We start from the raw sequence: 72089 nt of genomic DNA, 5'->3' as shown, positions 1-72089 counted from the left end.
GTTATTGTGTTTGTCTTCCAAAGTCATCACTACCTGTGATGGAGCTCTGCTTTCCTGGAAATGAATAAACACCTGCCTGCTGATGCAAGTAGCGAATAAATTCCTTATTTTGCTCTGCTTGCATGCAGCTTTTGATTTACCAGTTAAACTGTCTTTATCTTAACCCACGAGTTTTCTCACTGTTACCCTTCCAATTCTCTCCCCCATCCCACTGGCAAAGAGTGAGCAAGCAGCTGTGTGGGACTGAGCTGCCGGCCGGGGTTAAACCACAACATATGCAAATCTTGGAAACAGATCAAAAAGCACAAATTGTATCCCTGAATGCATCCCACATTTAGGAGTCATTTTTGCTTCAAACTTTCTGGTCCATCCCAACTATTCTCTTTAACAGAAGAGGTCTCTAAAAGGCAGCACAAAAGCCAACCACTTCTTAAAGCTTCATAGCTGAGAATTTAATTCCCAAGTTGAACTTTAATTGTGATAGTTAATTGTAGATAGGAGAGATACATAAATGGGATAATTCTTACTCCATATATTTGCTATTTTTCCTCCTTGCCTAAAGACTTGAAACAGCCATTCCTGTGGATTTACTTTATATTGAAAGTTTCAGCAGGAAAGTACAAGTTAAAAGAATGTTTCCAAAGGAAGAAAAACCTCCCCCCCCCCCCCCGCCCCCTCTTTATTTCAGGTCAGCATTTATTTCTGACACTGCAAGAATGGGAATTACTGACCTCTGCATATTATACCCCTGTATCTGTATGTAGGCTCTGTTATCCAGACAGATCAGGTTCATAGGGTGTTATTCAGGCAAAAAAAAAAAAAATCAGGAGAAAAAAAAATTTTTCTTGTGTGACAGAATTTGTACTTTCCCTTTCAAAAACCTTAATATTTCAGAATTCCCCATTCTACATGTTGAATGAAATTAAAAAGTATGGAAAAAACCAAACAAACAATGAAATTCAGTCCTATTACTGAAAAACTCCACAGAGTTTTGATGAATTTAAGGAACAAGTAGCCAAGTATTTAAGTCAGCAAGACACATGTAGGACGAGCAAAGGAGATTAGTGGATTAGCCACCATGGAGAGGACAGAAACATCAACAGGTTTAATGAAACAACTACAGACTGGAAGCAAGAGAAATAGGAATAAAGTATTGTCCCTTGTAGAATATGCAATTCTCACCATTGTAAGGATGACTTATTACTTTAAATCAACCAGCTTAAACTAGATTTTTGTGGTTAGTCTCACTTTCCTGTACTGGTACAGATATCTTGTCTATGTTTGTACCATTAGACTAAGAAGTACATCCCAGGTCCCAGATGATGTTTATAGACATTTAGGAAAGGAACATCATCAATACAACTCTCTTACTGCAAGGAGATTTATTTGGAAGATCTTTCTGATGTAGGTAATCTTTATGATTTAGTGATTTTGTAATTTATTCCACACTTGTAGAAACTGAAAAATAATAAAAAAGAGTAATAAACTTAAGAGGTGAACTTAACATCTATAATACATAAAACATAGGACCCCCAATTCTTACTGGGAATTGTGTAAATTGATATTCATATCTCCTACTGTTTTCCATTTACAACTCTGACCTATTTGACATGCTTGTAAATACCTACATAATACTTAAGTGTAATGCATATAACCATTGTAATTACAAATATTACTACTACTGCTACACTACCAATATTATCAAAGTGATCCCTATAGGACAGAGACCTATTCCTCTGTCTCAGTTACAGTTTTTTCTATCTGGGATCCACAAAGGCTCTTCAGATTTGTAGTGATTGTTTTGTTTGTCAGTAACACACGCCCATAATCTATTTTATAATTGATCTAAAATAGTGTGATGTCTACATCTTTTGAATTTAAAGAGTAATGGTCATGCAAGCCTACAACATCTTTAAAATGACCGTCTTAATTTACATCTGTTTTCATGACATAGTGTTCCCAGGTACTTGTGGAGTTCTTAATAATTCTGTTTGATTTTTGTTTGTTTGCTTGCTTATTTGTTTGTTTGTTGTTCTTTTTGGCTTAATAATATATGTATATTCTCCTGTGTTCCAATTAGTCCATCTTTTATGAAAACTCTTCCATTTATTTCAGTAGGCCAAAAGATTAGGAGTCCTCGGGTGATGTAAGAAAACTATTGCAATTATAAGTCTGTATGACATAGGGATTTATATTACACCTTTAAAAGCACGGTGAAGTTGTTTGCACTCCTGTGAATTTGTTTAAGTTGTCTACTGGTATGGACTTTGACATTTACTTGGAGTCTTTACTTTCATTTTTCTTCGATGGCATCAAATAAAAAGCACCTGAGCTAAAAAGCTGTGCTGGAGCTCTCTGCAAAAGCAACAAATACCAAAACAGATATTACGGCTACTATTTCAGTCTTATAGTTGCAGCTCAGGAGAAATACAGAAATTTGTGTTCGACGTATGAGACATTTCAGAGATGTGAAGAGTGGGCTTGAAGAAACATGTAAATTAACAGAGTTTTAAAATCTTGGTAGACTTTAAAGCAAAATTGCTGATAATTACTGATCCTGAGTAGGTTTAATTATGAGTATAGTCTTATCTACCTAGAGTTAGAACATACATACACATAAATATCCTTTAAAAATATCCTTTTAAAACATTCAAATAAATATTTTAAGTATCTAGATTTGAATAAGATTAAAATAAAATCTTAAAAGAAAAATCCCAGTTATTTAATATAGGAGAATAGCTCCTTTTTTCCCCTCTTTATTCTTTTTTTCCAGACATTGCTGGTTACCGTTAGAAAGTTTTTATGCTTTCGATTATGTTTGTGATTGGAGGCAGAACTGTTTGTATGATCTGTTTAAAGTGAAATGTGAACATTTAAATGAAATTTTTGAAAAAGAATTTATAGAATTTTACTCATTTCAGTTGGAGGGCAGGTGTCTGAGCTAATACTGAGTGTAAACATTTGCCAAAATGGAAATGCTCAATTAACACTTTAAAAGTTTTGCTCTTTATAAAAATCTAGGCATTGCTTTCAGGTTAAAATTCTAGTTTATGTAACTAATGTGTATTGCTAAAAATACACTTATTTGAGTTTTATGGGTTAAGATTATGAAACTTGTCCAGTGCGTGATGCTTTGAGTGTGCAATAAAGAACACCGATTCCCACTGTTTTGAAAAGAAAATCACAGGGAAGCCTTTCTCTGAATGCCCATTGGAAATGTCTGTCCTACACCGTCGATTTCATTATAGTGTTAGAAACACTTTTGCCCTGAGTGCTTCTTCCAGTCCCGGTTCTTAATTGTTGTTATTTGGCAGTGTGAAATATTGATGACATTGGTCAAAAAGATTGACAGCTGCATGAATTGTTATTAACCAGCCTGTTGGTTGTAGCTTAAAGTTCAATAAATACCAAGATGCAGCGTAAGCCTCAGGGAGCTTCTTTCTTTTCTGAACAACTGGAAATTAACTATTTGATGTCTTTATAAACCATCTATCTTTTTTCCCATCGTCACCCCAAATAATTTTTATGCCACTAAAAATAAATGTCTGATTTAGTAATGCTTACTTCTCCATCCAAGGATCCTCTCATAACTGGGGATCATGACCCTTTCCCGACCCTGAAGGAGGTAAAGACCAGACATTACGGGAGATGTGACTATCTGGTCTATTGTTCTTGTTGGCATTCGTCACCACAGTAAGCAACAGAAAAATCACTCAAAGACACCAGGAGCTTGAAAAGAACATGGGACAGAACGATTTCTCAAGTGAGTAAGGAATAATTTGTGTAATACTGATCCATGAGAATGTTTTTCAGCTCCCACACACAAGGGCTGAAGTACTGTCACACTGTGCAGTTGTACATACATATGTGTTGGTTTTGCGTGGCAAGGTTGGTAGCGGGGGGGCTACAGGGGTGGCTTCTGTGAGAAGCTGCTAGAAGCTTCCCCTGTGTCTGACAGAGCCAATGCCAGCCGGCTCCAAGACGGACCTGCCACTGGCTAAGGCCAAGCCAATCAACGCCTCTGTGATAACATATTTAAGAAAGAGAAAAACAGTTAGAGAGGGCTTTTGCAGCCAGAGAGAGGAGTGAGAAGATGTAAGAACATCTGCAGACACCAAGGTCAGTGCAGAAGGAGGGGCAGGAGGTGCTCCCGGCGCCGGAGCAAGATTCCCCTGCAGCCCGTGGTGAAGACCATGGTGAAGCAGGCTGTCCCCCTGCAGCCCATGGAGGGAGGATGAGGGGGTGTAGAGATTCCACCTGCAGCCCATGGAGGACCCCACGCCAGAGCAGGTGGAGGCACCTGAAGGAGGCTGTGGCCCCGTGGGAAGCCCACGCTGGAGCAAGCTCCTGGCAGGACCTGTGGATCCGTGGAGAGAGGAGCCCACGCCAGAGCAGGTTTGCTGACAGGACTTGTGACCCCGTGGGGGACCCACGCTGGAGCAGTTTGCTCCTGAAGGTCTGCACCCCGTGGAGGAGACTCACGTTGGAGAAGGCCGTGAAGGACTGTCTCCCGTGAGAGGGACCCCACGCTGGAGCGGGGGAACAATGAGTCCTCCCCCTGAGGATGAAGAAGCGGCAGAAACACCGCGTGAGGAACTGACCGTAACCCCCATTCCCCGTCCCCCTGTGCCGCTGGGGGTGAAGTTGAGCCCGGGAAGATGGGAGGGGTGGGGGGAGGTGTTTTTAAGATTTGGTTTTATTTCTCATTCCTCTACTCTGTTTTGCTTAGTAATAAATAAGATGAATTCCCTCTCTAAGTTTGGTCTGTTTTGCTCGTGATGATAATTAGAGAATGATCTCTCCCTGTCCTTATCTCGACCCATAAGTTTTCTTTCGTTGTACCTTTTCTCCCCTGTCTAATGAAAGAGGGGAGTGATAGAGCGGCTCTGGTGGGCACCTGGCCCTCAGCCAGGGTCAACCCACCACAACATACAACCACAAAATAAGTTGTTGAAGGGCCTTATTAATCAGCTATCAAGTTGGAGAGCAAATCTTTAACAAAACATAAATTCTTAACAGTACAGCCTTAAGATTTTTGTTTGCTTGCTTTTTTTAATGGTGGTGTGTACATTCCCTTTCTGAAATGTGCACATCTGCTATCTCAATCTTAGACCCTGGTTGAATTAATATTTTCATAGCAAATATGCTATTTTTCCTGCCTACAAGCACACTTAGATTTTCCCACCAGTTTCTCTGCTAGTTCAGAAATATCTGAAATGAAGCCCCTTCTATACTTGTTACTTATCTACCTCAGTTCCCTGAATGTCTTAGCTATTTGGTAGTCTTTATTATTATTATTACTTGTGATGTGACATGTCTGCTTGTGGTCTTTGATCAAAATAAGGTAGTTGTAGTAACAGGAAGAATCTATTAAAGTTTCTCAATTTCTGATTTAGTCAGGATGGATAGATGGGAAAAATACCTTGCTGAGTCAGTACATGCTAAATTGTACCGAATAGGGAAAAATATAAATATATTTTTTAATATATATATATATATTATAAAGCTTCATTCTTTCAGATATACAGCAATCAGTCATCACTTTGAATTTGCATAAATGATTCTGATGAAGACAATAGTGTCCCATTTTCAATTGCTATTACTGGTCAAGCAAGGTTTGCCTGACTGCAATAGTGCGGACCTATTTAACCTGCATTTAACACATCACATGTGGATAATATGACATATGATGCATTATGCATAGGTTGGGGATGAAACTTGGAGGCAGCACCGTATTGAAGCATGCCATAGTTTTGATTTTTTGGGTCACTAATATATTTTTTTATTTGTTGTGAAGGGAGTTTTGTCACTCCTAGGTTATTTAGTCTCCTGGGAGATTTTTCTGTTAGATACTTTGTAATAGTGGTTAGGATGGATATTTAATGTATGCTGATAATGACAGAAAATTAACTTTTTCATTGATTTAATTGAATAATCTCTCTCCATGCCATAATCACTTTTTTCAAATATTTTGAAGAGGTAAAAATCTAATCAACTTTTACAGTCTCTCTATTATGTTATACCAAGGCAAAGTTTTAATATTATTTCCTCTGATATTAATCACTTATTATCCTATGAATTCTCTCTTATGTTTCAGAAGTTAGTGTTTCCCTAAACTTTACTGTAGTGTATACATTAGCATACAGTAAAAGAACTAATAATATGTCTTGCAACTGCAAAATTAAATAACATTATGTACAACTTTCCAAATGTTTCATTATTTGAGTATCCTTTTAGTAAAACAAGAAAATGTAATTATATGCTAAAAAGAATTGATAAGTAACTAACTTGTTTAACCAATGGTTACAATCTCCCTGTCTTTGTTCTCAGCATCTGTAGTGGTAGAACCTACTGCATTTCAATGCTGACATTTAATCAATGCATGTAAATCACCTTCGAGGCCTATTATTCTTGTATTCATTAATCCAGTCATGCAGAATACAAGCATGTAGGAGAATTATATACAAAGTTTTTGCAGCTGAGGTCAAAAAGTAGCATGTGTAGTGTTCTGTTCTTAAAGTTCCAAACTGCTTCTGACAAATGGCACGTGAAATATCACAATGTGTCTGAATAAAATCATAAGATTGTTGAATTAAAATTGTATCAGAATTTTAGTTAAATGAATTTTTGTGAGCAGCTGGTTGGATACCCTTCCTATTGACTGTGTAATACATATCTTCTGTTTAAAAGATGAAAATAAATACATATGTAGCTTCTGTATGGACATGGACAGACTGAACTTTTGAAATCAAATCCCTTGGTTATAAAATAAACAGGCATGATAAAACTATACATGGCAAAGAATGAATCCAAATAATTTCCAGTTGGACAATGGTATCTTAACATTGTCAAGTCAGCACACCACAAGAATTTTGAGTTGCTGGTCTTTATGAACCTTTATAACCCATTGGAAGTGAAAACTCTTCAGGCCAGTATTTGGAAGGAGAGTTACTGAAAGCATCAGAGAAAACAGTGAACAACCAACAACAATGACACAGCAGATGGACATGCATTGGTGCCTACCTTTCTGCATATGCAAGTCTACTCTATATTCCACCATCTTGCAATAGTATTTTATTGGTGAAGCATCAATTTGTCAAAATAAACAATGTTCTGATGTATTATCTCAAGACCTGTCATTTCGAAACTACCTAAGACACAACCAGTTTTGTTCTACCAGTTACATTAGCTGGTGTCCTACTGGGAGCAGAGCCCAGAACTTGAAGGTGGCCTGATACCAACAGAGCAGATGTAGCAATACATGCAGGGCAGATAGATAGAGCAACACGCTGCTCACCTGCCTCTTGAGTAGCTTCCTTTGTTGAACAGTAACTATGGCAACCCATGGAAGAAATCTAGGAAAAGCAAACATGACAGCTGCAAAAGAAATGGATTTTCTGTCCTTGATCAGCATCCAAAATTTATGATTCCACTTTTCCCTCCCTGCGGTTTCCATGAACGAGGCATTCTACACAAAATTTCAGATTGAGGCATTTTAAACCTTTACTAGAAATAATTTTTAAATACTTTCTTTCATCTATCCATTTAAATGTAAATACATTCAATTTTAGATGAAAAATGGTTTGGAATTCAAACAGAACATCAGGAACTCTAAAATTTGGTTTTCTTTGTTATTATGTGAAAATCATCTTTTTCTTTGACAATTTCCATTTTAAGAACTTTTTCGTCATAAGGAACATTTCCCAATTTTTAGTTGTCAACCCTTTTGCGACATGAAATTTTAAGTATTAAAATTATTTGAGAAATTATTTTTATATATACATAAATAATGATCATATACTATAATTTTTCTCAAAGGACAGTGAGGATGTATTAAGTCTTCTATTCATCTGGTCTACAAACAATGGGAATTCAGCTGCAGAGGGACAATGACTCTTGATTGTTAGCCAGGAGTGAATAAAAGGCACCGGACTTTATACATTATAAAGTAACCAAAATATGGAGTTCTAAATTATTGTAAACTTTTGAATGTGAGTGTACAGGTCACTGCTTTGCATTTTACTGGTTGCAGACATTGTAACTCTTTCACAAGAAGATGAAGTTTAATGGAACATAATTTCTGATTCTCCAATGTAAAATGTCAGCTTGCCATGTTCCAAGGAGAACCATGTTCTTTGCCCTGTTTTTCTCATGAGTAAATTGTAACACTACTCTTACTCCAATTCCTATATTCCACTTATGATAGTTCAATGAGAAAATTCAGGCCCAAAGTCAGACACAGGGGAGTCTTACAGAGTCACAGGGCCAGTTTATATCCTCCTCTGTTAACCTGCTGTCGCCAGACGTACCATACACCTAGCTGCATAGAGGGGAGAGAGAAATGCCCTGAGATTTACTGTGCTCTTTTCCTCTGCTGGAGACCCAGGCAGCAGCGATCCCCAGCACTGAGCAATCGGCTCGGAGGTTTTCCCAGTGGCACTGGGACTTGAACCTGTTCTGCACAGGTTTGCTCCTGAACAAAGTTTCTTTCCTGAAGAAAGAGTAGATTTAGACTATAGAAAACTGTACCTTCCTCACAGGGGATCTATTGTAAGTTACCTAAGCTCAGGTTGTGATTCACTGTGGGGAAAAGATTGTGAACCAGGGAGAAGAAAGGGTAAAGCAGACAAAGTAAATAAGAGAGCAAAATGGAAAGGAATTATATAGTCTGGCAATGAGGTCTTTGTTATTATAGAGCCTATGTGACCTTTGAGACAGGCTGACTTGACTGGTTGCCTGAACAAGTTTCCACCCTGCAGTCCTGAGTCCAGTTACACGCCTAGTAGCTCGTTTTAAAACAAACCTGCCATGCCACCAGCTTCTGAAGCCGGTGTACATGCTGGCTGAACAGAGTATGCCTTGGAGGCACCCTTGACAGTGACCTCCTTTTCAAGCAGGTCAGAATAGTTATCTGCCCAAGAGGCACTGTCTTATTGATTCATCTGCCTCTAAACAGATGTACCAGATATCTGCTTGAGAAGCACCTGCTTTTCAAGCACTGAAAACTGAACAGATATTTAGTATACCTGGGAAGCAGTCAGCCATGGATGATGACTTTAGCTTCCAGCAGGTATGAGCATGTGAATGTCTCTGAGGAGCAACACTTACAAAGAATGTGCCCCCCATGGGAGTCTAAGGCAATTATTGGAGATATTTTTAAAAACTGTGCCCTCTGGGCATACCGGGCACCTGCCCACTCACATGCCTGATTTACCCGTTGTGTTTCCAAACATGGAAATTTTTTTGTGCTACACTTTTACATATATTAAAATGGTACTATTGAATATATACAGACATTAATTTTCATATCTAGAAAAACAAATAATTCCTCTTATTTTGCTGATCCTTTGCCCTTTGGACTTCAGAGATTGTATGATGATGCTAGTGAAAGGATTTACCAGCTTCAAAACTGGAACAGATGCATCCAAGTCTTCAGAAGAATCTGGATCCTGGTCAAGAAACAAGATTCTGAGAAAAAAATGAAAGTATTGAATTACAGTGTAAAAACTCTATTATCTATAGTAAAATTGATTCTAATTCAAAGCCTGAATTTTGCTTTGGGAATGCTGATAGTAGACAGCAGAGATGCAAGAGTCTGCAACTGCCCTGACATGGAGGATAAAGTTAGAGGGTTAACTATTGAAAGTGGACATGGCAGAAAACCCAAAAGAAATGTCATGCTTTCTCTAACAAAAGAGGCTGAGACGCTGAAGTTGGAGCTACTTTCTTTTAGCAGATTATGTATTTCATGAAGGCCAAAATTGGTTGTATCTACTATTTACTAAAGAGGAAATGAAGAGTCTGAGTGACTTCAGAATTTCTTTATTGAAGTTAAGAAGAAGTCTTTGATGATCTGCAGCTGAGGGATTCAGTGCTTTACCATCAGGCTTTTAATAGTCCTGATGAAAGAAAATAAATGACAGAGAAAGTCAAGCTAGACTTCTGCTTTTCTGATCTTCCCCGAAAATGTAGTCAGCTCACATTCTGCACAGGGCAGGCCTTGAAACAAGGGAGCTACAACCAGTTGTGTTGCTCTCTTTTCTATGGCCCTAAGCACAGAAAGGATGACTTGATTCTAAACCATTTACGAATGGCTAAAAATAGCTAGCAGTTTGATCCCTTTTATCCTTGGCTTTTATTTTCTCCTCTATGATAAAGGGCAAATAAAAGAGAAAGATTAAGCCACACAAATTTATATATGGGCTATATGTATTTCTTTTGGAAAATGGCTACTTGTCATTTCTTTTCTTGTTTGTACAACCAAACATATGCAAGGTGATTTATGGAACCCTTTGTTAAGGCTTAAAATGACAAATTGTTGAAAAGTGCAAATTATGTATAGTAGAGGTTAAAGCATTAAGTGGATTGAATGAAGGAGAAGCTTTTCCTTTATAATCGTTTTAATCACATCCAATACTCTAAAACAGATTAAAATTGGACATTAGCGGTTTAGAATTAAACCATGCTCCCCTCCACCTCACATTAACATGCTTTAAATGTCTTTTTTTTGGTTACACAGCTGTGTGCTGTATAAGAAGCGAGATGTTTCTGATGTGAAGAAGGTCGTTCATTAATACCAGTGATTGCAAGGGACAGGATCAGCAATTTTTGTTGTTGGAAGGATCAGAGACAAGAGGATGCAAAGAAATCTCTGTGTTTCAGAAAGTAAATGGAACATACCCAACCACCAATGCTTCAGTACCTCCTCCCATGGCTGTTTCCTTGTGACAAGTCTACACAGTCTGGCACAAAGGGAACAAAATGTTTTGAGTAGAAGGATATGAAATCAGCTTTGTTCCTCTAGAAACAGAAAATACATTTGTGCCTACTCAGCAGGTTTAGCATCCCCTATTGCTGCAGCTCTCACAGCCTTGGTCTAGAAAGGAACATTAAAGTGAAGAAAAGCCTTCCAATGTCAGTAGCTGGGAAAAATAAAAAAATGGATCTCGCCCCTGTTTAACATGGCAAAGATTTATTTTTTTTTTTTAACCTCTGCTTTCTCTAAATCATCAGTTCTGCAATGAAGCAGGTAGTGCTTAACATATGTTATGGGTGTTGGCACGCAAATCTTCTTATTGTTTGGGCACAGCAAGTGTTCCTGGATCTGACAGAATCAGTCTAGTTGATTACAGAGGGATGGTTTGAGACTACAGTGAAAACCATGCCCTGTGATTTGCCCTGTAGTTCTAATTACAGTACAGTAATGCACTGTAAAGATTTCCAAATCACAATTCAGTTCCACTAAAACAGAAAAAGAAGTGTAGTGGTTGTGTTGTCCTTATTGTTCATCTTCAAGCAAAGTGCTGACACAAATAGGTACTGTTTTTCCCATTCACACAGTAATGTATTGTTTCCAATCAATTATAGATTAACATCAGAAGAATTCAACAAAATACTTCAACTCAACATTTCTAAGATAAAAAAATCTTTAAAAATATAAATTTTCTTGCATAAAATTTCAGTATTTAAGAGACTAATGTTTGCCATGTTCACAAATCTTGGTTGTATCTCTATCAACACACTCAAATTGGCTAGAGGTTGTTTTAAGTTTTGCAATTTAAACCCATGTCTACAAGCATGTCAGTTTATGTTGCAATAAATACAGTAGTGAATGTAAACTGCATCACTTTTCCTCTGTTAAGATTTTAAAACACTGCAGATACAATTTAGATGAAAAAAAAAATATATCACTACTCCAGCACATTGAAAATTAAGTATAATTCATGACACTCCAAAATATGTTGTGAAATTTCAAGCTGGTTTCAAAGCAGTACTTAACTAATAACGGCTATTGCACAGTACTTCTCTTAACATGAATGACTTTGGGAGTTAGTGCTAATAATCACTGTTTTTACTAAATGGAAAATGAAATTAGTTGATAAATTGGTGTTTATTATTAATATAATGTGAAAGGAAATGTAATTAATTAAAATAAGATTTCTGTGCCCCTTTTAGAATTATTATTTAGTATTAGATGTCACAATTGTTACCAACCAAAATTGCTGAAGGAACTTATTATTTCCTTTAACACATCAGCTCATTTATGATGGACAACTTGCCTTTGCATTTAGAAAATTAAGTTGACGAGGACAAATCTCTTCTTCCTTCCACTTTGTCTGTTCAACAGAAAGGAAGAATTGAGTCCTTTTTCTTTCACCAGGACTCATGATCCAGTAAGCACACCCAAGAACAATGGTGTCATGCATGCATTGTCTGAACAGAGAGGTCCAGATATCAAGACAACTTTGGCACCATACGTCTTCTGTAAATAAAAACTTAATCTTCTACAAGTCATTGGGTGCATCTCTCAAGTATCACATATTGCTGCTAAAAAATACAAATATTTCAGAGGACTGAAGTGCTTACTTTAGAATCTATTTTAATTTTAGCTGGAGATCCTAAAAATAGTTAATCATTCTCTTTTCAACTTTCACAAAACATTTTTTCCTATTTATTATTCAGATAGTCTTCAGGAATTTTGCAATAGGAATCTCTGGAAGAAACAAGAATTAGTAAATGCTCTGTATAATTATTTTATTAGTGTAATTTTTTTAAAGAAATCAAAAAATTAAGCAATCTAGAATCTTCAATTCAAAAGCTCTTACATTATAACAAGTACCATCTTTATATATTCTGCCTTGCTGTCTAGAACAATACATATCTTTGCAGGAATTATATACTGTTTTGTATCTAAACGTGAGAGTATCACCAAACTTCATACAGCACTTCTTGTTCTGATCAATGTCAAAATAATGAAAACATAACAGAATCAATGGCTTGTCCTTCCTAAAGGGCTCTCTTGTTTGTGACAGTGTTTTCAGGCATATTTATTCTACCTTATCTGGAAGTCTATGGCAAGAGTCAGGAAAAGCATTTGTCAGGAACAATTTATTAGAATTAACTAAGTTAAAGCAATAGTGAGCAAAAGTATCTGTGGATGCTTCACAGATCTCACTGGCATTTTGATTCCACTACATTTCAATGCTTTTCAGCTGTTTTTTTCTGTGAATATTTGCTTACAATGTTAGAGGCAGTTTTTATTGATATGCTTTGGGAACTGAAAGGGTATATCTATCTTCAAACAAGTATATTTATGGCCTTGTCACAAAGGGCTAATGGCTCTGATGAGTAATTGGTAGCCGTTACTTTCAAATTCTGCATTTACAAGTATGCAGAGTGTGTAGGATATCTAATACGGTACATACCATACCCTTGTGCTCAGACAGATTTTAAAAAAAATTAAAAAAAAACAAACAAGGGAAGGCCATTAAAGCCTTCATGGACAGAAATGTTCACATATAAATTAAAAAGTCTGGGACATGATCTAAACTCCTATGTGTCCTCTATATTTATTCTATCCCTCTGCAAAATTGGGTTAAGATGTCACCTGTCTGCTCTTTGCAAAAGATTCAGGCAAAATTGAGGTTTCAAAAACCTTACAGCAGGACATTTCCCTCCTTTACCCCGCTTGGGCAAATGGATCTGGCACAGTTCCTCAATTTTAGAACTATGCTAACAGTCAAAACAGGTCTCAAGCAACAGAAACTTTACAGCTTGTGTCCATATGACTAAATTCTCTTATCTTCCAAAAAATTGCGGCTGGATCCATTCTGCTCCCTGGGAAGGATCCCATTTCTAATCCCAGTTATGCCTAGAAGTTATCATCTGGAAGACATCAGTTGCCACAGGCCCGCATTGTGCTAAGGATCACATTAACACTCAAATAGAAACAATCACGGGACAAAGCCTGTGTCCTGGTGATTTCACAAGTTATATCACTATAACTTAGAGATGTATTAAAGAATAAATGTCCAAGCTTCAAGTAAAAAGCCATGGGATTAATACATCTCTGAACTGAAATATCTCCAGTGAAAGGGACTGAAGGAAACTCTCCCAGATACTCTGCAGGGAATTCAAATGGGAGATGCAGATTTAAATTGCTTCAGATTAAGGAAAGTGCTGGACTGAATCCTCCTACATCCTTGCCGAGTACTTGAAAAATGGGATAGAGGAACGAGAACGAACCAGTTACTATGTTTTTAACGTAACCATTCATTGCCATGTGTTTTTTAATAGAGCTCTGAACATAAATCAATAGATGAACAGATAAATAAATAAATTGAAGAGAACATTTTGTCCACATGGAACAGGTTTTTATTTAGTTCTGAATCAAAAACATCACTTATGTGCAAAACCCTATGTGTTCCACCAGTTATACCATGGGGTGTCTGGAAAAAAGATAAACAAATCATAGTCTAGGAGTAAATTATTCATTCCTAGCTGCTGTGACAAATAATATCGGAAGAAAATTATAGATAAGTATATCACTGTATAAGAGCACATGTACAAATCAAAGCAATTTTTATTACCTTCTCAACAATGCATGTTCCCATTTAAAAAAATCTTCACTAATGACAATAATGTACAGGATAGACAAATTCCAATAAAATCGCAGACGATCACATCGTTAGTATACAAGATTACTTAAATACTTACTCAAAATCTTTTTTAAGCATTAGTATATAAATGCTAGAGAGCAAGAAGACCTTTAGACTGTCCTTTGGTATTTGTCTGGGATCAACAAGTGTCTTGTAAAAAATTGTGGTTTATGAACACACCTACCTCAGACTTATTTGTTGCCCTAATGCTTTACAAGGGGTTTAGTGAATAGAGTTCATCTCTGTGGCTTTATGGTGCTGGGAACAAACACAGAAAATGCCATACCAGCCTCGATGGAGGGGTTGTAACTTGTTTTACCACCTTTCAGGCATAAGAAAAACTCTACAACCCAGTTGCAGCAGGCTCTCCTGAGGTCTTGTTTCCAATTGTTAGAATTTCCACTAGAAACAGTGACCCCTGGTTGCTTCACAATGACAGGAGGTGTCAGGCAGCTGGAAAAATGATAACAGATGCCTTCCGCAATCTCCTTTACTTGAAGTTTAGCATCATGATAGGTTTCCCTCACTGAAGCATTATAAATCAGTTCTGCTGGAGTCATTTTGTTACTTTAATTTGTTCAGTGCCAGGGACTCAGCTCAGTGCTTGATATCTCTTCAGGAAAGCCATGTGTGAAAAGTGATTTTTCTCCCTGCATACATAAATTCCATGGTTTCAATGTGTAAGTATACACATTCACTGCCCCAGCATGTCCTTACTGTGGGGTAGGATATTCAGTGACAGACACTCTGGCTCCATCTTTTCAATGGTCCATGCTGGGATGGTGTTTATTCCTCTGTACAATTTTCCCTAGAGGAGGAAATCCCCAGTACAGAGGAAATAAGGGTGCTGGTTGCATGGACTCATTTTTTCTCCTTTTACATTCATTAATGTTGTATACCACATATAAGGAAGAGATAACTATGATGAAAAGAGAAGAAAAGAGTGAAAAGACTTTAACTTGGTTGCATTGCATCCAATGCAGCATTCATATAGATGTTACAGTATCTGTAGTACAGTAAAAGATTAGCTGATGTTACATATAAGTTTTTCCCAGACCTTTGATTGTAGTAGCTACGTGATCTGCTCGAAGTCATCCAGGATATATCTACTTTGGGTAAATATCTTGAAAGTAATACTAAGTTGGTCTAAGAATCATAAACAGTATGCGCACATTGATGTTACATTGTGCCAAAATAGCTGGTCCTATAAAAAGGTAGAGATAATTACCTCAGGAGTAGTATGCTGGTGTAATCAGAATGCCTTTGAGGTCTGGGACTTTTAGCTGTGTGCAGATAGAAATACCTGTTTATATGATGGAAAGTCCAGGATCCCCAGCATGTTTTCGAGATAGGACCACAGTGATTTTGTGGGAAAACTGGGATAGAAAACTAAAATAGAGAGTAGTGTTTAAGACTTTAGAAATTTTCCTAGTGAAATCCCCCAGATAAACAGGCAAAAAATACAGTGTGAAGGCGAAATCTGTGTTATGACTTGAATTACTGCAACACCATTTACGTAACTTAGGTCTATACTCCTGAATCCTGATTTACCTTTCTACTGCAGCCTGATTCATCTTTTTCTCCTCTCCTCTCCTCTCCTCTCCTCTCCTCTCCTCTCCTCTCCTCTCCTCTCCTCTCCTCTCCTCTCCTCTCCTCTCCTCTCCTCTCCTCTCCTCTCCTCTCCTCTCCTCTCCAATTTATTACTGAATATCTGGCTGCTTCTCTGCACACAGGTCTTTGTTTATGCATACCTGCTAAGGCTGATTATTGTTCTGAACACACTGTAATGGACCTGCGTGAAGGGAAACACTTTGCCCTAAGCAGCTCAAGGCTTGCTATAACAGGGCTTCAAATTTATGCCAGTTTGGACAAATATTGCCACAAAAGACCAGCCTCAGTTATAAGAAATATTCACAAGACATGAGACCTACCACATTCTTAACTACATCTCAAAACTCAGGGTTACTTTGGAGATGTTATAGGCATTAATCTTTTCCATGGTTTGTGGTTTTTTCCTTTGCTACAAGAAAAACCTCCTCTAAGGCTGGTAGCGCAAGAATTACTTCTGAAAAACAGAATCCTAACCAACACTGTTTCCCACCTTGTTTCTCTGTTTCTTTTTAACCCAGTTTTTTTTCTTTTTCTCTCTTTTCTCTTTCCTTTCCTTTCCTTTCCTTTCCTTTCCTTTCCTTTCCTTTCCTTTCCTTTCCTTTCCTTTCCTTTCCTTTCCTTTCCTTTCCTTTCCTTTCCTTTCCTTTCCTTTCCTTTCCTTTCCTTTCCTTTCCTTTCCTTTCCTTTCCTTTCCTTTCCTTTCCTTTCCTTTCCTTTCCTTTCCTTTCCTTTCCTTTTCTTTTTTTTTCTTTAATGTGGAAGAATCTGAAAGGCTTAGGAGTGAGCTAAGAAGTTACTGTATTTTAGAGTCTGTTATAGCTCAATATTGTGACATACCATACAGAAACAGGTGAGGAAGCAAACAAAAAGAAAAGCAGAAGGAATGGTGGGAGAAATTTCAAACGCCAAAATGCAGGCAGGCTGGAAGGACAGATGGAAGGGGTGGCTGGCATTTGACAAACCTTCCAGATTGGGCACAGGGATGCTGTATTTCACTGCTTCCATTCACTTATTTGTCAAAAGGGCATTACATCGTTCCAAGAGATCTCTGCCATCCTACCAGTTTAAATCTATATTCCATTTAAAATATAATTTATACTTTGTATTTGCTTGTGTAATGCATTTTTCGTCTCATGCTTCCTTTTTTGTGGGTTTGTGTGTGTGTGTGTGTGGTGTTTTTTGGCTTCTTTATTCCAGCTGTTAGTTATTTAATGTCCAGTAAAATAACTTCAGTTTGCTATTTGTTTCACTGGTGTCCATTATAAAATTCTACATACATCCTGGACTGTCTATTCTTTAGAATAGGGAATGCAACATTTAGCAAGACAATTCAAAACAATGACATAACGCTGAGGACAACATATCCAGTGACATCAGAACTGAATCTGATTCTGGAATCTAGTTAAATGATGGCCCTGGTGATTTGCTACTTGTGGTTATTTTGCTCTGGTTTTGTTTTTAACTATTCTGGGTTTTTTTAACTATTTTTTGTTTGCAAATAGTTAGTGTTTTTTGTGCTTTGGATATCAAGAATTAAAACAAGAAAAGGTGAAAATGAAAAGTATTAGCCCTTCATCAGAAGAACAAACAAAGGAAAATTTACAGAAAATAATACAAAATATAGCATATGTTTTCCAGTAGTTAAGAAGAATGGAATCTAAATCTTTATCACCATTCGTAAGACCATAAATTTCAAATTAGTGATCTGGTTCTCTTTAATGGGCTATTTTCACCTTTGAAAATCTTCTTTCTTCTCTGAAATTTTTTATCAACTTATCAAGATATGGATCACTTTAGCCTTGTCCACATATAAAGTTTATATCCAGGTATAAAGTTTGTATTAGTATGCTTTTTAAAATATTCAGTGTAGAATGACTTAACTTGTACCTTTCGGAAGTATTTGCAAATACGAACTTGGAAGTTTCAGTTTTAAAACATTTGGGGTTTGATCACTTTAAGTCAAGACCCTTACAGATTTTGCCCCTGAATTTTAAGCACTCCTGATCTCATCATCTATGCATCTTTGCCTTTTTAAAAAATGAGAGTGTATTCTAAAATATTTTACAAACTTACACAATATTATTCCAGTTTGATCAGAAATAAGGAAAACAGCCTGTTGTGGAATCTGGTTCAAGCTGATGCAATCAAGTTAGTTTTTACAGAAGAATCTCTGGTAAAATATGTTTTCTAATCTGTTGCCATGCATGTGATTTTATTGTGTATCAGTGCTTCCACTTAAATTTAATTTATTTTTTCCTTTAGAACCTGAGAAATGGTACTGTGTTCCACAAAAATTAGATTAGTCTTATTGCTGCAAGCTTAATCAAAACTAAGAACTACTACAGAAGCTAAGTATTTGCTTTTGATCAGTTAGTGCTCATGGGAGAGCACCCTCTTATGTGTTTCTACTGAAGCCAGAAAGCTGGGACACAAACCTCTGGTGGATTTCAGGATGCAATAAAGAATATTAATAGCATATAGAAATAGCTGAAGCCTTCAGCGTATAGAGATTGGATGGGAATCAGATGACCTATGCTCCATTATTTACTCCTCTTATTATAGTGAACAAAACAGTATTTTGTTTTATTTCACAGCAATAGAGTAATAATGTTTACCTGCTATAATAAAATATTTTTGCATTTTGGATGAGGAGTGTTGTATAAATGTTAGGTACAAATAAATATTTACTCTTGTCTGCAGTGATTCAGTTTATTAATCTCTGAAACGCTGTTTCCTATAACACAGAAGACAGAAATATATTATGGATCAGGCAGATAAGTTTTACTGGAGAGGGAAATATGGTTTCCTCTACTTATTTAAATCATAATTCTGAATGGCTCTTTCTCTTTTCAAACATGCAGGTGCCTCAGTTAATGACAAATTAACACCACCTGTTACTGGTTTTCTTTCTACTAGAGTCCTGAAAGCTCCTGTCCTGGTTCCAACCAACACAGCTCCAGAAAAGATGCTTTGAGCTTTAAATTGTACTCTGTAGGAACAGTAAATTGAACTCTCCCCCTGTAAGTAATGTATTACACTTCATGCTCTCTTTTGTATTTCCTTACAAAGGGTCTTGATATGAAATCTCACATGCTTGAAACTTTAAGTTAATGGTCTGTGAAGGAAAAAAGAAAAAAAAAAGTACAGAGAGCATCATGGGAGGTATGCTTTCCTTTTCTTATACAATGCTATGTTCAACAAAATTCAAAGAAAGTTCACTATAACCTTGGTCAGGTATATTTTTTCATTCACTAGAAAGTTTCAAGCTGATGGTCCTTCTTGGATTTCCCTGTGACGGGTAATGACAGCAATTGTCTCCACCCATCCATTCTGCACTTAGACCAGAGGTTGCTATCCCCTCACAGAAACACCACAACTGGCAGTTTGTCCGTTCCTTAGCCATCACAGGTTGCAATCTGACACATTAAATTAAAATGCCATTGATTTCAGTTTGTGTTAACACAGCAGGCTGTGATGTGTGTGACTCAGAGCCCTAGGATGACGAAGCTCCTATAAATCTAGCTAGCACAGATCCTATTTTATACAGCTTGCAACTCAATTCTTAAAATGTTAAACTTGGCCATTTCTATGTCAGTTTTACTGAGTAGCTTAATTGGAAAAAGCATGAAATCTTTCTCCCATGGAGCATGCTTTCTTTTTGTTCATTTAATATTCTGCCCTCTGCATAGAAGTAAACTTATCTGCACTATGCACCCAGCAGTGCTTATGAATGGCAGAAAGCGAAGGGCTGACATCAGGCACAAGAAGTCTATATTGTCAGAAATGCCATAGTTCCTCAAAACTACAGTATTTCCCTGCCAACTCCCTGCCAAATTCCTACTTGCCTTCTTATCATCATCTGTCCTCCTCAGATGTCCTCAAATAAGATACTGAGGTGTTTAAATTACTGCATGCACACAAGCTATGTTAAAGAGGAATAGGAAATTCTGTGTACAAACAGGTTCTTGCTTATGCTGGAGCCATAGAAAAGCCCTTTCCTCCTTCCCTCGTAAATATTCTGCTATTCCAGCTGAAGAAATTGTGTTATTTTCATTCCACCTACTGCTTAGAAAACTATGGTTTCGAAAGGAGCTTGCCTGGATGTACACTGATGAGTCGGCTATATTCTTGAATTTCTGGAGTATACAAATAGGAAATTCATTAGAAGCATTCGATGGAGGTTCACTTACCTCACATCTGATTGATGACCTGAAAAGCCTTCTCTTTAACATGGTGTGTCAAGCTTCAATGCAAAAACACAAGAGGAAGAAGAACTTATTGCACGGTATTATATTTGTTAATTATATCATTAGAGAGGTAAGATTTGACCTTCAGTTGACCCTAAAGTTGACATTGTAGAAAATGTTTCACTAACGTATGAAATGGGCAGTAGAGACTGGGCATCTGAAATTAAGAAAAAAACCAATGTTCTCTTGAGCTCTTCAGTATGACTTCTTAAATCCAACCTCACATACCCCTTAGTGTATTTATAAATTGTCTCCAGTAAGAGGTTAGCTTGCTATTGCAAAAAAAATCTATTTATTCATTTAAATAGCATACTCATTTCAGCATATTTATAGGACTTTTTGCTATACACCAAAGTGTAATCATAGCTGTATATGCATAATAAACCAATAAAAATATACAGTTTATCATTCAGCTAAGATAACCACTGCTCAAGGATAATATTCATTGGGTATCTTAAACACCTGTCTTGGCAACAAATCCATTGTTTGTATATTGGTCCCTTGAAGGTCGCTTGGTTATAAAACTAAGACCTTGTGCAGTACAGAGCCTTTTTACAACAAGTATTCAATACAAAACCAAACAACAGGAAACTCACATTTTGATTGTGAATGCAGCTTTCATAAAAATTACCTGAGATATGCCTTGTGAATAAAAATAATACAAACACTTGAAACAAAAGTATTGTCCTAAAGGTCCTCTAAATACTGTCTTTAAAGTCTTCTATGTATTATCCTAAAGGTCTGAAAGCAAATCAAACTTGTTCATTGATTCCCTATTCAAGATAGCTCCACCAGTAGGACTCCTCAGCTGAAGCAGCTGCATCAGCATTTTTAAACTCTATGACTCTGAACACAACTCCTGAGAAGCCTAGAAGACGTCTGCAGTTACAACAGAACAGAAAGATGAGATTTTTTTCTGTTGTAGACCTCATAGAAATCCAAAGTCATTACTACAAACTTTACAGTAGTCTATAGTAAATAGGTAGCTAATGTCAAATGTCAGTGCAGAATTACAAGATATGGATCCTGCCTTCTGTCTACTTTTGGAACTATTGATGCTCTGTTCCTCTCTTCTTTCTGCTTATTAAAAGTTCTTTTAATAGCTGCAGAAGGAAACGACACTGTCACATCCTTGGGATCTACAGCTGCCTCATTTCAAATTCTCCAGGAAAGAAATTCTTAACCATTCTCTTCCAGCCGCTTTTATTCTTCTTTGTTATGCTAATGCTCTATGAAAAGACATCATGGAGGATGAAAGAATTCTGTGCGTACAATTTATACTAAAAATAATATTGATTTAAACTTGAAGTTTAAAGTAACTTTCCATTTTCATTGATGTACAAAATTAAGTGAGAACAGCTATGTGACTGTGTGTGCAAGTATGGGTGAATCCAAAGCAGGACAATACTAAAAAGGACCAGTGTTTCTGTTTCAACCACGGCAGAAACCTTTATCTAAAAATAGGCCAAATAATTTATGTGAATATAACAGGAATCTGAAACTATTTCCTTAAACCAGAAAAGGATCTTTTATGAGATTATGAATTTACCAATCCTAGGCCGGGGCAGGAATAAATCTCTTATCCTGGAGAAAAACATGGTAGTGGAAGCTAATAGGATAAATGAACGTAAGTCTTACAGGTGGCTAAATGTTGCTCTGTGTTACCTACATGCTGTATTCCAGAGGTATATCGGGCAATGTAATGGCTCCAATTCAAAAAATAGTAAGAGATAAAGCTCTCTATTTTTTGACCCATAGAAACTAGAATTTTCCTTTACATGTTTTAAAACATCATATGGAAGGATCTAGCCACACTAGAAATAAAGAAATCACCACAGATTATTGTGATTTTAGATTATTGCTACTGAATATCATGGAGAGAGTTTGATTGTTGAAAGCTGAGTCTCATATGCCACTATTGCATGGAACATATTAATCACATTCTTTCTTTCTTCCTTTTTTTCCTTGACAACTAGTGGTGAACTTCAAAAGCTGTCAAAGAAGGAGAAAAGATGATGAGGAAAGTGATTTGGGGAGATGTAATCTAACAGTGGTCAGAATATTTGTCTATTGAATGTTGAAGGAAGATGAAGGGAGGTGAAGGAGGTGGACAATAACTGCTAACATATATTGAAATGAAAGATTTGTGTTGAACAACTCAGTGCTGAGAGTCAGCTGAAGTATTTCTGCTATGAGGAGATGTGCGATGTCGACAAAGGGAGTTTGCAGTGAAGCTCATCTAATCTTGCAAAAGCTCTGAAGTTGCCACCATTCAAGCACTATGGCTACTTGAACATTGCTATAAAAGCCAGACTTCACAGTCTGAAAGTTGTTAAAAGCACATCCCTCTGGAACTCAGTCACTGTAACAGTCACGTGAAGGCTCAGTCCTTCCATAAATATCACATGGAACCTGCAATATTAAGATGTAAGTTAAATTTGATACAACAAAGATACCATAAAAAATGCCAGCTCTGAAATCTTGTCTGTGAAACAGCTATACCATATGCTTCAAGATAAAGAGGTCAGCAACAAAATTATAATAAACATTTGACGATTCCATTTTTTTAATGTAATAAGCATGGGACTATTAAAATTGCTTGAAGCCAGGGGACCACCTAGCTTCAGATTTAGAAAGAATTTTGATGTAAAAAATAATGTTACACTAGATAAGCTAATAAAAAAGTAATATATGTACAATTTAATCAGAGTGATACCCTAGGGAATAACAGTCTATTATCTGCATCTCTGTAAATATCAGACTAGTTTAAACTAAACTGTAGTTCAGATCAGTGATAAACTTTTATGAAAATAAAATTAATCAAAAAACTGCTATACATATTTATTTGAAAGCATCATCCATATCCAGATAAACTTCTGTGTCTGCAAAATCTTGCAGATATATATTAAAAAATCACAGATCTTGTGAGGACAATTAATAAAGAAATTTGGACTAATGTTCTTAACTACTCTCCAAATATGATCATTGCACAAAATGAAATGTGGAGTTTTCCCTAATGGTCTTTTCCAAATATTCTAAAGTCATAACACATTTACCCACAGTACACTGCAGAGATTATAGAAAATTCAGCCTTAGATGGGAGGTAGTCTACATCTGAAATGATTATTTAAGATCATCTATATTTACTAGAGGAAGGGAAAGTGTCCAGAAAAAAGTATCAGAAAGAATAAATTTTGTCTCAAGCTTCATATTCCTAGGAATTTTTTATTGTGTCTAAAAAAGATTCTGTAAAAGAAACTGAATGTGATTTTTGTGGGATACATATGTATGTTTAAATGACCAAATGTAGTACACGCCTTACTTTATGCAGTTTGTGGGGAGAAGTGGAGGGAAAGGAGAAAGATGAAAGTTATTACAGATATGAAGAATTTAGCAAAAAATTAATAAGATTTACTTTGTTATTAAGATAGTGATTGTTAGGGAAATAAAGAAATACACATCCCATGATTTACACAAATGTGATCTGAAATGCAGATTTGAATCTGACCGTGTTTTAAGATTTCAAACCTGAATTAGAGGTTTACATGCCTGAAGTAGCACATACACATCTCAAAGGTTTTTGTATACTAGAAAGGAAAGGATGTTCACATTTCTATATCTTCCATGTGGTTAGTAATCAAAATCAAACTTTACTCTGTTCATGGAAAAAAAGTCACTATATGTATTGAGCAATAGAACTTGCAATACAATCAAAGAACTATGACCAGTATTCAGTGGTGACGGTAAAAACCGTCTTTTTCTTGCGAGATGTGCAGTCCAAATAGATCTAACAAGTTTTGCCTAGCATCTATCTTTTGGGGACTTGTCCAAACCAAATCTACAAATCATTTAAGTGTCTCCCCCCACTAGTTTTATTCTGCTAAATATGACATGAACTCATTTGGGGACAACCTGTGACTGGTGAAGATCTGCTAGACTTCATCAAATGTTCCTGGCTAAGATTCAGTTTGATTCAGACAGAGACCAAAAAAAAAAAAAAAAAAAAAAAAAAAAAGAATAAACTGGCTGTCTGGCATCCATTATTGCAGATTATGAAATTCACATACTTTGTGTCTATTCTGTAAGCTTAGTTTTTTCACAGAGTTTAATTACTCTGATTCTTCTATTCGTTTTAACTTTGTTACTACCAGATGCTTTCTATCTCTAGATCTAGAGAAACTGTGAATTCTAAATGTATAGGGAATTTGATAATCATTATTTTCACAGTTGTGACTTGAATGAATTAAAGCAGATTGGCTGCTATACTTACAGTAATTTTTACAAGTCTCTCATCTTGTTAATCTGTGTCTATATAACTGCTGGCACTAGTTTTGGTTAGTAAGTAACTTTTTTCTTTTTTCTTTCAAAACTTTCTACTTGATGCAGAGCAATAACTTAACGTCTCCACGCCTCTTTGAGTGTAGAAAGAGGATTGATTACAAACACTTTGGGTTTACATTTCAAATTGTGTCCCTACAGTTGGATTTTTCTTCCATTTCACCAGATTATTATTCAAGCAAGAGTTCATCTTGAAATAAAATAGTGAGTCCCAGGACATGGGACTCTGACAAAAGGGTTCTGCTGGACCCCACAACAGCAGTTCAAGAGATTGCAGAAGGCATTAATGTGCCCCGCACCTCTGCGCAAAGTTGTCACTTGGTGATATTGGCAGAAAGGAATGGCATTTGTCCTTCAGGCACTCATTTCAAACCAATCCACTGGTGATTTTTGATCATTTACTGAACTGAGAGTGTAAGGAGAAGACAGGTTCACATTTTTTTGTGCTGACTGTAGAGGGAGGACACAGCAAGATGAAGGAGTCAGACTCTTCTAGTGTGTCATGGCTTAACCCCAGCCAAGCAACTAAACACCACACAGCCACTAGCTCACTCCACCCCAGTGGGATGGAGGAGAGAAATGGAAAGGAAAAAGTGAGAAAACTTGTGGGTTGAGATAAAGACAGTTTAATAGGTAAAGCAAAAGCTGCACATGCAAGCAAAGCAAACCAAGGAATTCATTCCCCACTTCCCATGGCAGGCAGGTGTTCAGCCATCCCCAGGACAGCAGGGCTCCATCACGCGTAACAGTGACTTGAGAAGACAAACATCATCACTCTGAATGTCCTCTCCTTCCTTCTTCTTCCCCCAGCTTTATATGCTGAGCATGACATCCTACAGTATGGAATATCCCTGCGGTCAATTGGGATCAGCTGTCCTGGCTGTGTCCCCTCCCAACTCCTTGTGCACCCCCAGCTACTCACTGGTGGGGTGGGGTGAGAAGCAGAAAAGGCCTTGGCTCTGTGTAAGCACTGCTGAGCAGGAATGAAAACATCCCTGTGTCATCAACACTGTTTGCAGCACAAATCCAAAACACAGCCCTGTACTAGCTACTGTGAAGAATTTTAACTCTATCCCAGCCAAAACCAGCACATAGAGAAACAGAGAAAGCAGCCAAGAATAGCTACAACTTCAAATTTAAAGCTAGATTTCCTAGAGGTCTTCTGTCAAAGCAGTTATTTACCAGATATTCCGCAACGTCTGGTAGTCCTCTTCTTTCTTCATCAATGTTTTAGACTGAGAACTTCTGGTGAATTTCTGTGCTCACTCTTTGCGGTCTTCTGCCTGCCATTGCCACCTTTTCCTCTTCTGCCTTTTAATTCCTCAAGTGTGAGACCCATAGACCAGAACACCATAACAGCAAAAATATTTTTTATATATATGATACATTATATACATTATATGATTCTGAGTTTCTCCAGCACAGGAATGGGGTAGAAAACACATGTGGCTGAATAAATCTTTATGTTTAGGGTTCTATTGCTCATTGCTATAGCGTAGCATATTGAGACCATCTGGTTAGTTTGTTGAACACAAAATTTCTATTCATCCACTTTGAGACAGGAAAAGCATTGCCACATGACTTATCCACAACTTGCCATTTTTACTACATGGGCACTGGCCATGAGCTGCAGCTGAAACTAAGGAATAAAATTGTATAAATTAGTGATTTTATATATATATATATATACACACACACACAAATAAATTAACCATCTTTAAGAAAGAGAGTCAACTTTTCTGGTTATCCCCTTCATTAAACCAAAGGGGCTGCATTACACCTGACAATAAACAATCCTTCAATTGCCTTAATTGCCCATGTGTTGGGTTGCACAGAACTAACACAACTCTCTGCAACAGCACCATCTGCTGATAGATCTTTTACCCATTTAAAAAATAATAGAAAGAAAAAAAAATAATCTTAATCTCAGCAACACTGCATATATGTTCACAGTAACCCTCAAAGCATTACCTGGCACATTTCAAAAAAAGATTAGACATTTATAAATTAGACTATCATGCACAGTTCCACTGACTAGGATAACAATTACAGGGACAAGTAATACTCATGCTTTGTAGCATTAGTTGAGCAACAGAGAGAATCAAAAAGCAATTTCCTTCCATGGTTAAATTTTGCGTGCATGCCAAGGGCTTCATGCTTTCCTCTGAAGCGTGCAACCAGTGCCTCAGGCAGGATGCTGGACTAGATGGACCATTGGTTTTGTTCTGTTATGGCAATTCTATTGTTCTTAGCTCCTGTGCCAATGAAATATTGAAACACACCATCTAAATTGCATTTGATATATATACTGTGTCACACTTCAAACCGGTGAAGCAACACGGACAGTGTGATTCATGTGGAGAATGTGCTTGAGTTACTTTAGACATGAGGAAAACAATATCAGAGCTAGGTCTACAACCTAGTGCACACAGCAGGATTTGGCAATCTGTGATGTGTTTTGTCCATATGGAAGTGAAAAAGTATTCAAGTGCTATCAATAAAAACAACACAATGTGTCTGTTTCTGAGCAGCATGCATCACCAAGCTGCGGTTCCTGGGCACAAGTGTAAACACAGAAGCTGATACTCCCAGTAGAAAAGATATTCACAGACTTCTTTGTTGCTATTCATTGATTAAAAATATGCTCAAGCTTCTTAGAAGCAAAATTTCCTTGCTATTTCATTAAATGTTCTGTTCTTAAATGGCTTTGTAAAGATGCCAAAGTAAAAAGAAGTAAGGAAAATAATCTTAGAAAATTCTTACTCATTGTAATAATTATAAAAAAATCCCCATTATCATTATAACTTGTGAAACATATATATTTTTGAATTTTTGGAATATGTAGAACATACTAGAAAGTTTTACCTTAAAAAAATAGGTTAAAAAACTGCATATGCTTAAAGACAAGTAGAGTACAGAACAGGCTGATTTACATATTTGTAGCTACTGATGTATAAAACATTGGTGGATTTATCCTTTGAACTGTATGGACAGACATTTAGACCTAGTTGTAATAAGACCTTAGAAGCTTACAGTTCACAAATTTATTTGTTTAGCTGCCGCATAGTATCAAAATTACAGAGAAGGCCTACCTAACTAGGATTCCTATCTCACAAGATAAAGGGTGATTGTATCTCATGAAGATCTACTTTTATAAGAGATATAATTGGTTTTAATTTTATTTTAAGCTGTTTCCTTCAAAGGTTTCAAAAGATTTTATTCACATAAGCCAGTTTTCACTCAGGTTTAATTTCAGGTGGTTATCAAAATCAACAGTTATATGACAAACTTCTTGCAGATTGAACAGGGCAAATTTTTTTTAAATCTGTTTAGAGAATAGCAGAGGTAAATTTTGTCATAAGAATTCCATTAAAATATTCCTGGAGGGAAAAATCACTTGTAAGCAGATATCAAGGTAACCAGTTTCCAGTAAAAGATCAAGTTTGTGGGAACAATTTCTTTCTTTTCATTCGAAACATCACATATGCTTAAGAGAGAATAATTCAATTTTAAATTCACACTTACCATCTCCCTACAAGACTCCAGACACCAAGTCTTCCTGTTACAAAAAAGCTCATCTTTTATTCTAAGATCAAAAGTAACAGATGCTGTATCATATGACTTACTGGTCCAATCACAGTATAACCAGCAAATTATGACTAGAGGACATTTCATGTAAACTTCAGGAAGAACAGATGGCCAGCAAAACTTTGACTGAGGTATTTAGTGTAAATGATTTGTCAAACCAGAGATAAAGGCATTTATTTTAGATCACACTCTGGACAGTATCTCAGAGCTAAAATAACTGTGGTTAGTTGGTGAAATTTTCTGGCTTGTATCACGCAAAGGAAAATAGATTTAATTTATCCTTTAAACCAGTAAGCCTGCAAAATCTTTGAAAACCCTCCATCTCCAGTCTTCTGGAAGATCCCAGTAGCTGTTAAAATGCTCTCAGTAACAAGCGAAGTGTCTTAATGAATCATAAATCATTAAAAAAAAAAATTGTTTTGTTTTAAAAATTACTTTAAAAAATATTATCAATTCCAATTGTCATTTTTTTTCTTCAGCTCATTCTGGTTCTCTTAGATGTACCATACCACCTTTCTGTCCTTTCCTACATTGTATGTATAACTACAGACCAGCAGTGGGAAAAGCACTTTGCGTTTTGAGCGTTATTCACCACCAATGTCAGTACCCTAAGATATATAAGGCATTATTACACTAGCAAATTATCTATAGCAAAAAAAAATTCAACCATTCTCCCACAGAAGGGGAAAGAAGCAGCTAGAAAGAGTTAGAAGAAGGAAGTTGTCGGTGACATGATCAGAGAATCCTGAGAGCATTCCTTAGCTTGCCAAGTGAATTTTAACTAGCTGGACTGGTTTGGGCATCCAGCCTTCTGGCCTAGAAACTTGCAGTCACTGGTGTTCAATATAGTAAAGTACAAAATTACAGATTTCCAAGATGGTGATCAGCCCACAGAAAGAAAACATAACTCTCAGGCAATGTGGGAAACATGACTTGCCCCAGACATATGTAAGGGTATTTTTCAATTTTTTATTATTAAGAGAACTTCTATTCAGTGATTAGCAGGTGAATGCCTTTGTTAACCCTTTCTTACAGTCCAGCTCTTAACTTTTCAGGAATTTGAGCACGGTTACCTTTGTGACTGTAGTCTCAACTACAGGAAACCCACCCTTTCCAGTTGAAACTGATCTAACATACAGTTGAAAGTTCCCGAGATTTATTGGAGGCGCTGTTAAACAGAAAAGATAGAAAAATGCTTCGGGCTTAAGAATGGCTGTGTTTAATTTTTCGACGTGCTCTTTACTAGGGTGCAACCTGCCAATCCCAAACTGTCTCACATCTAACCAAAAGCAGTATCTTCATAGCTAGCCCTGTGGAAATAGATTCCTAAACAAATTATTTCTACCAAATCTGTCTGAAGTCTAAGGAGAATGTATGGCTTCAGATTTACTATAGTGTTTCCTGATTCTCTTCCTTTTGTATAAATTTTCCATCAACTGCTTAGTACTTCCCAAAGGAATGTAATATATCCATTTGCTCTTTCTTTACTGGTGCCTTCCTCATTTACATGGCAATTTTCACCTGTTTCATTTTCAAATTGAATTTGTTTATTAAAATGTATTCCTACCCCCCAAAAAAATAAATCTCTTCCCTACTATGGCTATTTGCACTCATGCCCCTAAACAATGCAGCATCAGAATATGACATTATGAACATCAAAGTCATAAATTTTTTCTTCCAAAAAATGCTACAAAGCAAGAAAAAACTAGTCGTCTAATAGAGAACAGAGGATAAAATGCAAATACATTTGCCTGCAGATGCATGGCAGTTGGGTTCTGCACTGAATTCAAGTTTTACTCTCAACAGCACATCCTTCCTCTCTATCTGAATCACCAGAGACAGCTTAGATTTTGAACAGCAAGTGAACAATAATCAGGTCTTTTAAGTAGATACCCTCCTTCTCTTCACTGCAAAGAGGTTTTGCTGATGCTTAAAAAAATCTCCTAAAAGTGGGACAACCCTAAAATGACATGTTAATTACTAAATTCAAGTGTAAATTCAGGATGACAGTTATTCACTAGGCATCTCTGGTGTAAAATATAGGTCACTACGACACTTTGTTCATCTCTGATCAAGACCTATTCAGGCTCTTTGCCTATTCCCATCCTCTGAGGTTCAGTAGGACAGCTTCAAAGCTAGCAAGGAAAGATTCTTTTAAGCAAGAGTCCAAACCAAATACAGATCTGTGAGAAAGATCTCATTATAACAGCCTCTTCTCTTTAATAATCTAAAAAAAAAATTACAACACTTGTCAAGGAGCAAAATATCTACATCCTTCCCCATTTCATATTGGTGACAGGTGTTTGATAGCTTCAGCCATTGGAGATGGAAAGAAGCTGTGTCAAGGTATCTTATCTTGGGGGGCTATTAGTCTCTGATTGGAGATATGCTGCAAGAAAAAAATAAAACCAGAAGAAAATAGTAAGCACGGACATTAGAACCATTTATCACCTACTGCTGTGTGAGGAATAAAAGGATCCTCTTTGAAGATAGTCCATTATCTGCTTCTAGCTGGCTTCTTGCTGTCATATTTTCTGGCAAAAATAATAAATTTAGGAAGATCACATTTCGAGAATAAGTACTCTTATATATCTAAGTATATACATTGTTCTTTTATTTACAGTCACTTTTGCCCATTTTCTAGAAGAAAATAGGGCTTTTACATTTGTTATTTGTGGTTTCCTCATATCCGTTATTTTTTCCTCTCAGGTACAGAAATTGGAGCTGGTAGTGATGGAAGGCTGGAATAATATAAAAGAAAATGCATGCAATATATTTCTTTCTTACTAGACAAATTCCAGGGGAAACAATATCAATTTCTGTTCTGTTATAGTACAAAAAGATTTCCAATAGGAAATACATGTAATATCTATATATTTCCTATATATGTGTGTGTGTATATGCCTAAATATCTATATACATAGATATACATATATGTACATATGTCTATATATATGCATACATATGTGTACATATATACACATATATGTGTATGCATTTATGCATGTACACATACATGTATATTTATGTGTGTACATGTACATGTATACATGTATGCATACACATTTGTGTGTGTACATGCCAGGTACTGGAGGCAGTCCAGGGGAGGGCTACAAAGATGATGAGGAGACTTGAACATCTCTCATGTGAGAAAAGGCTGAGAGAGCTGGGTCTGTTTAGTCTGGAGTAGAGAAGACGGGGAGGGGATCTCATCAATACTTAGAAATATCTAAAGGGTGGATGTCTAGAGGAAGGGGCCAGACTCTTCACAATGGTGCCCAGTGACAGGACCAGGGGCAATGGGCACAACCTGGAATACAGGAAGTTCCATCTCAACGTGAGGAAAAACGTCTTCACTCTGAGGGTGACTGAGCACTGGAACAGGCTGCCCAGAGAGGTTGTGGAGTCTCCTTCTCTGGAGATATTCAAAACCCTCCAGGATGCAATCCTGTGCAATCTGCTGTAGGTGATCCTGTTCTAGCAGGAGCGTTGGACTAGAAGATCTCCAGAGATCCCTTCCAACACCTACCTTCTGCAATTTTATTGGGGCTTCATTCTGCTCCCTGTCCCTGTCTTCCAGCTCAGGGGCCGCAAACCCCGAGAACAACTGTTCTTGCTATTAAAGACTGAGGCAAAGGAGGCATTATGTACCTCAGTCTTTTCCTCATCCTTTGTCACTATGTTTCCCCCTGCATCCAGTAAAGGACGGACGTTCTCCTTAGACCTCCTTTTGTTGCTAATGTATTTATAGAAACATTTTTTTGTCGTCTTTAACAGCAGTAGCAGATTAAGTTCTAGTTGGGGTTTAGCCCTAATTGTCTCCCTGCATAATTTCACAACATCCTTGTCATGTTCCTGAGTTGCCTGATACTTCTTCCAAAGTTCATTAACTCTCTTAGTTTTCCTGCGTTCCAACCAAAGCTCTCTGTTCAGCCAGGCCAGTCTTATTCCCTGCCATCTCATCTTTCAGCACATGGGGACGGCCTGTCCCTACATCTTTAAGATTTCCTTCTTGAATAATGCCCAGCCTTCCCGGACCCCTTTGCCCTTCAGAACTGCCTCCCAAGGGACTCTGTTAACCAGGCTCCTAAACAGGCCAAAGCCTGCCCTCTGTAAGTCCAAGGTGGCAGTTCTGCTGACCCCCCCTCCTTACTTCTCCAAGAATCAAAACCTATCATTTTGTGATTGCTATGCCCAAGACAGCCTCCAAACCACCACATCATGCTCAAGTTCTTCTTTGTTTGCAAACAACACATCCAGTGGGGTGCCTTCCCTAGTTGGGTCATTCACCAGCTGTGTCAGGAAATTATCTTCCACACACTCCAGGGCCCTCCTAGACTGTTTCCTCTCTGCTGTATTGTATTTCCAGCAGACACGTGGTAAGTTGAAATTCCCCCCAAGAACAGGGCTAGTGATCATGAAACTTCTCCCAGCTGTTTATAGAATATTTCATCCATCTCTTCATCCTGGTTGAGTGGTCTATAAAGGACTCCCATCATGATATCTGCCTATTTGGCCTTTCCTCTGACTCTTACCCATAAACACTCAACTCTCTTGTCACCATCATCAAGCTCTAAACAGTCCAAACACTCCCTAACATACAGGGCTACCCCACCACCTCTCCTTCCTTGTCTATCCCTTCTAAAAGTAAGGTTAGGGAGGTTCTTGGTGAAAGACCTGGCTTCCCTCTAAAATAAAGCCTTTGTGTTTTCCTGAAATAGTTTTTAAAGCTCAGAGTGAGGCAGTTCTAGGATGTTTTAGAAGTCTTTCTGGACAGAATAAAAAACTATGCTCTTTGAGCTTATGACTTCGCATGATTAACATCTAATCCTTCCCGCCCGGGTCCAGGTAAGAGCAGCCACCTCCTCCTGTCCTGCCTTGACAAAACCTTAAAAATGCATTGATGTATTAAAAAAATTAAATGGATTTTCTTCACTTCCATATGGATGCCAAGGCAATACAGAGAAAAGAGTTGTTTTGCTGAAATTTAGAATGCTTTCTAAATTTATTTTCTAAATTTGAAAGTGGCACATTGGGGAAACATAATCAAATTCTTCAGTACAGCTTTTGAGTAGCAGCCTCTGTGACTATACTGAGAGTTTTGTGGATGAACTGGGGAGCGAGAGGAAAAAGATCAGAGACCTGAGGAGAAGAGGGGACTGAAGGAGGTTTCTCAGCAGCCATTGCTCTGTAGCTCTCCACAGCGGTCTCAGCGAGGGGCTGGATCATTGTGCCACACTGAGATATTATAGCTGTAGTTTTCTAAATATTGTTATAAATTATTGTTATCAGTAAAGATCACTTGTAAATTTAACACTACAGAAAGACTAGGGTTTGCTTTCGTTTACTAAAAGAACAATATTCTTTATTTTCCCTTATTAGGAACACTATCATATTATATCACCCATCCCCATCCATTAGAAAGTTGTAGTACTCATAGCACAAACCAATACTTTTTGAAAGGAGTAATTTTTTTGCTATCTGATTTTTTGGTTTAGCCAATAAAATTTTCTGATATAGAGTAAATTGCTTCCTTGTTCTGGACTAGTGCCTTTAGGACCAGATATGAAAGTCGAGATTTTCTCACCTTTACTAAACCACAACTGTATTTGAACACTATTATCTATAGTGTGACAAAAATTCTGTAAGATTGAAAAAACTGTCAAGAAGTTTCCTCTGTAGTATGTATCATATCTTTAGCTCATTTAAATCAGTGTTAAATTAAGAATAAGGGTTTCCCAATAAGACTGGGATTAGCTACTGCATGCTTTGCATCCAATGATTATTTTCCTGTACTGTAAAGAAAACTAAGTGTTTCTGCCAAAACTGTCAGTATTTTCTGTTTGAACACCATTTTCTCAGCTTTAATGCTTGAAGCGATAAGGAGGTTGTGTTGTATTTTACAGGCTAGTGGAACTAGTCTAATCTGTGAGTAACGTTGAAGACAGAACCTTTATTTGACAATGTGGGTTTAATATGAAGGTTTGCCTGCTAAGACTTTCTTTGTTGATGTTATTGTGAATCATGACATTTGCTTGGTCTTGAGTGTGAAAGCACTTAGATGACACATCTCATTTTCTTTTCTGCCATTACCTCATTTTAAATTAGAATAGTAGATTAATTGCCCCTTTAATGACAGGTGCTTGCCTAGACAAAGCTAAGATCAGGGTTAGCAGTGTGCCGGGTAATTTAAGAAGTCAGCAAACCATGAATTTCACACTGACAATACTACAGGCATTAATCCTCATATTTTCCCTTTTCATTCTTGCAGTCAAATAAACCATTATCTGGGTTTCTTTAGGACAATAGACCCCCCTAAAGATGGGTTTTGTTAGCTTCACCCTCTGTGCTCAAGCATATGTTTGGCTTTGACTTACTCTTTTTTTTTTTTTTTTTGTCTCGTTCCCCCCCTCCCCCCCGCCCGCCCCGACTAGGGACCATTCCAGTCCGTATGTGTGACTGGAGTGCCTTTGGCAAGAAGGTGCTTTAGATCTAAGGCCAGGAAAGGGGATAAGGAAGCTTAAGCACCAATGCTTGGGTTGCTCTGTGACAATACACGGGCAGTAACATATGCTAACACGTTCAGTGTTGTGTCACTGCAACAATTTTGCCCTTGCCAATTCAAAAATATTTTCATTAGAGTCAGCAGAGTACAACAGAACTCAGTGCTGGGTAGATAATTCAAGAGGTAAAATTGAGGGATGCCAGTGCTTGGTTTCAGGGTCAGATGGCTGAGAAATGAATAGGAATTTCTTTGTATGTCTCTAGCAAATAATTGTCATGGAATCAGGCCGTGAAGAAAACAAGCTTTTATCATCAGCAAAACCATCACTAGATACAACTGCAGAATAACATGGTCAGAAAGTCTTTCTCCCGCATACACCCGCACTTTGTTCTTCATTAGCAGTGCAGCTGGGCTTGCTATGTACCTACTTTATGAAAGACAATTGTGGTCCTTCTCAGTGTGTGTCAATGTGAATGGCAATGCTGCCATTGTTTTCAGTAGAAACAGGAGGTATTTAATTTAGATGCCTGTACTAGCTTCAAGCACAGCAGCTGGTGTCCAGCTCTCATTTTCTCATTCTTGCAGAATGAAGTAGACAGGTTCTTCTTGAAGGGTAGAGAAGAGTCCAGAAGACTAAATCACCCTTCAGCTCTCGGGAAAGATGATGTTTGAGTGTCCCAGCCGAAACACACATCATAACTAAACTTGGAGGCAATTCAGCTAAATGTGTTCCTTGACCAGAGCTGTGTAGGACACAAGATGTATAACCAGAGCATGTGTAGCTTTAAGAAGCGGCAGTAGTACATTTCTAGAGAGGGGAAGATGCTCTAAAGTGATCAATTTCAATTGCAGAAATTTCCTGGGTAAATAAAATCTTCTGTCTCTGTAAATAAATGAATCTGCGTTATGAGCCCTGCTGGAGAACTTTGCATTTTGTTTCAGCTGTTTTCCAAAACCTCTAAAAAGCAAGGTTATATCATATGTAGGTTATATATATATCATAACACATGCTCCTGGAGCATAGAAGATCATGATCGCATGAGGCTTTATGAATACCAGTAATATGAGCTGAGTGAAAATGTTAAGTTTAGAGAACATAGCTCTGCTTGAGGTAGTTCAGCAGAGAGAGCAATAGATGGCTGGACAAGTAAAGCTGATTTAATTTCTTTCAGTAAAGGTCACTATTTACTTCAAGTACCACCCGAGTCAATATAAATGTCCACACTCATCAGGTCTCTGCCTTCCTTTGTTTTTTCTTGAAGTGTGGATGAATTTTATTCTTGGAAATAGTAGCTACAGATTGTCAAATGGAGGAAATAAGTTACCTGGTTATTAGAATCTATTTCTAATGTTAGATTTTAAATTAAATTGTTCATTGTCTTGATCTTGTAAAAAGAAGGCTGGAGAGACTTGTGAAGGAACCAAAACACAGGACTTGGACATATTCGAAGACTTTATATTTGTCTTCAGTGCTACTTACCATCCTCTCATCTCTGAAAGGACAACAGGTCCCGTATTTGCAAGAAATCTGATGGCTGACAACATGCTCTTTGCTTTTATGTATGCTTTTGCATTTTTGTTCATTTAACAATACCTTGCCTGTAAAAGAAAACATATTTAGAAGAGAAGGTAGAAGGAAAGTATGCTATGCATTTGCACACAAAAGAAACAAAAAGAGTGCTTGCAGAGCTAATTTTAGGTCTGCTGTATAAGCCTTACATGTACCTTCCTAAGCGGCACAGTAAATGATATTGGGGGTTGGGAATGCAAGAGTCATCTTTGGAATTCCATCCTACTCATTTCTTTCTTGTCTTTATTGCATCATTGGCATCAACTGCTGTGGAAAATGAGGGACGCAGTGATACATAAGTAGGGTTTTTTTGCCTTCTGAACTGTCATAGCTTGGATGTCTCCAGATATGAGAGTTTCCTGTGCTTCAAACTTTCAGAATAAAAATTCAAATAAGAAACATAGAAACTAATGAACCAGTTTCAGCACTGGGTAACTCTACTGACTTCAGGGAAAAGATATCAAGAGCAATTTTGGCCAATCCTATTAAAATAGTAGCCCAGGTGTACCTGGTGTGTAATTCAGGAACCTTTTCTTAAAGTTCAGAGAACTAATAACTTCAGGAGCTTTAATACAAATGTTAGTACAATTACTATTTAATCCTTTTTAATACATTTCAGTTTCATTAATTTGAAAGCCCTGACGCTATCAGAAGCCTACCTATTATTGGTCCCCAAAGTAGTTTCTTTTGCCAGCTGAGGATGCAGTGTCACTATCTAACACCTCCTCATTCACTAACTCTATTGTTCTGCTTCAGCTTAAGCTTTCCCACTTAATATCAGCATGATATAATTGTGCCATAGGTGACAAATACATTATTCCTTCTTGTTATACTGAACTTCCTGTCTTAATTACCAAACTCATTTTTCCTTCACATCCCACTTGCTCATTACTCATTTTCAATTATGATACAGATTTCCCTTAGACTTTAATTACTTCTTGTGCTTAAAAGGATAAATTAATTTTCTTATTAACCCTTTGACATTTCATTAAGGTCACTGAATAGGACAATTCTGTTTTCTCGTGGCATGCCATCCAGATTATGCCAGTTTGCAGAAATACTAGGAGGCTTAGACACAATTTGACACAAACATTATGTTGTGGCATCAGCATCTGTGTTATATGATATTTTTTGCCTTCACAGATCTACCATTTAAACTGGGACCGTGTCTATCCTTGTGTGACATGGAGGAAATACTGGCTTCTAACATTAGTGCTGTTGGTTTTACTGTGTTCATAATGCTCACATTCACTTTGTCTCTTGAAAATGTTCATAGTGGTGGGGGAGAGTACAGAGGATCCCATCTGCGTAGCTTGGACCAGACTCTGATAGGATGGGTATCAGACAGGATGAAAATTCAAGGTTCTCTACCATCTGCATACAAGGGCCTGAAGCAGTGGCTTGTTTATGGACAGGGCAAATAATATGCTTTAAATGAGTTTAAAGTGAAACCACATTCCAATTCCTCCCTAGTTTTGGTACACAAAGCTCTACACTGTGTTAGGCCATTTTATCACCATAGATTTGATATTACAATATGTAAACCACTGTTTTTTTCTCATAGAATCAGAAACTACAGTTGCTAAATACTTTGATAGGGACAGGTTGTGACTTCTGCAATATTCCCAGCGGTTCTCTCTCCTTGCTCCTTTGGCCCTCTCAGTTTCCCCATGGTTTATAGCTTTGCCCATAGGCTATGAGCTGCTTGTGAGTTGTGTGCCCAAGCTTCTGCCTTCTGCTTTCTTGCTTTCCTGAGACCTCTGGATCAAGGAAGCACATCATGATACTTGTTGATTCACCAAAGGGAAGAGTGTCTGTGAGTCTCTGACACTTACAGAAGTGTTAAAGTAGCTGAGAAAAAAATCTTAATCCCTGATGTGTAAGAGAATCATGAAATTAAAACCTTGCAACAATTAAAATCTAGTTACTTTACTAAAACATATGAAACTAGAAACAGTAAATATTTCATGGCATTACAACTGAAGTATATGGCTGGTTTTGGTGCCTAGCACAACTAGACATTTCTACTGCTTATCAGATCTCCACTGACTGGAGACTCTCACATTTATTTTGAAAGAACGAGCTGTCCCACATACGAGTCACATCTTGGGTCTGCTGAATGCTATTAAGCATTGTAAAGATGAAAACTGATTAAAATGAGCAGATTTGGGGCTAGAATGAAATGAAATATGCATAGACAAATTGTTTCATAGATTAAAAATTTATTTTGTAAGTGTCCTACAGAAACATCTGGCCTCAATAGGGAAAAAAAATATTATTTTGACTTTTTTTTTGTCAAACAAACAGCTGTCATTTCAGAAGAAAAGTTCATTTTTTCTAGTATCATTTCCTCCTTTGCTTAGACCCAAAAGATGTATTCAGAAAGCTAGTAATCATTACATCTTTTTTGTATTCTCAGAAGCAATCTGCACCCTGGTTCCTCTGATGGTTATAATCGGACAATTTTACAACCTGAAGAAAACTTAATTTTATTTTTTATTATTCAAAGAGTGAAAATAGGATTTTAAAAGAAACGTAAGATCTTCCCACCCCATGAAAGAATTATACGAAGGAAGGTTTAGAAACCTAATTGCTATTTCATTCCAGTCAAACAAAACCAAAAAACCCCCCGAAATTCCTCTTGAATTTAAAGAAATTTATCTACCCCATTGCTGTAGAGCATTGAAACTTCCCTCCTTTTGTTATCAAAGATAACAATGGAAATCCTGGGCAGGTCTTGAAATCATTATGATATTTGAAATAGGCCGATGCAGAAACATATCCACAGAGCTCAGCTCTCTGAAAAACTATTGAGGTCATTTAATGATGTCAAGCTTACATGAACACTCAGGAAAACTGTTATTTGATTTTGGATGGTAGGTACTAAGAGGCTGGTATAAAGGTGCTGGACAAAAAGTTAATTATTCCCTATCAAACTCTAAAATATAGAAAGTGAAAAATAATTCCAAATAAGATGAAAAAAATCTAACTGAGAAATTTCTATAACAAAATCCAGGATTCAGTCACTGATTTTGTCTTTAGAACAAACATTGAGGGAAAGACTGATAAAGACATGGCTATAGACAGAAAAATGGCATGAAATGGAATAGAGGCTTACCAAAGATAAGTTGTGCCATACTAGCCTGTTATCTTAATCTCATTATTGACTAAATAAAAGTGATTTAAAGTAGGCAAACTTCAAAAAAACCAACATCTCCCTCTCCCACCCACCCCCCCCAAAAAAATCCAACCAACCAACCAACCACCAACTCTGTGGATGTGTGCCACAGGAAAAAATTGGTAATTAGCGGTTTTGTTCAGCAGAATTCTGTTATCATGAGTAAAATCTTGGAAAGATGTTGACAAAACACTGTATTAAATAGTGTAATTTTCTCTAGGACAGGAAAGTTTGAATTCATACTTTCTGTAATGAACCTAGCAAAAGGCAAAAAAAAAGGATCGTGGAATATCACTGATGTTTTCAGATTACATGGGCACTGCCAGGGAAAAGGAAAATCAGAATATCATATGGAAGGAGACGAGCTGGAGGACTAGAAGTAAAAAATTTACCTATGGTAGAACAAAGTGCACTCAAGGACTAATGAAAAGAAATACAATGACTATGCCAAATTACTGTTGCTGTTACATTGCTCTCTCATCTATATTGATATCAATTGCGATGTTTTCAATGAAACAAAGCTGTAAGCTCTTCATACCCTAGACTGGCTTTTTTCTCGTGGGTTTGAGGCTTGAACCCCAGTTTGCAACTTGTAAAAGCTACTGTTATACCACTTAATAATTAAAAATTATAATTTTTTTTTTTTAGAACAAATGATACGAGACTGCTTTCTGTGGCTTGAATTTCACATACATTTTACAATTGTTTCCATGGAACTGGCAAAATAATGCATTTAAAACATGATTTGTTTTCCTGCTGCTTCAAAAATATTCTCTACTCTAGATGTCCAAAAATCTAATCAAGCTTTTATATATTGTGAATATAGCTTTTATCATATATGTAATCCATTGAATCTCTATAAAACACATTCCTGTGGCATAGTAAATACAGTGTAAACACATACATGATGATATTGCCAAAAACATTTTCCAAAAACACATTTCCCAAACCCTGCATCCCTAGATTCTTGCAAATAACACTTTATAATGAGCTGTAGGTACTTTTTAATTAACATAGGGATGAACATTCTTCTGTTTATCATTTTTCTTGCACCAGTGTGACATCTCTGCTGATTACTCACATTATGGTTAATTTGCAACTGATAATCAGTCCTAGTTTCTTAATAAACTTCTCATTAAGTGACTGGAGCTGTCACTTTACCTCCATGTTACTCTTCCTAAGTATAATCTGTGACCATTATGCAAAAGAAAGGACTGCTGGACGTCACACATGTCATTTGCAATCATGTACAAAAGCTTCAAAAGGAGCTTGTTAAATAAATGCCCTTCATAATTCATTACTGTAAAATAGAAAGGTATAACTAATCACCATATTGCACTGTGTTGCCACATTTGGATTTTTGAAGAAGAGGCATGCTCAGCCAGTACACATTTTAAAAGATCATTGCAAAATAGTTCCAGGGAACTCCCTGAACTTCTTGTGCTTTGCTTATATCACAATAAAAACAACAGTTTATTAGTACAGAGGCTCAAGCTGAATCACCTGGAAGACACTTGAGTGTTAATTCTGAAAGTGTTGCCTTCAGGAGCAAGTGATATGATTAAGTTTTGATGCCTAACAACTTATCTTGCATTAACTGAGGCAAAGTAGATTTCCAAATGAACCTTTTGAGCCCACAGTAAAAATTAAGTCATTCAGTATAGTCTGCAGATAAATGAACCATAGCTATTTGTGTTAGCTCACATCATAAAGGAATAAAAATATGTTTATGGATAACTGCCACACTTTAGGGGATATGCAGTAGCAATTAGGTTATAGTAGCCTGACAATATTGCTTGTATTGCCAATATAAAACCCAGTTTTTGGTATATCATTTTCTTGAATACAGTCCTTTAGTTCAACCTTCTGAGCAACTATGTGAGTATATGGATTCTGTAATCCTGTCTCAGGTTCTACCAGACATGTACTTTGACAGTTTTTCCTGAAGAAGAAAACATTAGACCATAAGAGTTGGAGTAAGATTTGAAGTTAATATACAGTACTTTGAAGGATTTCGTTGTTTGTTTAATTTTTTTCATCTGAGTGGGTTTCAGCTTGACAGGGACAGCATAAATAATAATAATTGCAGGGTAGGGCTTTGAAAGAGAATTAAAGATGAATTCAAGAAGACAAGCTAGCCATAAGCAATCTAAAACCCTACCTCTTCTTGAAAGGAACCCTGCCTGTGTGTTTCTTATGTATACATTCTATACATTCATAAACCCTCAGCAATAACATGCCATCATTATTTTCTCCCAGGGAAAGATTTGCTGCAGAATTACTTCTGAAATACACATTCATTGTGTTTACTTATTGTCTTGATTCCAATTGTGATTTTTAAAATGGTTTAGGAAAAAACCCAACCCCTGCTAATCCTTCAAAAGGGTTGTTTATTCCACACAGTCATATGGTGCTGTAGCAGCAAGCTGCAGTGCTTGTATCTCAGCTGTGACTGGACAAATGGTATCTTTAAGAGCTACTTATCCTTTGGCTTCTGTGAATCTTCCTTTCTTCAATTATCTAGAGAAGCTCATTTCCAGTGTGCTCACATAAATTAAATGCTGCATCTCTGTATCTAACCTAAATTTGTTCTCCTTTTAATGTTTTGCTACTGCTTTCTCAGAGATAAAGATTCTTTGCTTCTGAAAAGTTTCTCAGTCATTTTACTATTTCCATATCTCCCCAAGTAAGGTGAAACTTAAGAAACTAATAACAATAATAATAATAATAATAATAATACAGACAAGACAGTAAAGCAGTCAATATTGATAGAAAACTAATTGGAACTTTTCCCTCTTGGGGTTTATGCTGACTTTAGGCGAATTGCCATAACTGATGTCAGTAGAAAATACAGCTTTATACATTAGGACATAATGTGTGAGGTGATGACATTCTATGTTTTTCAGGAACTATAAAACATTCAACACAGAAGTGCATTTCAACATCTCTTTTAGTTTGTCTCATCTCTTTCAGTTTGGCTCAGGTATTTTCACGTGATGGGACACCAACATTCATTCTTAGTATTGTATCTTGGGAACAGAACAGCTTTCTTGTAGGACTGTTCTCGGTAGTTATTCTTCCTCTTTTACCATTATGTTGCGTGCACTAGCTGTTACATTGTTTAATTTTTTTGTGTGTGTGTGTGTGTGCTTTTATCAAATATCCTTTAGGATTGCATCACTACATGCACACACAAAATGAAACCTGACTAAGAAGTGGTTGCAAAATATTACAATACACTTTTTCTCTTTACTTTGTAAATTAAAATATTTAACCTGGGAACAGGACTCTTGTCTAGTTCCATATGTTCTTTGATTGTAGTTATAAAATAAGCTAATCACTTCCAGAAACCAATTGCTTTTCATTAAGGAACAATTGCAAAGATTCGATTGTCTATGGTGTGTTGCAAAGATATTTTGACTAGATTAAATTTTTAGTTACACACCATCATCAAGTTCCTGTCACATTTCAGCATTATTGATTTGAAACAGAAGTAGAATTTTGATATCATTTATTCTGTGCAACATATTGTGTAATTATTCAGATTCTTCATTTTCATTTGTGCCTTCCTATTTGTTTTAAATGTTATTACTTGCTTCAATGCTTTTTCATTTTAGTGAATACACTGATAAATATTTCTATCAATTGCAGATGTGATTTTTGCATAAGTAACTGAAATCCTACTACCATGGTTTAATTCAATATTAGACACCAGAGGAACTTGTAGAAGCAATTAGAAAGTCTATGCATGTATCTGATTATTGAGTTATTAAAAATGCTCTTAAGGGATTGCTTGAGCTATGAAAAAAATTAAAGCTGTTTTAGTTTCACTGGCAGAGTTTTAGATGTCCTCACTGTGGACAAAGTACTAGCATAGTCACTCCAGTTTATGTACAAGATTCAGTGAGGATGAGTTCCGAGCTGTAGTTTCCTTTTTATTCTCCCAGGGAAGGGATGAGCATATCTGCCTGCAGGAGGACTGTGCAGTGGGACAGGCAAGGCAGGTCCCTGGCCATAGAGAAGGCCTGTGCCTCAGGCTGCCCAGTGGAGATGAAATATAAATCATCTCCAAGCCAGGATCATCTTTTGGATATCTTAATGCATTCTGTGCTTGTTTCTTCATTAAGAACTGGATTTTAAATGGGGAATACAACCTCGCTCCATGAGCAGCAGTCTACAGTCAACAGGAGTATTTGAATGTGAATCTGGCAGACTCAATCTTCCACCTAGGGCTACATCTTCCTTTCTGAATTCAGTCACAGAGAGGAGCTGTCTGAAAAATTGTGGTGAACCTTTTTTTCCCTCCATTTTTCAAATGAACACAGAGCCACAATGAAAATTCTATTCCCTACTTCTACTTCTCTTTTTGGGCACAGGTAGTAGAAAAAGCAGTGGGGAAAAAATATAAACTAAATTTCATATGTGTGAAAAATTATTCTATATCCAAAGTTGGAAAACACTTATTTAAATTTTCCCCTATGATGTTCACTTAGGAACAGAAAATGTTTTCAGAATAGCTCTAGGTGAAGCTACTTGCAGAAGGAACACAAGGGCCACTGTGTCCCATCATACACAGAATTTACGTATATCAGAAACTCACTCAGTGGCTGTAGAGAGGTGAGTGCAGCTTTTAATGGCCACAAAAACAAGAATAGGAGGAACCTCTTTGTTACTAAGTTCCCCACAGCTTAACATTGTTCAGTCTAAGAGGAATATGTGCTAGATGATGGCCCTACAACTCACAGCTGTTAGACGATGGCCCCACAACGCACTGCTGGGAATCGCCCAGGTACTGACTGAACCATCATACAGCAGTTACTAGTTACTACACTCCTAAATGATGACATAGCAGAGTGTTTGTATAAAGTTTAATGTATACGATCCTCAGAAACTCTTCAGAAGTAATAGCATAATGCAGGAGCTTCCCTTATGGATTGGACCTTTTAAATATCATAGCTTAGCATATTCTACATCTCACAACTATTGAGTTTTTATCAGCTGTATAACATATAGTAATCCAGTAGTAGTACAGTATTAATCCAGCAAAGTAGTACAGCCTAAACACTCAGCTTCCATGTAGAGGGATTATTTCTAACAACTCGATGGCTAGTATTAGAGTACAAGCACTAGTACCCTTTGCATTTGTCTTCACAAAAGGAAGTCTTCACAGCTAGCAAGGAAGAACTGTTTTCCGAACATTGCTCAGTAATATTTCTCATTTCCTTTACATATTTTAATGCAATCAGCACAGGTTTCATCTGTGCAGCAATCAAATTACAAAGTCAATATAATCCAATGAAATGCTGAAGAGCCAAATAATCAAATTCAGATTAATATTAATTGCTGTAGTTTCTGCACCTGGATTTAAAAACAAAAACAAGAACACCACCACATAAAACTTCCTCTCTCTAATTGGGGTTTTAAGTAAAAAACCCCAAACAACCCAAACCAAACAAAAAACCTGTAACCCCCCTCCCCCCAAGAACCCAAACCCAAAACTTCAGATGATGTATTTTCTCCTTCTCTAAGAAAGGAATTTGTCAGTATACAGATTTAGATATGTATTCCTCAGACATACCAGTGAAATTATTTATCATTTTTCTTTTCCCTAGCAGCTTTTATCAACTAATTATCCATCTCAAAGATGGAAATATTATTCTCATTTCACACAGCCACTGATTCCTACAGAACATTTGCAGTTTTAGTTCTGGCACTAAATTAGGATTAACAAGTCCATTGCTGAAGTGGGCCCCACTGCCAAGAGGGTTCTTATTTTCACTTGTTCGTGCAACCAACAATGAATGCAAAAAACCCAGATAACAAAAGATAAATTACTATTTCCAGTCCTCCTCCCTAGAGGTGCCTTTACTCCTCCGTTAGAAAGCAGCTGCACATACAATTAATTCAACATTTGTCATAAATAGGAGGGGTGTGATCTCCAATACAGAGAGAAATGAGCACTTGGGGACAGGGACAGAAACCTACTGATGCAGATTTATTAGCTACAAATGGAGAAAATTACTACTCTGTTAGCAACTCATGTATTTTTAGTTTTCCACCCTCATTCATGTACCCTCTTTGGTTACATCACATGCCATATGATGTGTGTGTGAAGTTACACACAAAGTTTTTCAGTGGGAATTTCACAAGAATGAGGTGGGAATTAATAGCTGGAAAGGTGGTACATTTCTGAAAGCGATAATAAAAAGACAGAAATATTATTGTTTGCTTGGACGACAATCATTGGGCTGGTTCCTGTAGGATTTTCAGCCTAAGTACAAACTGGCCTCTTTCCCCCACGCTGACTTGCCTGCCCTTCACCCGAAGCACAGAAATAAACACCCAATTGTTTTGTACATTGTGCTAAACCAGTTTACTTCCTAAGGCAGATGGAATTTTAATATCAAGTCAAAATTTAAAAGTGGCCCATGTTGGTGAAGAGTGTAGTTTTCACTATGAAATATGTTTCTTACAAAGGAAGGAGACAGCAAATGTAATTAAAGCATAATTGGATAGAAAATGCTGCTTAGCCAGACAGAAACGTGAGACATAGGAACAGGATTTTGCTTCTTTAGCAATAGCTTCCGCTAGTCATTTAGGGCTCCCTTTGAACTAAAAGAAATGGCTACACATATAATTACATCCTCTCATTTAATTCAGGCAAAATGGTAACAAGTAATTGGGAAGTTATCAATTACTACATTAGTACACTTCTGTCTAGTGAGATGTCACAGATAACTTTAAATTTGTGGAGTTTAGGTTTGAGCAGCTAGTCAGTAATAAAGAAGTATTAAAAATTGACTGAAATATGTACAGCTAGCACCAGTGAACTCCATAATAATAACCTGTAAAGTGTAAAGTGCAAAAATAATTTGTAGATTGAATTTCAACATCAGCCAGAACAGTCAATGGTCAAGTGGTAAACCAGATCTATTTGCTTCCTTGTCATTACAGGTTAACCTTCTCAATAACATACAGAACACATGAAGCAAGAGAAGTGAGAATGATGCGGTGGTCCTTTCTTTCCAAAGAATGACTTTAAAAGTGAGGAGAAAACTTTGTGATCAAAGCAGAAGGATTTGATATTGTGTTTTCAGTGGAAAAACTTGCCTCTTGACATTGCCACTTAAGTTTCAGTATAAGCATATTCAGTATAACAGAGAAACAAAAGTTTGTGCCTGTGAAAACTTGAAACTACCTAAATGTGCTGGGCAAATTCAGACTTAGTTTCAGCAGGCAGCACTTTCAGTAACAGCCCGTACAACACTTCCTAGGAAACAGTGGTCCTTTCTCTTCGTGTTTGAGGACCTTCCAAACCACATGTCTCATTTCCTTGACAGGGTTTCAGGTGAGCACAGGGTATAGGAGTTCAACATCCTTCCTGTTGAAGTTGTTCAGCTCTATAATACACAACTACCTGAAAGGAGGTTGTAGCCAGGTGCGTGTCAGTCTTTTCTCCCAAGTAACAAGCGATCGGACAAGAGACTCCCTTGGCCTCAAGTTGTGCCAAGGGAGGTTTAGATTGGATATTAGGGAAAATTTCTTCACCAAAAGGCTTATCAATCACTGGAACAGGCTGCACAGGACAGTGGTTGAGTCACCATCCCTGGAGGGATTTAAAAGACGCATAGATATGATGCACAGGGACATGATTTAGTGGTTGGACTGGCAGTGTTAGGTTAATGGTTGGACTTGATGATCTTAGAGGTCCTTTCTAACCAAAATAATTCTATGATTCTATGATAATTTTCATCTGGACAGAAAAAGGAAGTGTAAGGAATAGGAGTGCAGGGAAAAATCCAAAAATGCATCTTACATGCATTAGTAATGTAAGAAAGCCCTTAGATAATGATATAAAGACCTTGGAAAATAGCATGGAAAATTAAAGTTCTTATCCACAAGGTGTGAGCCAAATGTCAAGCTATTAATGGGAGTGCATGAAAAACATCTCTAAACAGCTGTGTAACCTGAAGGCAGAAACAGCTGCCTACAAAGTTTATCAGCTTTGGGATTAAGTTGCAGCTCAGTCTAGACTCTCAGCATCACGGCTATGGATTTAAGTACCCAAGAGCTCCCACATATCTCAGGTTTCTGTAGACCACTGCACTGTTAGATGCCTCACAATCCTGACATTTACAGAGAAAGGAGAGGCCAGTAGCATCATTACTCACACACATACTGTAGTGCTTGTGGGATTGTGGACAGTCATGAAGTTAGATAGACAACAGTCAGTAAAGCTTTATGCAAAATTTTATTAACAGAATTTTACTCTTATTTAGGATTATTATTATTGGAAATGTCATTGCACATTAAGAAAGGAGCTGCTCCTTCCTATATTAATATCAAAAGCAAAACGTTTGTCAATTTTTTTGGGGCTAGATTAAAGAAAAATAAATTCTAGTATTTGAGGGAAGTTTGAATGCAAACTTTTATGTACCCAAACCTAGCAATTTAGTCATTTTAAATTTATTTATGTAAGTGATTCTGTTGGATTTGTGTGTGCATATATATTTGAATAAACTTGACATAGTTTGACAATTTGAAAAATATAATACTGGTTTCCTTCTATTTAAAATGGGTCTCTTTGGATCTGTGACGATGTTGACATTCTTCAGAAGAGAAAATGCAGTATTTTTATTACGTTTCAGGAAAAGTTAGAAATTTTCTTCTGTTACAAACAGAAATGGACAACTTGACTGCAGGTGTTATTCTTGCAAGTGCTCTGGGTAGCTTGTGACCCAGTAAATACATGTTGCCATTGCTAGCAACAGGCCATAGCCTTTGCAGTAAACTGAAAACACAAGTTCCAGGACTTGTCAGGTACTATTTGGATCCATCTTGGCCTGCCTTAAGCTTTGTTTTAGGCTGGCTGCAATTGTCTAACAGCCAGGTGACTATTACCTATTTTGGTTCAGCTTTTGCTTAGCTTTGTATGACTTCTTGTGATATAAAACTTACTGTTATACATATCTCGGTAGCTGGTAGAAAATAAAAAAGTTTGTTCTGTATAATATGAACTGCCTATAGCCCTAGAAAAAAATACTGGTCCCCAAAGGACTGCAGCCCTGGGATTTCAGTAAAACCAGCACTAGCAACAACAACAATTATCCAACGTATGAGAAACACACCTTATACTGTAAATTCAGGCATAACCTTGCAGACTACTGACAAAAGAGCAAGGCAAAGAAGTTGCTATGCACTTTGCTGATCTGACCCTTACTTTGCTGACTCAGCCTTCTGCCTTATCACTGTGGACTTCTCTAGTGATCAGGACTGCAGTCTGGATATGATCAAGGTTGCTGGACGTGCTCTGCTCCTCTTGCCTGTGCCCGGTGGGACAGCATCCCTGGTTGGTGAGGGCACTGCCCTGCTGTCACCTCCACCCCGACTCACCCTCCCTTGTGGAGCAGCCCAGTCTTGCTGCTCCCTGACAAAAATGACATCAAACACCTGCTCTTGCTGCCTGTGGATGTGTAAATCAATTTGTACAAATGTAATTGTGCCTGCATAAGCAGTTGGCGCTTTCTCCTGGGCATACAAAACTGAAGCCCACAGATTGTTTTGCTTGTGCAACCGAATTCTAAACACTAGCAACAAAAGGAGACTATAAAACCCTTTTCCATGCAGTTAAATTCTGTAGGGCAGTTTAACCAAACCATTTGAAACTTCCCAGGCTTGACGCACCGCTGAGATGGTACAACATGCCTCATTACACTGTGACACTGTTTCAGCAGCACAGATTGCCACCAACCCTCTCCCTCGCTTCCCAAGTACAGCACTGCAGCTCAGTGGCACTGTTTATTTTCTTGGAATTGAGGAAGATAAGGAAAGCAAAGTCATCAGGCACAGTGGAAGGGATGGTTTCTTTCCTCTCCTTTGTGACACAGTAGAAAAGGTTTCATTTTTTTTAAGCAGATGTCCCCAAGTTGCACGTTCCTCTCAACAGCCCTGGGTTTAGAAACAAGTATGTAAAACAACTGCTGCTTCAAGCTTCACACAGATGAGAAAACTAGGATAGGAGCAGTGCGAGATGTTCAGTGCATAGAGAGGAGGAGAGGGATGAGGTCCATGCTTCATTTATGTCCCGTTAACATCCATGTGCCTAAGGTCAGACTACCTCTCAGGTCCATTTTACTGACTCTCCCTATAAATTGCAAGAGAGAAAGACAGACCCAGACACAGACAACCTCTATGCCTCAATCTTCGGTTCATAGCTTTGTTTTTTTGTAATATTTTTGCTTAAGCCTACCTACCTGGAAGCCTGTTGAGCAGTAGTCATTTCAGAGGGTCTGAGAAGCAGCTGGAGGTTTATCTCTAACTGCTCCATCCTAATTTGAGAATGGATTGGCAGCAGAGGGGATGCCACAGGTGACACTGAGAAGACATGCATGATGCTGCAAAGAGTCGTGGCACCTGGGACGTCCCTCTTGCTTATGTCCAAACACGGTGAGATGTGGCACTTTTGGGAGCTTACTTACCATGCACTCATTAAGGAAGGCACTCATTACAAGCATGTGAATAATCAGTGTAACTGCATTTTAAATAAGACATGAGAAAAAAATGAAGTTATAATTACTCTAGTAAGAGTCATCAGTTGATTGTGCTACCAGGAGCCTTTGTTCTTTGAGGACCTTGTTAGCAAAGCTAGAGCTAGGGAAAGTTTTAATCATCTGAGGTTTCCCATCTTAAACAGTGGTCCTGATAAGACACTTGAAGCTCAGAAGGTGCTTAAACATCCTGCTGAGCAGGGCTTTGAATCACCAGTTCATCTGGTTAACTAACTGGGATGTGACCCAGCTATGAAAATCTGAAAGCCCTTTGATGGCTTAAAGTCTGGGAAATTAATTCCTCTGATGTCCAACCTCACAACTGGCTGTATCTGCTTGCTGTGCACAAAAAAAGACCTCCAATACTGGCAGAGGCCTCCCAGAATAATACCTAACACTGGAAGCAAGCAGATGTATGCAGTTTGTAAGAGATTCAGTTATCAAAGTCTGTTCATGTTAGCAAGAACATATATGGATAATGCTAGCACACAGGTATGTACCAAAGTTTCTTCAGCAGTTCTGAGTGCCTTTTCAAACAAAGTCAGAGCAGTCTCAAGGAATTAAGGTTACCTCTTTGCACTTGGTTTCTTTTTAGAGTGCTGAATCCCTCTTATGCTGCAATGAAAGAATATTCCCTTCTGGTTTTGCCCTCTGCCAAATCTCTGTTTCTTTCCACTGCCAAATTTTCCAGTGCCTTTGTGGGCTATTACTTCCTTCCCCCTGCCAAGATCGAATATTAACACCTATGGCTTTTTTTTTTTCAGTTGAAAGATTTTCCATTTCCAAAGCCAAAAATAAACATATACTTGCTGTTACTATTAGCAGGCCTGTTACATCCGAGCATAGAGCTAAAAGTATGTACCAAAAGGACTGAAAATTCTCCAGCAATTTCATTCATTAGTTGTTGAATAGTATAAATTCATTTATTTTATTCTATGAGATTCCTTGTCATGGGAAGGAAATGCTCAGTGACTTAGGGCAGACTTAGAAATCTTTTCTTAATGATGTTGGAAACATTGCAAATGCAGGAATTAAGAAATAGCTTTACACTTTAAAGAAAGCATTTGATTTTATTAGCCTGAGGCATTAGAAGACATAAAAGATGTAGTGAAGTTATTCCCCCGCCTCCTTTTTTTGTCATGAGGAACTGAAATGCAACATATATACTTCTAGCATACATTTATCTCTTCTTCCTGTCAAATCTTTAAAGGAGTGCTTGACCTAAATGTCAAAAACTTGGCCATAATTTGTAACTGAAAGACCAAACAGGATATATATTTCTAAGATGGTATTTCTTAAATTTTTTGTGCAAAGAAGGAACAAGAGAAACCCAACATGTGTTGAAATCAGTTGCAAGAAAATTCAGATGAGAAGCTAGATGTGAGATAATTTAATTTGATTCATCAATACAGATGTACTGCTGCACTGGAGGTCAGTGCCTGAATACTTCTGAGAAGAGTTTAAAGAGTGATTTGGCTGCCTGCTACTAACTAGTGTGTACCATTGGTGCACCACCTTTCGGTGAAAAAAAAAAAAAAAAAGAAGAAGAAAAAATTTTATATATGTATGTGTGTGTATTCGTGCTAAATTCTTGATCCAGTATGCATCTCAACTGAAGGCACTATTCAGAATGGAGGTAGAGAAGAGAGCAAATTTGAATAGGGAGGAATACTCCAGATGACCATGCTCATGGCTTTAATAACCTGATGTGCATTATGGACAGACAAAGAGGTAAAGGCTGACTGCAGATTCAACAGCCCTGTCACCGTACGCCTTGTTAAGCAGGTTTTCCTGTAGTTGAGATCTACTCACCATCACATTTTCCCACTTCCTCAGCAGACACATTTTGATGGATCTGTTTAGCTCACTTCTCTTTCACAAGCTGAAATGTCTTAGAATTTATTGCCCCATTGCTTGGCTGCTAGAAGCAGAGTTCATCCCTTGCCACATCACTTACACTAGAGATATTTTCAGCTCCTCCTTCCTTCTCCAGTCTATGACACTGTCTTTTTCATACCCTCCAAATATTGTTACATCTTTAAAGCTCACTTTTGTAATTTAAGTATATAATGTGTCTATTCTGATTTGGTAATATTTTATGGCATCAGTACCTGCATTCAATCAGATTCTTGCCACATTTACAAGTATTTCATAACTTCGGTGTATTCCCTGGGAGTCACAGATCCAGGAACTTGTTTCAATCAACCTTTCAAACAAAAACAACAACAATGTAAGATTGGCCAATTATTTTGCCCCAGTAATTTGTGACTGCCAAAGACAGACAGCTAAAGTAAATAGGTCTGATGAGTGAACTACATTAAAAGTAAGAAAAAACACTTTACTTTAGAACACTGTTTCCTTCAGTATATCATATAGGCATTTTTTCTCTTCAAATAATAAAATATAATTGAGTCATCAGAAGCATCAATCTATTTAAAAATAGTATTTTCTAACAGTTTAAATACATGTATTTGTATACAATATATAATAATATAATTATAATTAATATAATATATCTTCATTTTTTCATCAATACATAAAACATTTTATATGAACAGCTGAAAGTAACTTAAACATGGTTGTCTGTCTGTAGAGTCAATATTTATCAGATTTCTGAAGCGTGTCCAAAAATAAAATATACATAACATTGTTTTCACTTCTGTGTTTGTTATAGGGATGGTATGTTCTATATGGCAGTTGAGTCAGTCAGGTAGGATTTGAATATCGAACTTTAAACCATTCTCCAAAGTCAAATTCATGGAATACACACGAGCCTCTGCTCATAAGATATCCTTCATAAAAAATCCTTTGTTAACTTAAACCATCTAAAATATTTTGGCTTGATTTCATTTTAATTTGGGTTTGGTTTTCTTTGGTTTTTTGGGTGGTGGTGGTGAGGTGTTTTCAGGTTTTTGTTGTTTTGGGTTTTTTTTTTCCTAGAGAAAGTGGCCCAATGAAGTTAAAACTAGTTTTTCTGCTGGAATCAAAATGTGAAGTTGGGCTACTTGAGATCATCCATGCACAAATGAATGAAACCCTTTTGTCATATCTTCTGCTTTGCCCCCAACATGTTTTTAGATAAGAGTTACTTGCATTTATGACTAAGGACTAAGTCATCAAGGCTTTTAATTTACACTTCCATGAATTCATTGCATTCTAAACTTCAGCACATAGAGGAACAGGCTCTTCTAATTTTTAAAATAATGTTTAAAACTTAGTAATGCTTAAAACAAATTCAGTGTACTGAAATAAAGAAAAATAGTATTTCACTTGCCATCTTTATCAATTCAGTAGGAAATAAAAATTACAAGTGAGAAGGCCTTTCATGATGTACAAAAGTAAATTCTAATATCTAGAAAGCTTTTAAGACACTTTTAACTGCATGGTTTCAAGATAAACATCCTTAGGGAATACATCTATATTTCTCTGTGTTCGGTGTTGGCAAAATGAACCATGTCCTGCAATTCTGAAGCTCTTTCAGGAAAGGTAATTGAAAGCTTTTGTTACTCAGTGTACAAAATCAGATGAAGACCTATCTATAGCTTATTTTGCAATATTATGAGAAAATAAGGTGGAAAAAATAGCTGGAAGCAAATTTGTGCTTTTTATATGCAGACTTAACCTTGGATTTAGCATTTGCAAATGATGAGACATTTTCAAATTTCAGAGGAATTTATTTCAATCACTTTTTTCTTTTCAAATATTCCTAACACAATTTCTCTTTTGTCTAAAAATATTCAGGGAGACAACAATGAATTATTTTTATTTCAGCTGTGTAGAAACTGATAACTGTGTGTACTATTTATTGCTATATGCATGATATGAGGTGTTGGTAACCACAGAAAAAAAGATGCTTTTTTCAGACAAGATTTCAAGTTAATTTTAATCAATGGCTTAGTTACTAAATTTTGTACTACAAAGATTTGATTGGTTCATTCTCTCCTTTACACATGATGGAAATAAATGAATGTTGTGGTTTAACCCCAGCTGGCAACTAAGTTCCATGCAGCCGCTCGCTCACTCCCCTCCCCACAAGGGCATGGGGAGGAGAATGGAAAAAAACCTCGTGGGCTGAGATAAAGACAATTTAATAGGGAAACAAAAGAAAATAATAGTTAATAATAATAATCATACCCAATAATAATTATTAAACCAAATAATAATAATACAAGTGATGCGCAAATACAATTGCTCACTGCATGTGAAAAAGAAAATAAAACAACCCAATGCGCAGTCTGTTTCCAAGCAGCGATCCCGCCTCCCGGCTCGGTTCCCCAGTTCTAACCGGAGCATGACGTTCTGTGGCAGGGAATGTCCCTTTGGCCAGTCTGGGTCAGCTGTCCTGGCTGTGCTCTCCAGCTGCTTCTGCACCTGGCGGGGCGTGAGAAGCTGGAAAGTCCTTGACTTCATTTCGACACTACAACGACCCAGTAACAACTAAACCATCAGTGTGTTATCAACATTATTCTCATACTAAATCCAAAACACAGCACTATATTGGCTACTAGAAAGAAAAAATAACTCTATCATCTCAGCCGAAACCAGGACAATGAAATAGGGAATATTCCACAGAGTAGAGGAAAAGTGTCTTCTTTAGTGACAAATCAAGATCCTTGCAATAAGTGACAAGGGATTGGCCTTTAAGTTACATATGATCAGAAAATCACATAGCTGAAAAAACATGTCTTCCTGTGGAAAATTTGTTTGGACTGGAAGTGCCATCTCTTTTTGTACACAGACAGATGATTACTCCATGGTAGAGGTCCAGATAGAGAAGAAAAGACTTTCCATTTCAACAAGATGATTTAAAATTTCTGTATGTTTCTATAATAACTGATGTTATCAAAATGCAGTTTGCTTCTTTTACTGAAGATCATTCTCCAAACAATAGAGATAAAATAGACATACAAACAGTGGAGTATTGGAAAATACTTATAGTACAACTCTGTTCTGATCAGATTTAAGCATTCAACCATGGTATAAGATATCACACATCACAGCTCAAGACTATAAGTAGGTGAAACTGGTGGAAAGGTGAAGCATGGAATTAGAAATAAAAAAACCCATGAGGTGTGATATCTTGTTGATATATTATTGTTTTGGGCAAAATTTTTATGTCAAAGTATTTCAGTATTCAATAATTTCACAGAATCTTGGAAACTTTCACAGAAAAAAAAAGTTAAATGAAAGGAAATAAACAAAAAAGTATATTTTACAAGATATTATATAGCATCCCAAATATTTCCCAACTATCATTGTAGAATATCATATTATAGTTAAAAAGAAACTGAGCCAAGGAAAGATTAAGGACATACACAAGGGAAAAAAAAAGGAAAAATACCAGATTCTGGTTAGACCAACTGGAACCAAAATATTCAGCATAGATTTTAAAATCACAGATAAAAATCTGCACACAAACACACAAAACAAAAACAAACAAAAGACCCCAAATAAAAAACCCACCCACAACAAATTTAGTCTCTGATAGAGTAGAAAGTTTTGCCAAAATGACATTTTCTATGAATTGTCATTTGCCATGTAATTTCAGTGACTTCTGTTTAGTATATAGTGCTTTCCTTACTCTGAGGTCAGGGATCCACCTAACTTGCAATTGTTATGACAGAAATATTCACCCTAGTCTAATCATTAGGTGAGTTTTTCTATGCAAAGAAGAGACATTTTCAGGATTTGTCCATCTATTTTAAGGTTATATCTGTTTTTTTTAAGATTATATCTACTTTTCTCCATGCAATAAAAGCGGAGTCTAGATAACTGGATCAGATGTCAACAGCTCTACTGCATCAGGTGCATCTTCTGCTTGCATGAAACACCTCAGGGCATTGCAATACTTCCCACTGGGACAAAGTACACACTCTATGTATGTGAAAAGAAGTACTAGAAGAGTCTGGTCAAAGTAGAGTGGCAGATCACATAAAACCTAATTTTGGCTTTACGATCACACACTATGACGTAGCGGAGAATATAAAGAAAGGACAGCAGCATTACTGGCTCCACAGCTAATGCTGGCCTGAGGTAGTAAGACCCTTTTGGTTCCTTCAGATCTGAATATAGCTCCAGCTGAGTGTGTCTGTGTCCAAGCACACTCTGGATAACACAGGCATATCATGATGATAAAAGTCCTGTGACGTAACTCAGGCAATCCAGACACAGGTAACTGAGAGCTGGATGTGTTTTCTTTTTCAATATGAGGAGGTATATAACTCCAGCTAAAGGTGGTGAACTGTAGTAGGCACTGCGGTAGTAGACCAATTAAGATAATTTCTCCTTAAGGTTACTTACTACTTATTTCAGTACATGCACCAGTCTGAAATATATGCAAATGCAGCAGAGAGTCACTAGGGACTGTTTTGTTAGAAGCGATAATCAACCTGAGCATTACAAACACGCTGCAGGCTAAACAAGCTGGCCTATAGCACTACAAGAACTACTTTGCTTTGAAAATCCTCATAATCATTGCCGATGCATCTATGTCACAGAAACGAAGCAGAAGAAGGGTATAATCAAGCCAAGCTAAGCATGTAAAGAATCATATGGGAGATCGGAATGAGCAACCACTTCTGTATAGCTAATGCTGATTTCTGTTTTCAAGCCAGATGTTTTACTGACAACACCTTCAGATGTTGCATGAATATTTCAGTGCAAACTGAGCCCAAGCTACAAATTAATGAGTTCTTTTTTCAGAGCCACTTAGATATGCTATTACAGCTAACCACATTCTCCCTTTCAGACACAGCTATTTTATTTGGATAAAATAGAATGCCTTACTCAGCCCAGGAAAGATGTCTTTTAAAAATGTATTGGGATGCATAGAAATATGTGTAAGCATTTGTAACAAAGACTATTAGATGTGTAGAGTCAGATGGAAATACCACGGCTTAACAAATCCAGGACAAGTTAATGATATCCATAGAGTAATATGGTCTGAATTTGCAAGGCCTTTCTCATCTGAGTAGTTTCTTCATTCTATATCCATAATCCATTGAATATCTTTTGTCCCCATAAGAAAACAAACCCAAAATTGCGAGTTCCTCTTTAATAAAACAAGTTGTGTGTTCCAGCTGAATGTCTGGATCTAAAATCCTGAGCTATGATAGGAGCTACCCCTCCTAAGGCAGATGTTAGGACTGTAGACTTCCACTTTCTAGAGTATATTGCAAAAGTTATCTGTATTTCTGAGAACAGAAGCAGTAATCTTGGCCATCTGAAATCACAGATTTTTTTTGTCTTTGACATGCCTGATACATTATCATACACAGGAGTTTCGATTTTAACATTTTTTGTGGTAGAATTCATTTTGAAGAATATCATGTCTTATGATTATCTAGTTCAAATAGATGTTTAAAGAAATTGACCCTGATTAAGAAAAAATGCAGTAATCATCTGTCCATCAACTATACTGTATTACTTCCTTCATATAATTTATTTGTCTAGTGTATTTGATAGAAGCTTTTGGGTAACTTCACAGAAGTTGCACTGGCTTACATTTTTATGTACTATACATCCATGAGTGAGCTACACTTTGAAGATATTTTCTATAAACTAAATGAGTTCATCTATACATCTTAATTGAAAGTAGCTAAATTTCATAGTGAAGAAGCCCATATTGTGTCTTTTTCTGTACTGCTACTTTTATTTATGTAGTCTTTTGAAGGAAAACGAAATTTCATTGCCTTTAAAATGAGACCTTCTACTAGTGAGCCAAAACAAATCAAGTTGCTTTGATGTGATCTCCAAGAAAGAGGTGTCATAAAAAGATCCTTGTTACACTAAGCCTAAATCAGTGCAGATTTACCTCCTTTTCCCGATGTAAGATGCCAAAAATGTTATTCAAGAACCTTGTCCCTGCCAGACCCAACACTAACTGTTCAGGCTCTACCTGTGCAGCACTGACAGCAAGCTGTCTTCCAAAGGTCGTATTGTTGTTATTGCTGTTGTTGTTACAGATAAACTTGGGACGGAAGACTTGGGACAAAATTCCCAATGGAGACCATCACATATCCAGACATATGGGTTATTGGAGGTTGTCTAAGTCCTGTTATTTTCTCATAATATAATGTTACAAAGTTGCCTCTCCCTGTCTAACCTTCCATATCTCAGTTTTGTCTTTGTTTTTCAAATCCTGGCTAATTAGAGGATTTTACTTCCTTGTGACACCAGACTCATGTCGAGCTTGTAATTACAAGGACTATGTAGTGTTCTATTAACTGTGGATTTTTGCTTCTTAGACTTGTGGGTTAATTGGTAATATTTGCATTCAACCAATTGGGTTGAATTGGTTTTGTTTTTTTTTCTTAAAGACGTTTTATATTACAATAATTAACCACATATCCAGGACAGACAAAATTAACCATTTATTAGCTTCTTATTTCTTCAGCCAACTTCTGTAAAGATCTTGTATTTGCCATTTTTGGTTCTGTTGTGAAACGTGTAGAACAGGAAAGTACATGCCATAAAATGTATTTATGTATTGACAGAAAGCATCTTCCAATATCTTTTTGCCTCTTTTGCTGTTAGGCTAATCAAATCAATTAGGTGTTTTGGTTTTTTGTTGTTGTTGTGAGGTTTTTTGTTGTTGGTTTTTTAATGGTTCTGTTTATTTTACATTTTTAATTATGCTTATATTACATTACTGAGTTTTTCTTTCCAGCTATTACATCTATACATTGTAATCACTACATGCAAATTGAGCCACATGCATTCATATAATCCTGAAAACTTATGTTATAAGCAAAATCAAAAGTCATAATAAAATTTCAAGAGTGGGCCACACAATACTGAATTAACACATACAAATACATAATTTATCTTCCTTGGTACAGGTATTATTTTGAATTGGGAAGCTTTTATTGCAGTCTGAATGGTTTGCAATCTCTGATGAATGGCTTTTGCTTTCTCCCTGCCACAGTCCCTATCTTTGAAATAAGGTAATTTTCCTTAATTGTATCTATCATGCCTGTTTCATGCAAGTTCTTTGGGGCAGGATATGCTTTTCCTATGCTAAATATCATTCCATAGTGCCTAGTATAAGGTAGCCTAGTATAATGCAGTATAATATCACTCTCTAGGAGGTCTTGTCTTATCACTTATAATGAGTTTGAAATTCCCCTTTCACTAACTGCTTCTTCAAGTTTATGAAGCTGGGCACTTGCATTAACAATAGAAAACTTAGAGAAAGATATAATACGATAGATAATGTGTGTCTAGATATTTTCTATGAGACAAATTCTTGTTCAGTACAAGAGGATTTGAAAAATTGACATAGCTAACTAGGAAGTCCCTTACAAAGCTGCTGCTACTGTTGTTTTAAAAGGCATGTTTCATCCCCTGGCTGGAGATAGCTGGGGTTGTAGTTCACCTACAGAAGTGTCAGATGTTACGCACAAAACTCAAAACATGACTGCAAGATGCTCAGAAATTACAACAAAAGACTTGGAATAGACAAAAGCAGAATTTATTAAAATTATATGCTATAGATACTGGCTGGATTTTCAAAGGTATTTGAATCAATTATTTTCTTTACTTCAACAGAGGAGAATAAAATTCTTCACAAAAAGAAATAACTGCTGACTAGATTTCTCTTTGTAATATGTATGAAAATGCTACATAATCTCAGTGAAAACACAATTTTCTGTGCCTTTCAATGTGACTGATTTATTGCTTTTTAAAATCTAGCAATTGTTCTTTTCAATATTTTCATTTTCTGTGAACTTCGGTGCAAAGATTCCTACTGAATTTGAGAACTCTGATGTTTCCGTTCAAGCGAAGACAATACTAAACAATTTCTTAGGCACACAAAATATTCTTACAAGGCTTTGCATCACTGCTTTTCTGCCAACTCCCAAACAACCTTTAATCATGTAGCCTATTGCTTTGTGTTGTTAAGAGGAAACTTTAAAGCCTAAAACTGAGGACAATCAAGTTTTTAGCGAAGACTTACTCTCTGGCATACCAAACAACAAATTCCTTTGGGCAAGCTACCCATGTTTCTGAATATCTAAGTTAGGAATAGCCAAAACTATCATGATTTGAAGACACTGTGTATGACAGGTACTATATAGCTTAATTAACTTTCAATTTCATAATACTAATTTCAAATCTATGGCTCCAATGATGCCTGCAAAGAGAGAAGAAATACAAACAGGACAGAGAAAAATGACAGGGGAACTCAGCTCTGCCTGGTAGAAAGGATTAAGGGTGATGGAGATGCAAAGCCCACATGCTAAAGGCCATTAAACCAAGAAATATGGTATATTTAATATATTTAATATTCTCCTGGAAGAAGGAAGAATATATATGCTTTTCCACAACCCGAAAAACAAGAAATACCAAAATACATTTCCTTTATATGCTTGTTTTCCTTTTGTCCTTGAATTGAATATAGTATGGATATGAATTTCATACACCCAATTCTCTTTTCCTTAATTGAACACAAATTAACATCTTCATTTGAATATGTCATTCATGGAAAGATTTGCTCTCTGGAGTGACAGCAAGGACACATGGCTAGAATCAGGTAAAACTAGCGGTCTAACTAATATATATGTGTGTGTGTGTGTGTGTGTATTTAAATCAGCATTCCAAGGGCAGCTGTTGTTATTCAGGGCATTTCACTTACGAGCAAAATATTAAATTAGATTAGCTTACAGAACCCATAAACATGTTATGTCGGTGTGTTATAAGAAAGATAATAGAAGTAATAACAAATAGAATTTAGAATCACATTTTAATTAGTCATATGAACAGTTTAACACAGAAATACTGACAAAGCAGAACTAACAGTGTAATGAAGCTGCTTAAAGGTGTAGATAGGAGTCATCCTTGCAATATAAATGCAGTATTTAATAAGAATTTTTACTTAAAATAATGATTTCACTAAATCACTGTAACTAGAAAAAGGCCAAATGAGAAGTATGCCCTGTTTGACTTTACCTAGGGGAACAAAGCCCTTTTTTTCTTCAGTATGAATCTTACTATGAAAAAAAATATGCAATTCATGCATAAAATTACTTATATATTTCTTAGAATATCATCTGATTTGTGGTTCACATGAAGAGAAGTAGTAAAGAGGAGAGGTGTCAGATTGGCCTCCTCTGGATAATTCCTTTATTTTTGAATTTGAATGCTATTAATGATTAGTCTGTATAACCATTTTAACTCTTTCTGAAGTCGTCATCTGACAACTATATTTTCTGTCAAAATCCCTATTAAGTAGCTAACCTAGCCAATGTCCAAACAAAATTCAACAAATAATTCATTGACGCATTCAGTCCTTATCACCCAACAAAGGAACCAAAGGCAAAGATATTTTACAAAACGGTAATTGTGACGTCTTGAAGCACCCATATATATACTGGTCAACTAGATGAAATGTGAATTAATTTCTTGATACTTTAAATGTTTCTTGAAGCAGCTATATTTCTGTACCACACAATAACCATACATTGTAACACAAGGAAGTTGTTTATCATTAATTAATATAGTTGATTTTCTATACAATAGTGATTAACATATAACTAAATCTAACATCATCATCAGTAAAGTAATCATATTTAAAAAAACCCAATGTGAATAAAAATGTGAGGATTAAAACAAGGGGGAAAAACAGGAATATATTCAAAGCAAAAACTTATAAAAATGAGTGGTGCCATCTTTTTAATATGCCTACATAGATAGCCTCAGCTACCACACTGGGCATTGCTGAATGCATTTTAAGATACAAAATATTACTATTCCCTTTGTACAGATGAGTCACTGTGGAAAAATTCCTCAATGATTTGCTCAGAATCATACAGGCAGAAGCTGTACAACAAGGAAACACTGGTCAAACTAATACTTTAACCACTGTACCTGTCCTTTAACAATCTTTAATAATAATAAAAAAAGAAAAAGGAAAAGGAAAATGCATATCTAAATGGATGAGACTCAAGAGGTTAGCTGAACATGGTTTTCAAAGTGAGTGTTTCTTTTTTATTAAATCTGCAGTGAAAAAATCGCAGGTGAAACGTACTTTGGAAACATGGGCTAAGAGGGATTTTAAATAGTTAAAGATACAATAATACATTATTAGAACCTATTGTCACAATACAGCATTCAGACCAAGAGCTTAGCAGGAATTAAAAAAAGGATTAAACCTTTATAAGAATAATGAGAACATCCATAGTTACTTTAGATAGGATATAAAATAATATTTTTAGAAAAGAAATACAGGCATTCCTTAGGGCATAAGTGAACCACTAACTTAGGAAGTTAGCAAGAAACTTCATCTATAGAAACATTATTGTCCAATTTGTAACTTCCTTTGAAAAAACTTGTAGAGGATGCCATTAGAAATAGAAAAACATTCTAGAAGAACTATTGATCAAATCTATTTTGACAATTTCTATTCTTAAACCATGTGTGTTAAAAATATTTTACTATAGCAGTTTGAATATTGGCATACATGTTCACCTCCTTTCTGCTGGTATAATCAGGATCTCACAGAATTTGCTAAAAACAAACAGAAGTAAATAGAAGTTGTGTGTTCAGAGCAGTTGAAAATTAAATTTAATTTCACTGAAAGAAGAAAGACCAAAATCTCATTAGCCTTTTAATCATTTGACTTGCACTTGCTGGCTAGCTTATATTCACTTCTTGTCTAAATACTTAAACCCAAATTTTAAAAAGTTGTAGGCACATATCAAAAGCAGAACTTGCTATATCAATTTTTTAATTATATTTCCCTGTAGTTTCTAATGTGTACAAATTTATATGCACTGGAAAATATTATACAGTTGAAATATTTGGTGAATGAAGTATGCAGAAGAAAAGTGTTTCTAACTCTACCACTTTGCCATGTACATACAGTGGTTATTCAGCTGTGTTACTGTTACAAAGGTCATAACTACAAGATACAAATCTTGCCTTTGCTTGCCATGAATAATGTTAAAAAAAACCAGAAAATCCACATTCAGAGACTGGCAATTTTTGATGATGTGCATAGTGGTTCCTTGAGAAAGAGAATTGAGTAAGATCTCCTTTTCCAGCTTAAGGGTCACTTCCAGTGGCAAGACAACGAACTTTTCCCAGAAAGGCAAAACTTAGAAGTCCTCACCACCTCAGGAATGATTTTCTTGCAAGGAAATTTTCAATATTGATGACAAGACTGATTTCTTTGAACACAGAGAAGATATAATTCTTCACGGAAGTGTTTTCTTGGGTGTTTTGCTATCATTTAGGGCACAAAACCTGACTTATGAGGGACATGGCAGGACATTTTTAGTTTAGGGTTTGCTGTGTAGGATATTTTCAGATGGACTGAGTGTCTGAATATCTCAAAATGTCAGAAGGCTCTATGATTTCCCTGTGAAAGGAAAAGAACCATTAAATATTCTTCGTGGGTACAACTGCATTGGCAAATGATGGCTCCTCAGCATTTTGTCAGGTCTAATTCACTACTCTGTCCCTTGAGCACAGATGTTATTTCATTCCCAATTTCCTTTTTGTGAGAAACCTGTCAGTTTGCTCTGATAAAAAAAAAAAAAAAAAAATCCAGCTGAACTTCTGGATATAGTTCACTCTAGAAACTGCTCACATGAGGTAATATGGAGGAGTCTACACCTCATATGGCTGTATTCCTCCTCCTCCAATGTACTCCAATGCTATCCTAGGTTTTGTACACTTACTGTTTCAGGTACTTGAAACTGAAAGAAACCACAACCCATACACACAAAAATAATTATTTATTAGAATCACAGAGGCAACATATGGGGCCTAAATGACAGCCAGAGTCAAATATTGTGTAGTGTAGATATGGCCAATCTACTCAAGGAAGGGTGGGCATGTGTGCATGAAGAGGGAGTACAAGCTACCCTGACCAAGCTGAGGTGGATGATATTATTTTGCACGTATGGATGTAATATGTGTGATTCTTTAGGTTTTACTTCAGATTTCTCATTTACTCACATAGGAAATAAAAAATTGTCTATAAACTACAAATGGTTTAGAGAAAGTGAATGAGATATGGTTAGTCATAATTGGCATCAACTATGATTAGTCACTATTGGCTTACCGTTGTAAAATTACTCACTATCATCAAAATTACTTCACTGCAAGTGTAAAACAGAGAAAGGTGATTTATATTTTTTCCTTCTACTTTTCTTCCATGCTTCTTTTTATACTCTGATATTTTTAAATTGTGAAACTGACTGCCACAGGTTTTCATGATCAGAGATATTAGTAGTTTGAAAAAAAAGCAAGTAGACAATCATGTCTAGTAGTACCTATTCAACAAGACAATTTGGTTGCAACATTAGATTCAGGGAGGCCCTACCCTATTGCTTGCCAAAGACTAGGAGGTATACAGCTAAGTTGCCCCTTTTTCATATTTTTTCCCAATGTGTCCAGTATTTACCACTACCATAAGGAGAACAGTTGGATCACACACTGTACAGCAGTTCTTATTGTCTTATATAGACTACAAAAATTCATACTATGAAGTTGTCCTAATAAAATAATCAGTTCTACTTCCCCCCCCCCCCCCCCCCCCCCAAGTTTTGCTTCCATAAGTCCTAGTATTCCAGGCACAAATGGATTTTATAGAAGTTATTTACATTTAGAGTAGCATACGGTTCTTCAGAAGAGGAAACTATATCTCACTCACTCATAAATCAAGTAAAAAAATTAAAAAATCTCCATTTTGTAATGATGTTTGTAATAATCAGATTTTGACTGGTCAAATTTTTATTACTGTTTTTAACATCAGAAGCTGATGATGCAGGGGTTTTGTTTTTTAAAATGGCAACTACTATTTTGGTTTAGATTTGCTAGCTTAAAAATCACAAATCCATTTTCACAGTTCAAATAAAGCTCACTGTACAATTTCTAGCACAGCAAGGAGAAACTCAGTAGATAAGTAGAGAAAATGATTTTGAAACTAAGTCAGCGTTTTTAAGGAATTTGATTCATAAAATGTAATTTTTTTCCTTCTGTAAATCCTTGAAAGTCATTATGGCATTTTTTTCTAGTTAACTTTCTTCAGTATGCCTGGTGATGGAAATAGCTATTTACAATATTTAAAGTAGTTTTATAAATGCTGTATGAAAACCATAGGTGCCTTTATTTCTCTGCTACTATTTTTCATTAACATTTTGGTGCACAAGAAAATGTATTTTCACAAAAGCAAAACAGGATTATAGGAGCTAAGCCCAGCCTTGAATTAAAATCAGGGAAGTAAATATGAACAAAAGAAAAGCTCTGTTATGAGTATATTGCAAACTAACTACAATTTTATCTTAGAGGAAGCCAAAATACAAATTCTATAGGAAGTTGTGGTCTAAAGTTTGAAAAATGTGGCTTTAACCTAATTTGGTGTTCTTTTCCATTCTGATTTTGGCTTCACAGTTTCTGGGAATATCCTAGAGCAGTCCCAAGGCTGCCTGTACAGTGTCCAAGCAATGCCAGGTCCGCCTGGATGTGCCACAGAGGGGTGGCACACACCCAGAGGTTCACTCCAACAGCAATCCCCCCCCAGAACAAGCAAATCAGAAAAGGGTTAGTACAAGAAATTTTCAGTGTGATTTTACTGTTAAATTTGAGCCTAAAATCCTCTATTATGACAAATAGTGACTGAACATGAGGTCTGGTAGCTCTTTACTGTATGAAAGTCTCCATGACTGCTTACAGCTGGAGGGACTATGATTTTTTCTGAATAATGGAAAACCAAAGCACAGAGCCAGAAAGGACTAGTAATGTTAGCACTGTGGGAGATGAATAGACTGTATGTACTACTGTTGCTGCTGCTATTACTAATTTATTTAGCATTCAGACTAGAATGTAGCAAGGAGTCTTTTGTCACATCATTTTTTAGAGCCAGACACCAGAGAGATGGAAGTTAAACAAATTAAAAACCTGTTCATTGCCCCAGGCATGTTTTACTTTGTCATTTGGTTCAGTTCATTTCAGCATTCCACTTTTAATGGCTCACTTACTTAAACTTGAACTTATGATTACTGTTACTACTTCTAATAAAGGCCTATTTTGTGAGGGCTTCATTACTGTTGCCTCAGGATAACAGCTGCTAATTTGTTTTATTACTATAATATATTTTATTTAGATTTTTCTCTTAAAAACTGCTGGCTGTGGTGCTTGCAGTCATTGTTTTCTACTCTTAAGAGCTAGTTTGCAGAGCTGTCATAGCCTACAGAAAATTGTATATGGCAGGACTGTGGACCGATAAGTCAGATCTACAAAAATGTCCATTTATACCACAGGTTTCTTTCTTGACTTTGACAATATATTTTCTTTTCCTCCTGTAAAATACAGACAGTAATACCTGCATCTCTTGTTAGGGACTGAGATGCCTGCTGATGAACAGTGCTAGATAAAAGCAGTATATTTTCTCGCAGAGGTTATACATTGTTGTTTTATACCACTTGTACTCTGGAGAAAATTCACTGTCCTCAGTACAGTTATTAAGGATTTTCATTGGTGAACTCTAGTGTTAGAGGTCTATGGGACAAATTCAGTTCTTATCTGGATATGTGTATTAATTACAAAGTATTGCACTGTTATCATACTGCAGTTAATTGGATTATCTTGGAAATGTATAACTGATAGATGAACCCAAATTTATGGCCCAAGTTCAGAAGGTAATCTGGGTTCCAAACTAGTTATTTTGGCACTTGTGTTTTTCTCTGATGTGCCATATAAAGAGATTACTCCCTGTTAGATTCTCGAAGGTTGGCTGCTCTGGCTATACTTAGCAAGCATAAAAGATTTACGTTGCCCAAAAGGATTCTGAGGGAGCATAATAGTAAGTGCCCCACCACAATCCTTCCCAGAGCAGCTTGAGTACTTCTCTGCATGCAGCTGAGCCAAAAAAGCTAAAAGACCTGCATTTTCTGATCCCTTACTCAGACCAAAGAGATGATCTGGTCTGCATTTCCTATACTTATATCTATGTACTGACAAATAAATTGTGTTTGATTTACCTACTATTTGTATTTGCTGCAGTGATTATAATGAAATCTAAACTGACTTAATTTCTATGATAAAAATAGCAGAAAAAGACATGTATTGCATTGTTTCAAATTCCCTGTGCTTTATCTTTGAATCAGAACATAAATTGATGTTCTAATTACTTTTTTGGATGTATCATGCAAGTAGTTGTCTATTTTATCTAAAGCTATCCACTAAAGACTTCACAGTAATTGAGAAAGAAAATGTGATTCAAAGAGTCAAGAGCAGAAGAGAAAGACTTTGTAACAACTTTAGATACGTAACTTAGGTTAGAAGGGAATGGTCTTCCTAAAATCACTTTCTGTTTATTGGAGAGATACAATTCCTCCAAAATACACGGATGAAGCACCTGACAACTCTTCTGCCTACCACTCAGGTTCTCATGCAGAAAGAAGTGATCCAGCGGGCACTATTCCCCAGAACACCATCATGAACAAAGCTAAATCTAATCTATGCAAAAGCCTAGGTTACATTCACCAAGAAGCAATGAAATATCAAAAACTCACAATAGCAAATAGCTTAAGGCTAAGCACAGTGGAATCTTACAGATGGTAATTTATGAACACAGAGAAAGAAAATTGTAAGAATATGTCCAGGGAGTGTCTGGGAGCTTAGATAAATGTCATAGACACAGAACATGCAAGAAATTTACACTATTTGTTGGTTACCAAACCTTCCAATACCCTCTTAACTAAAGAGACTGTATGAGTAAACCTGGGGTGCTGAATTTGTGACTGTTCATCTGTTCAACTCTGAAAGCCAAGTGCTTATGAACTTTAGGCCACCTGGTTTAGGTAAGTAGTTTTGAAAACCTGGATCTCAATGCACTTTGGGGATAACCAATTTCATAATAAACTGCACCACTGAACTCTGCTGAGGATAATCAGTACTGCTTACTTTTTTAAACAGCTCCTTATAGCGTTGGTGGATAACGGAAGATCAACTGATGTCTTCTACCTGGACTTGTGCAAAGCATTTGACGCTGTCCAACACAACATTCTCATGTCTAAATTGGAGAGATATGGATCTGACAGATGCATCACTCAGTGGATAAAGAATTATCTGCATGGTGGCACTCAAAGAGTTGCAGTCAGTGGCTCAATGTCCAAGTGGAGACCAGTGAGAAGTGGTCCCAAGCACAGCTACAGGCTGGGCAGAGAATGGATTGAGAGCAGGCCTGAGGAGGACTTGGGGGTGTTGGTTGATGAGAAGCTCAACAAGACCTAGCAATGTGCCAACCAGATTCTGTGCTGCATCAAAAAAAGAAGAGTGACCAGCAGGTCAAGGGAAGTGATTCTGCCCCTCTACTCCGCTCTTGTGAGACCCCACCTGGAGTACTGCATCCAGCTCTGGGGGTCCCAGTACAAGAAAGACATGGACCTGTTGGAGCAAGCCCAGAGGAAGGCCAGAAAGATGATCAGAGGGCTGGAGCACCTCTTCTAAGAGGATAGGCTGAGAGAGTTGGGTTTGTTCAGCCTGGAGAAGAGAAGGCTCTAGGGACAACTTATAGCAGCCTTGCAGTACCTAAAGCGGCCTACAGGAAAGCTGGAGAGGGACTGTTTACTAGGGCATATAGTGACAGGACAAGGAGGAATGGGTTTAAGCTAAAAGAGGGTAGATTTAGATTAGATATTAGGAAGAAATTCTTGATTGTTAGAGTGGTGAGGCACTGGAACAGGTTGCCCAGAGAAGCTGTGGATGCCCCCTCCCTGGAAGTGTTCAAGGCCAGGTTGGATGGGGCTTTGGGCAACCTGGTCTAGTGGAGGGTGTCCCTGCCCATGGCAGGGGGGTGGAACTAGATGGGCTTTGAGGTCCCATCCAACCCAAACCATTCTGTGATTCTATGATGCTATGCTTCCATATCAGTAAGAGCAAAAAGGTATTCTCCCTTCAAGTCAAGCTGCAGTCTGGAGACTGAAGCTGGAAGGACTGTTTGTCCATCAAATCAAGGATGTAAAGACCATAGACGGGAGAGAAGTACCGTAGCTAAGGGACAACACTGGCATAAAACCATCAAGGTATGTATTTGTCATGGATACATTTATGCTGCAACAGGAAAGAAATTTCCTTTGGTGCAGCCAAAAATGTCTGACTGGATAGTGATGGAGTTTGTGAAGAGGACTGTATTTCATACGCATATGAAGGAGGTGTAGTTTGAAGCTTCAGTAAATCCCTTCCAGTCTTATGTTCTTGCCACTGTTTCCATGTAGAATCACAATGCTCCCTTTGAGTTTAGCCGCAGTGCTAAATCCCTGAAAACCTCTTGTTTTGAAAGACATTCTTCTGCTCTACAAATTACTTGTAGTCACCAAACATCACTGAGAAATATCAAATCTCTTTCCTCACAGGTGAATACAAAATGCATCATACATCTGTAAGAAATTTCATTCATATGCTAACACAGTGTCAACTTTAAGTACAATTAAAAACTTCATCTTCTGATCCCTCAGTGCAACTTCAAGTTTGGCTTTCAGATTTCCAGTCGTTATCAAACCAGGACACCCATATTTCACAGTGTCACTATATAGACTATTCCAAAGTTGGAGTGCCATTATCATTCATGGAGAATTCAAACTTGGATTTTCCTACAACAAACAAAATTGTTTGGTTGAATCCAAGACACAGAGAGTAAAAAAGATTCAGGGGCACACAAATGTAAAGGAAATATCATTAATTAGTGAAAGACTAGGATAATATTTAAAACAGTTTTAAGAACAGGCCAAATTAGGAAGGCAGAATACCCTATGAAGGAAGAAATGGATGACTAGGAGGAACAGCTGCAGTTTCCTTCTGAGGGTTTCTGTAGTTTAAACTAGATTTTCTCTGCTTTGACATTGTTGACTGTTTACTTTGATGTACTCCCTTCTCTTCCTTCTATTTCCTCACCTGAGGTTCCTCAGAGCTGTTTATCTTCCTCTTTTATCCTTTCACTGCACGTGCTTCCACCACTGCCTTTCTTTTCAACTGTGTTCCTATCCCATTTCCTTAAACAAACAACAGCAAACTAAGGAATGAGCAACATCCATACCATGCAGGCATTTGTTGCAACATTTCTTTCTTCATTTTGTGCCCCTGACTTTTCTCAAAGGGATCTGAGCAAGACTCAGTGTTCAATCCACAATAAACAATTTTCATCCTGGAAAACAGCACTGAAATGAGATTCTGCCATAATATGAGCATTTTTGTCTGTTGGCGTGTAAATCTTTGGAAAAGCAATAGTAATCTTCATATCCTGGTGAAAGAGGATAAAACAACTCTCTTCCTTGCTCCTCCAGGGAGCTAAAAGAATTTGTCACTGATAAGGAAGTCATTTAGAAGGCATTTCTAGGATATCAGTCAGGCTTATAAGCAGCACAGCAGGAACCATATCAAGGAGACCAAAGCAATTAGCAAGCAAAAGTCAATTCCCTGGTGAGACTGAGAGATGTCTGAATTCTACTACTCGCTGGCCTATTCTGAAGTTTTGACTGAGTTTTGGCTGAGTTTATTCCTGGTTAGAAAGATGATCAAATGTTGTACTTTTAAAAAGTGGTAGAAATACATAGCATGTTTGACAGTCATAGGCAATATATTTTAATTGATTCAGCACTGCAGCTCCTCCAACCCATCAAGTAATTTAGGACTTGTATTTTGGAGAGTTTAGGGTCTCCAAATCCTATTAATTCAATAGCTGAATTAACTATTATGTTCAAATTATCCTTAAGAGCCTACATCTCCAGAAAACAGTAAGAATAGGGATGTACAGTCCTAAATAGATTTGGTTCTTCTTCATACTCATTTAATCCTCTGCAAAATCTTCATTCAAAGTCTACTTCTCCAAGCATTGGAGAATTTTCAATGAATAAAGTGGAAGTTTCTGTAAAAGTATGCAATTTTATTCCCAAATATTTCATAATCTTACTGTTTGTTAGTAACATCTAAAATGCTCATCATACTGTTGAGGTTGTCCCTGTATTTGTGATAATTTTTTTCATTTTTAATAATTGTTGAAATAAAAATAATTTTTGAGCTATCAATATATTCTTTACCACAAGCAGTCAAACAAAGTTTGTAATTTAATTACAGGGACCTAGGGCTGCTCAGTAAGCACACTCAAAACTTTATGTCTAAGTCTGAGCAAAATCTTTGCTCATCTTCCTAATTAGAGATAATATATCTTCTCTAATTGTGTCCCTTTCCTGCATAGGTCATTCTGGACTCAGACAGAGATGAAGGGAAAATGCTGGTCTCCAGTTAGAATAGAAAGCAAATGAAAAAGTGAGAGAAAAGGCAGAAGGAGAAGAGAGGAAGTGGAACAGATCCATGAAAGAGGGAAAGACAAAACCACATTTTATATGTTCTGGATTTGTTTCTTTATTGGTTTGGTCATAACACTAACAAATTTCTGTCTGTGGTACTGTTATTTGCCCAGGTCTGCTCAATGAGGCTCATGAGTGAAGCTGAGAGTCCTGGGATGAAGTGAAACACCTGCAGACCTTTACAAACTCGCTACAGAAAAACCTTCAAGAAGGAGAATGGAGGTGGATTGTCTTGTCCCATCATTATTTATTCTAAACATATCTTATTTATAACATATAACTCTTTGTTACTTTGGCTCCCAGATCTGTGCCTTTCCTAGTTTAACAAATATAATCTTGGCATAGGTCTGCCACTATATTATTAGACACTTTTTGAACCATACTATCCTTTGAGGACTATTTTTTCTAATTTTAGGTTTTGAAAAGTTATTTTCTTGATTAATTTTGCTGATCATTTGCACCCACTAACATCTGGGATGCTCTCAGGTCGCCTGTCTGATCTTCTACTGCTGGATTACTTACAAATCCAGTGACATACTGCTATCCCTGTAAGGATGCCTGAAACAGCACTAGACACCAATATTTAGGTGATTGAATCATGCTCATATCCAGCCTCCACAGACATTGAGTACTTCTACAGGCATTTCCACAGGATGATTCATCCTATCTACCTTAAATGTCATATTTTGGTCTGTGAGGAACCACTCTTACCCATGCTGCCCTTCCTGGGCTGCCTAACTGTTTCCATTAACC

The sequence above is a fragment of the Balearica regulorum genome, chromosome 2 (assembly GCF_011004875.1).
Source record: "Balearica regulorum gibbericeps isolate bBalReg1 chromosome 2, bBalReg1.pri, whole genome shotgun sequence".
Classification (NCBI taxonomy): domain Eukaryota; kingdom Metazoa; phylum Chordata; class Aves; order Gruiformes; family Gruidae; genus Balearica; species Balearica regulorum.
This window is presented reverse-complemented; position numbering follows the sequence as displayed.